Consider the following 70,809-nt stretch of genomic DNA (forward strand, 5'->3'; position numbering starts at 1 on the left):
AGGGCTTTCAGCCTGCAGGATACAGCCCATAGTGCACTTGCTGTGGGTTTGGAGACCCGAATGTGGCTGCTTCTGTGCAGAATGGCTAAATCCTTTTAAAGGAACTAAATGTCACCAAGGCTTTCTGCTCTGTATATTACTAGATTGAGGCTGAAGAGTGGTGTTTGCAGGGGATGCCTGGGGGCTGATCTCCCTGCCCAGACCCAGGCTGTGTGCACCATGCTGGCCCCCACTGGATGTGGTGGCATCCCTGGTCCTGCCAGAGCTGGCTGTGTGGCCTTGGAAATACTTCCTATCATCTGCTCCAGCACCATGGGTGTAGCTGGATGTTAGACCTAAAAGCAGGACAGTGTGGGGCTTAAAAACCATGGCCGGGTGATTATATGGGAAGCTCAAGGAAGATGAATACAACTCTCAGTGTCCAAGAAGACCTTCTAGAACTTAGGTCTTTCAAGCTAAAACTGAATTATACTATTTTCCCTTTCTTGTTTTGTTGTTGTTTTTAAACTGCAAATGGATCAAAACACAAGCATCATGCAATTTTAGCAAGCCTTTCTGCAGTGCACTTTTGGGAGACACAGTCTGACTTTGCACATATTGCCAAGGAACTCTCAGAGTCTCAAGAATCGCTTTCCTACCTGAACCCTTTCTCAATTACTGTCATCAAAACAGCACTTCTGTAGCAAGCAGTGCAGGAGAAAGGCACAAGGCACACCCGGGGCTGCTCCCTACATCAGCGGAGATGCACTTAGAAAAGCTTTTTGTGGAGCAGACAAGTGTACATCTGCATTTCTTCTATTCCCAACCATTTTCTATTTACGCAAGTTAGCTGACAAAACTGCTGCAGCAGCTTTTTCTCCTGTCTCCTAGGATTATTAGTTTGTTTTTACTGCCATTATTATTAAGGGCACAAAAAGATTTATTTTCTGTAAAACAAACCATGTTATTGTCCAGACAGATTTAAAGGACTGGATTAGGAAGCGGCATTACAATACATTTTGTATGAAAATGAAATATCATGAGCAGTTTCTTGGCAGACCTAATGCCTTTCAGGGCTGTTCTTTGGGAACAGCAATTCCAGGCAGGGGCTCTGGAAAAATACAGTGGGGTGGTATAATGAGACTGTATCAGAATGGATACGCATGATCCAGGCAGATTAATATTTAATGAACACTGAAGTCTGCTATCCCCTAAACCATCGAGTGCCTGGGATTTGCAAAGTGGCTAATTTTAAAGTATTTTGTATGGAATTATTCATGCATTAAAAAGTACATGACTCTCTTGCAGTCTAAGTCACTGAAATGGAATTAAACTGAATGAAATTTAGTCATCAAAACATCAGGCCAAGACAACAGCAGTGCAACGAGTGTATAGTCTTCATTAAAGGACCCACTGAACACTGAAAAGGCGAGGCTTTGAGCACAGCCTTCTGTAGGGTATTGATGGCCTGATCCCAATGGGTTCCTTGGGAACCCAAGGGGGAATAGATCCCTTTTTTGGCTTTTTTAAGCAGGGAAGAACCAGAAGCAGTAGCAGGGCCAGCAAGAGCTATAGAGCTGGAAAATCACTTGCAGGGATTAAAATAGAGCTATGGTACTGGAGCAGGAATCGATCTGGGTTGAGACCAATGGCCTCACTGGAGTGATGGTTATGACACTACTGTCATCATCTTTATTTTCATTTACATTTTGCCTAGAAGGAATAATTCAAACCTACTTGTTGATGAAGTTCTAATGAGACTTTACTTTGGCTTCCACAAATGTTTTCTGGACCTCATTTCAGACAATTCTTCTGGCCTCTCTTCTAGTCTTTTCCCCAATAGTTTCTGATAAAAGAAGAATGTTCCAAAGAAAATATTGCTTTCACTCAGAAAATTATTTTTTAATTAGAGGATGGAGAGGTAAAGTTTTCTTCTCTGGCATTTTCTCCATCTCGTTTAAAAGGTTTCCACTCTACCTTGATAGACAGCAGTTTGTTGAAGTCAGTTCACTTTCTTGAAAGTGATTGCTTGGTCTGAGCTTGTATTTTGTGCAAAAAGTGCGAGGCATAGGTGAATGATTCTTTGCCTCACAATCTGTGAATGCATTAAGCTCATTGACTTAATGAGAGAAGATAAAATAAACCAAATTAAAAGTGTTTACAGCTATTTGAATGCTACTAATTATGCTGAAGAGCATTGCAGGAGAACAGGGAGAAAAAAAATATGGCAATAGATGAAAGGGAAGGGCAGAACAAGTTGAAGATTCATTTTCTTTTTGTGTGCCTGCACGGTTCAGTACAAACAATAATTATGATACTGGCTCATTAGGAAGATACAGTAGGTAAATACTGCAGTCAGGAATGGGAAAGTCACACCCTCTGTCTTAGCTGTACCACTTGAAGCAAAATAACTTTTGTTAATAACAAAGGAGGAAAGTAGGATGTTCTTGCACATGTATCTGCAGCCTCTCTCTGGATCTGCATGGAAGCAGTTGGAGCATTTATTTTGTTATTTCTGGAAAAAAAAAGCAAAAAAAAAAAAAAAAAAAGCTTATTTGGAAATAATTTTATTTATTTATTTATTTATTTATTTATTTATTTATTTATTTTCCCCTGGGTGAATTAAAATGAGCCTGAAAATGAGGAGAAAATGTTTCACACCAGCTCATGCTTTAATCAGCCCCAAGTAAGCAATTTTTTATTCCTTTCTTGTGAACTGAACAAGGGTTTGGCACTGGACCTGCCCAAAGTGTATTTCTTCTTTCGTTTTCTTTTTTTTTTTTTTTTTATCCCTGAAAGGACCCATTATTTTCATGGCAATTATTGTAAGTACAGCTAGAGAAATCCACATTAAGACCCTATTTGAATATTAAACATAATTAAAAGACTTTTCTACATTGTGAATTGTCTCATCTGCATGCCCATCAACATCTGTGTAATAATGGGCACAATGTCTCAGAGGTAAGAATTACCCTTTTCTTCCCCTTGTCTTTTTTTAGGCTGTGGGGAAACAAACACAGCAGGTGATGCCCACACTGCCATGCTATAAAGTTTCCAATACAGTTTTGCTTCATTTTCAATCAAAAATCTATTCCCTGTTTTGACAGCTGATTATATCTGCTCTTGAATATGTTCTTTAAACCAAGCAATGCTATCTAGAGACAAAAATGTGGAGGGATGGGGAAGTGGAAATACCCCACTTTCTAATGACATGAAGGAAAGGTTAATGTGAGTGTTCACTGCCAGATTCCTTCATTGCTCTTGACAAAAACTTTTGAAAACACCATCAACCCCCCTTCTCCCAATAAAGGCTCTCTACCTCAGCAGACTCTTGCTCCCTGTGATTAACTTCCATGGACTATGTGCATCACTATCAGGCTAATGGCCATTACTTACTTATTTACTTGATTTGTTTTAAAATCTCTCTCTGGGTGACTGCATTTCTGTTAGCAGCTGCACAAAGGGCTGGAAACAACATACACACGTTCAGTGTTTGCAACTTGGCAGATTTGGGGGAAAAGGTGCTTCAGGAAGATAAACACATGTATGAACGCTGGAAATAAAGTAATAAAGATTGAAAGTTAGAGACCTGAAAAAAAAGGAAAAGAAAAAGAAGAAGAATATGCAATATGTCTCTCCCTTGATGAGAAAAAAAGATGGTCTAGGGACAACTGATAATCAGTGTTCTTAGGAAAAATTGGGACAAAATGCACAAATGTTGGACATGAATATTGCTGTGAACCAGCCAGGGAACAGTGAACCTGTGCAGTTTGGTTGAGTGAGACATTTCCAAACTTGCCAGGTATGAAAAAGACAGCCGCCTTCTGCTTTCCAAAGGAGTTTCTTCTTAATTTATACTCCTGGCCAAAAGTTTTTCAGTTTTTCAGCTGAAAGTATGGATTTAAAGAAGCGAGAATGTGTCACAAAACGGACTGATTTTGTAAAGACAAAGAAGTGAGAATTGAAAAATATTTTACTGCTCATACAAAATTCATGGAGAGAAACAAAGGGCTGTGGCTGGAATGGACCCTGTGGACCATATCTAAGTAAAGATCTTTGACTCTACGCTTCTGCACTGTCCAAGCCAAAACACTAACCTTAACCCTAATGCTAAATATAAATATGATCCTCACCCAACACCTGGATGTGTTGGTGTGATGGAATGAGAACCGGCTTCAACGTGTGATGATCCAACATCTCATACCATCTCTTCTGCCCTGAAAGACTGCTGTGACAGATGGAGCCTGAAGTCAGTCATGGACTATGCAAACTCAGTGGACATATATACATAAATGAAAATAATGATTAATTTGAATGTATTGGAAAGGGTGTAACCTGAGCATGACATAAATTGTATGGAATAAGGGGTGGGTATATGTTCTGGTTTAAGCTAGGATAGAGTTAATTTTCCTCCTAGTAGCTGGTAGGGTGCTATGTTTTGGATTAGGATGAGAAGAGTGTTGATAACATGCTTGATGTTTTAATTGTTGCAGAGCAGTGCTTACACCAAGCCAAGGACTTTTCAGCTTCTTGCTCTGTCCTGCCAGTGGGCAGGCTGGGGGTGCAGCAGGAACTGGGAGGGGACAGACCCAGGACAGCTGACCCAAATTTGCCACAGGGGCATTCCATACCATCAGACGTCATGCTGAATAATATATAGGGGTGGCTGGCCTGGGTGTGGGGGGCTGGCTGCTTGGGGATAGGCTGGGCATCAGTCAGCAGGTGGTGAGCAATTGCATTGTGCATCACTTGCTTTGCACACATTATTATTAGTAGTACTAATATCATTATTATTATTTTTTGTTTGTTTTCTTTTCTGTCCTAATAAACTGTCTCTATCTTAACCCCCAGGCTTCATTTTCCTGATTCTCTCCCCCATCCCAGAGAGGGAGGGGGGAAGATGAGTGAACGCCCATGTGGTGCTTAGCTGCCTGCTGAGTTAAACCCCAACAATGATTCAGGGAGTTCAAGCTTGCCCATCTTACATCTGTCTGTCCAATCTTGCCCTTATCTAGCTCCTCAACTCTATTTGCGTCTAGCTGTCTAAAATATTTTATCTAAAAAATCTTTCTCACTTCTTATCAATCTAACTTCTACTACACTTATCCCTTGTGAAAAGTGAAACTGTCTAGAGGCAGCCTGGACTTGGCACACAGTTGAGATGTTTGTTCTATATTTCAGTGAATTGTATCATGGTTTACTGTTGTTTGCTTCAAAATAAGGAAAAACACTGTGCCTCTGTGCAGCCTAAGGTGGGAGCTGGTGCAAGGGGGCAGTGACATCCAGCTACTGATTTCAGTGGAGAATTCTGGTGTAAGGAAAATCAATGCAAAGCTCAGGTGGTCAGTGAGAGAAATGGCAGAGCTGGAAGGTGAGGAGCAAGGTTTTCTGTACAGTGTCTAGCCTCAATAGACTGAGAGACTTAGGAGAAGACTTGGATCAACATCAGTTGGGGAATGTTGTTATCACTATTTGCCTCAACTGAAGAGCAATGAAAACTATCAGTAAATATGAAAAATCTTTCTTTATAAAGGCCTCATTCAAGTCTTCCTTTTACTGCACTCCTTAAACTTGACCAATTAGCTGTATAAGTTTTGAACAATTGAACTATATTGTCAAAATAGACATATCTTGTTAAGGCTTTCTTCATTTTAATGACCCCCATGGTGTATTTGATGCTCAGGTACCTCAGGTACAACAAGGAGATAGAATAAATCTCTCAAGGACCTAAAGTCAGAGGCAAACACCAAAGTTTCTTGGAGCATTTAATTGGTCCCATGGAGGGCCTTTACTACCAAAGCCTCCCAAAGGACTTGTTAGAGTAGATTAACTGCAGGCCATGATTGCAGGTAGTCAAGGGCATTGTGCAGGTGGCTCTGATGCTAAGAAAAGCCATGGTTTTGATGAAGCAGAAAGGCCAAGCCCTGAGCTCAGCCCTGGGAAGAGAGGTCCAGTCCCTCACATATGGAACAGTGGGATGTGGGCTGTGTGATGCTGAGTGCAGGACAAAGGTATGACACAACAGGACCTGTCTGCAGGGTGGCAAGAAGGCAGCAAGGCCCCAGGTGTCATGAGGGCAATGTGTCTCCTCATAGGCCTCAGATGCAGAGACATCACCCATAGCCGAGGGGACAAAGACCTCCATCTTGCTGGGCCCTTCAGCCTTGGCAGGGCCCTCAGCCATCTCCTCTGCAGGCTGTCCTGCACTGTCCCACACCTGTCCCTGTCTCCCTGCAGGCTGCAGACACTCCTCTCCCTTCTTCTTGCTCTCAAAAGGGCATTTCCATGGATATCTCTCCACCCTCACATGGGAGTTCCTTGAAACACATTGACATGCTCTGATGACAGACTTCATCTAGGTGACCACTGGCACCACAGTGTTATCCTTTGAGGGACATTTCTTCCTCCTCAAGCTCACTGCACACCTTCCAAGTTGCATTTTCTGACAGCTAATCATTTCCCTGTTATTTCCTGCTAACAAGCAAAGTTTTGTCATCTCAGAAACCACTCCTCGGGCAGGACTCCCAACCCAACAAACTTCCTGTGGTCTCTCAGCTGACCAGACACAAGCTGCCTCACTATCATCTCTCAAGCCATTGGCTTGCTGCTCATTTCAAACTCCTTGGCTAGACATGACCAAGTCATGGGCCTCCTACTTTCTATTCCTACCCTCTTGAAGAAGGAACAGAACAACCCCATCTCCAGGCCTTCTTTCTGGATGGGGCCTACCAGGCACTTAAGCAGAGGGGATCCCACAGTCAACATGCCAACTGGGTACCTTCTGCTGGCCTCTCAGGGACACTGGCAGATGAGAGCCTAAAAGTACACATCCCAGCCAGGAGACAAGGACCAACCTGTCAGCTAGTTCACAATCCCTTTCCAATTCACTTTCTTGCTACTTGCTCTGGAGCTGATGCTCCAGAGACAGAAATGACTTCACAGTCATCTTCACAACCATGTTCCTCCTGTGGGCCTATGAAAAACTTGAGGCACATTTGAGCTCATCATAGCATTCCCACCCATCTCCTCCTTGTGGCCTACAAGTTGATCAGATACACTTTACCTCATATTCATCTCTGAACGATGTATGAAGCTCAGGAACTTCATGATTCCTGCCAAGAGGGCCAACTGCTTAAGTTAGAGGTAGGAGAGGAGATGAAGGTCAGGGTTTTAGATCCCAGGAACCAAGATATTGGGCTTTAGTATTCCAGATTAGAGCTTTCCCACATTAGGCATTACACAGGCATAGGTGGAGGATTTGGTGATCAGCTTTGGGTGTCAGGTCAGTGTTTAGGGTATGGGCAAGTTTTGTGGGATAGGGTTTTGTTTAGGGATGGCCTGAAGGGTAGGGTTAAGTAGAACATCACTGTCCTAGTGATAAAGGCAGAGATTAGGGTGAGTGAAAAGTTAATAGGCTTATGGGTTTGGCTTCAAGGGAAGGTTTGAGGTTAAGTGGGAGAGTAGTGAATTACAGTCAAGGTGAGGAGTAGCAGTTAGGGGTTCAGAAACACAGTAAGAGCCTAAAAGAAATGTTTTCAGAGTCAGTGTTACAGCAGCACCAACACTACCTGAACCTTCATACCTCTGCAAAATTGTTCATTTTTGCTTGCCAAGCCCCTCTTCCCTCCCCCAAATCACACACCTTTCCTGTCCAGGCTTCTCCTGACCTCCCCATATCAGTCATCTTCTTAGGGGCAGCTTTCTGATGGCTTTCATAATATCGGAGTATCTGTCTCATCTCTGTTGGCTACTCTATTCCTGAGACAGAAGTGCTATTGTAGTCAGGAGGGAAAATGGCACAAATATGGCACAGGGGGCATAGGAGCACCCTGAACAATGTGACCAGCAGCTCTGCACCACCACAAAAAGGTGCTTCCTGCCTACAAGTTTTGGTTCCAGAATGGCTCCTGTGGATCAAGGGTAACTTTATGCAGCCTGTCATGCAGGCTTCCTCTTCCCCAGGACATCATGGAGGCAGTGGCCACCTCTGTGTAGAAAACAAAAAGCAGCCCTAAAGGATGAGTTCAGTCAAAAGTTGAAACCTCTGACCTGACAAACATTATCTAAGAACTTTTCCTCTACGGGGCCTACCAGATACTTTGACTATTTGCAAACCATGTGCCTTCTGCTGGCCTATCAGGGACACTTGCAGCTGTGACCCGAAGGCACAGACCCCAACCAGGAGTCAGGGGATGATCTGTCAGCTACTTCAGAAAAAGTCAGCTCTCAATTGACTTTACAGAACTTCTTTTAGGAGTTGATTATGAATTTCTGAGGCACCACTGACATCGTCATACCATACCTGCAAAACACCCTGTATTAGACCCTGGACAAGCAAAGGTAGAAGTGAGCTGGTTGTGTTCCTTCAAGCCCATGGCACTGCTGCTGGACTCCAGGCTCTGTGACACACAACCAGTTACGTGCCAGTCCTGTGAGGTGCTAGGGCAGGAGTGCCCTTACAGTCAATGTTCAAGTCCCATGCCTGCTGGTGGTTTCTCAGCTTCTGGTGCACAGTGAAGATCACGCTCACTTCCACAAGCCATGTGCCTCAAGCTGTCCTAGAAGACACTCAGGGGAAGTTCCCCCCCAGCTCCACTCCCAGCCCCAGCTGGCAGTGCTGCTCTGCAGAGTGAGGGGGCTATGGTGCTTGGGGCATGGGGGCACTCTGCAGGGCCATGCTGGGCAGTCTGGGAGGCAAACCCAGCTCATGGGGTCACTTCCATTGCCCCAGAGCTGCAACAAATCACTTGCTAGACTCCTTGGCCGAGGCTGCTGCAAGCCCTAGGGCTGCAAAGCTCTCCTCTGCCTGTTTACCCCAGATTTAGCAGTTTAGCTCTGGTCAGTCCACCAGGCTTACATTCTGGGGGCTCAGAACAGGTCTCACAGGAAGGATATCAGACAAAAAAGGCAGTGTAGGGTTTTGTTATTTTGTTCAAATTCACAGAGAGCCTGGCTTCTCATGCACAGAGTTTCTGACCTATATTCAACAGGTACATACTGAAATGCAAATGGGATGAATCATCTCATTTTAATTGGATACATTAGCTGAATTAAAACAAAGAAAATCCTCCAAAAAAATAAGCACAAAGACACACGCAAAAATAGAATATTGGCTATTCCTGTAATTATTGATATTATGAGTCATCTGCAGAAGCAGATTGGAAATTTGCTGCATCTGAAACACACCTAGTCATCAATTTCCATAAGGCATCCTTGAGCTCTTGATTTCTCATGCTGTAGATGAGGGGGTTCACTGCTGGAGGCACCACCGAGTACAGAACAGCCGCCATCAGGTCCAGAGATGGGGAAGAAATGGAAGGGCGTTTCAGGTAGGCAAACATGACAGTGCTGACAAACAGAGAGACCACAACCATGTGAGGGAGGCACATGGAAAAGGCTTTGTGCCGGCCTTGCACAGAGGGCATCCTCAGCACAGCCCTGAAGACCTGCACGTAGGACAGCACAATGAAGACAAAACAACCAAATACTAATGAAACACTAACCACAAGTACCCCAGCTTCCCTGAGGTAGGAGTTTGAGCATGAGAGCTTGAGGATCTGGGGGATTTCACAGAAGAACTGGTCCACAGCATTGCCTTGGCAGAGGGGCAGTGAAAATGTGTTGGCAGTGTGCAGGACAGCATGGACAAAGCCACTGCCCCAGGCAGCTGCTGCCATCTGGGCACAAGCTCTGCTGCCAAGGAGGCTCCCATAGTGCAGGGGCTTGCAGATAGCAACGTAGCGGTCGTAGGCCATGACGGTGAGAAGGGAATACTCTGCTCCAGCCAAGAAGAATACAAAGAGGACCTGGGCAGCACATCCTTCATAGGAGATGGCCCTGGTATCCCAGAGGGTATTGGCCATGGCTTTGGGGAGAGTGGTGGAGATGCAGCCCAGGTCGAGGATGGCGAGGTTGAGGAGGAAGAAGTACATGGGGGTGTGGAGTCGGTGGTCGCAGGCTACAGCGGTGAGGATGAGGCCATTGCCCAGGAGGGCAGCCAGGTAGATGCCCAGGAAGAGCCCGAAGTGAAGAAGCTGCAGCTCCCGTGTGTCTGCGAATGCCAGCAGGAGGAACTCGCTCACAGAGCTGCTGTTGGACATTTGCTCGTTCTGGATATGGACACTGCCAAAGGAGAGAAAAAAACATTCAAAGATAGGGTAGGTTTCTTGGAGCAAAATTCCATTCATTCTTTATTAAAGACTTCATGTTACCTTTTTTTTTCCTACAAGTCCTTAGTGCATCGCCCTTGCTGTAGTCCTGCCTTGTGCTGGCTGATGTCATATACACAGCAGCTGGCTCTGCCCAGAAATTCCTGACGGACCCTATTTACTGCACAGCCATGGTACATGGAGGTGTATACAGCACTGTGGTTTTGGAGGGAGGGCACCTGGGAAGGGGATCCCTGTGTTCAATGAGGGTATTTGGTTGTGTGATCAGTGCCTGCAGCAGTCTCAGCTTGGGGATGGCTGCACTCAGAGGTGATGCTGAAAAATCATCTGGGCTCCAAGTGCAGGTGGCAAAGACACTCTTTCAGCACAGCTGTGCAGAATGCAAGTAAGAAGACTTGACAAGGTTCTGATTCAGAAGAGTAAGCAAGGGAACTTGGACAATGCAAGGATCTTTCTTTTTTTTTTTTTTTCTGCAGGAGCTCTGGCGGCACAGGAGGCAGGTCTTGCCCTCAACAATATAGAGTTGAAGACTGAGGACAGAGATTCTCCCAGATTATCTGTGCCATGACACAAGCTGTGCTTGTGAGGGGGATAGGAGACCAGGGGCTGCTGCAATGAAGGCACCTGCACTGCAGGGGATGGTAGGGAGGGAGTAGCTCCCTCTCACTGCCTGTCCCTGCCACTGCTGCCTGCAGCTGTGCCTGCCAGCAGCTGTTTCTCTATCCCCGCATCTCATCCTGTCCATGCTCACAGACCCCTTCCCAACCGCTGTGTGTGCAACTTTGCCCTGCAGACACCTCCCAGGGATAGGGACAGCTCTGGGGACATCTACCTGTCTGCAGGTCCTAAAGAATATCCTGGATATTCCCTGAGGGAAAAAAAAAGAAAAAAAAAAAAAGTAGATGCTGGCAAAGTGTGTAAGCAGAGATGAATGAAAGGACTTTCAAAGGTTCATCAGCAACTTACTTATACCTCAGAGTAATGCTGTAGGAGCCTCAGTCCCTTTAGAAATCTAATCATTCCATTATCACACAGCCTGCTTTTTCATCACAGCAGTAAAATGAAGGCAGAGACTGCAGAAAGTGCCTTCACTTGCAGGCAGCCCCTGCCCTGCCCTTCCACTGCCCAAGCCCCCGGGGCAATGTCCTGGGGGTGCTGTATAGCTGTGAGCAGCCTGCCCCAGGCAGCAGCCTCTGGGCAGTAGCAGGACCCTGCCTTGCCTTGCCCTTTCAGGAGGCTCCTTCCATCCGCAGCTTCTCCCCACAGCCCCTGGGCAGCACCCCTTCCTGTACCCCAGCTGCAGCCGGCCCTGTCAGAAGGCAACTCTGGGGCCCTGGCCTCTGGACACGAGGCAGGGAAGCCCTTCTCTGCAGCATATCCCCCTCCTCTGCACCAGAGACTTACACCACAAAAGTCATTCTTGTAAGTCCCACAAGCTGTGGGATGTGCTTAATTGAGGAGATCCCTGCAGGAACCACACCTGCATTGCCCTGCACTCATTGCCCTTACCATGCCAGGAGCTGTGAAGGTTCCTGCTTCAGTCAGGTCTCCTCTGCCCACCTGCTGCAGGCTGCCTTACAGTTCCCGTGTTTTCTGTCCCCCTTCAGCACTGCCCAAGAGTTCCCTCCCTCCTTCCCTCTCTCCCAGGAGCCTGGCCCAGATCAGCAGCACAGGCCCAGCCCAAGGCATCTGCTCTCCCCACCCCACACTGGGCTCCCTGGAGATGTCCCTGGGGCTCCCCAGGTACCTCCTTGAAAGAGAAGGCACTGACGTTCCCTTGCTCAGCTGACAGAAACATTTCTTTCCAACACTGTTCTCTGTGCTCCCAGAGGCAGAGTTGGGTGGGAGAACCACCCTGCCTTGTCCCAACATTAGGCAGGAGAGCCAGACCAGAACAGGCAGCGAGATCCTTTCCCCCTGCTGAGGGAAGGGATGCAGCCAAAGCAATCGAGGCATCTCTTCTGGGGTTTTGCAGTCCTGTGGCTGGAAGGGAACTCAGCCTCCTCCCATGCACAACACAAACCTGTTGGAGGTGGGGTTACTCTTGCTTTGACTCAGGCGTGCCCCAAACAGGCACCCGCATATGAGCTCCTTTTCTAACTCCTGTGCTAGGCAATGGAGGAGGTGGTCATGGGTGAGGTTCAGGTGCAAACTCCTGACTCCATTTCAAGTGCCAGACACAGGCCAAGATACATGTGTGTATCTGCAATATGTAATGGAGCAATTTTTGGAGAAAGAGCAGCGACTAGAGTCACCACCTGGGAGGCTGGTGGGGAACTCCTGTGACCAACTGAAATGGCAGCAAATATGCACATGTATGACACTTGAGCCTTTTCTTACTCATTGGGTTCAAGGTAATCCCTAGAAGTGTAGGGTGATCAAAGGGGTCATGAACCACAGGAACAGCCAAGCTTCTCTTCTTCTCTTCTCCATCTGTTCTATTTCCAACAATGTCTGCTGATTTTATAATCAGAAGTTGTCCCATGGGCATCCACACACTGCGCAATCTAATTCAGGGCAGCTGCTCCCTTTAACAGTCAGTTACAGGCCTGTAGTTCTATGTGACATGACATGATTCTCCAACATGATTTAAAGCAGCATTGAAGCACACCATGCATGTCTTCCATCATGCAAGACAGTCCTTAACAGACTGAAGCCAGTTCAGTGGAGGCCACCGAGATGGTCGGGGCTGGAGGATGAGAACCCTGGCCTTGTTCAGCATGGGGAAAGAATGGCTTTGAGGGGAACACATAGCAGCTTTGCACTGTCTGTGCAGAGGTTTCCAAGAGGACAGATTAAAGATCATCACTACCATGCAAGGCATCAGTACAGGCAGAGGGCAGAAACAAGAGACATTCATGATACATGTGTACAGAAACTTTTCCAACAAGAGAACAGCTCTGGAAGCTATGTCTCAGAAAATGTGAGCCAGCTCCACACCTGGAAATTTTCAAGAGCCATCTGCATAAAGCCTTGAGTAAGTTGCAGTGATCCTGCTTGGAGCAGGAGGTTGCCTATTGAGGTCCCTCCTAGCCTGGTGATGCTGTTGTGCCTTCTTTTCTAGATGGATTGGTTCAGAAAAGCACTCAGGTTCTCCCTGATCACAGAGGAATCACAGCAGGTGCAGGGGGTCTTCCCTGTTACCACAGATAGCCCCTGATTTCATCCTTGGCTTTTCCCATCATCTGCCTTTTTCTTCCCCGTCTCTTTCACTGGTCTCATACCTCTCAGAAAGAATGGTCTGCTCTGTTAATACATTCCCTACTGCACAGTGGCTTTCCTTTGTGTACCCCCATGTGGTGTTTATCAGATGGTCACTCTGATAGTGAATGGAGTAAGTCTTAGTATGTCTGACCATGAAAATTAACATACATGGCTCCTGTGTGAGAAGCACATGTTGTCTTCTTGCTTTCTGGTTAATAATTACCATGGAAGTAGTTTGGATTTTGATGTTTTGATGGGACAAACTGGCACCTGCCAGAAAGTGTGCGGTTCTTCAGCTCCAATGCCAACACCTGTAGAAACTGGGAATTTACAGTACATGTACTCTGAACTGCCCCTGTACTCTCTGATTTGAAAATTACCCCAGTGTCTGATTACTGTTGCACCTCAAAATGGAATTTCCGATTTAACAGCAGAGTCAGAAAAATGGCACATTATAACTAGACCCCACTCCCCATACCATTCACCAGTCTGGGCATTCTGAAAGCCAGGTGGGAGATGGTGACTGACAATTGAGTATCAATACCTAAATGACAACACAGAATTAACACATGATGGGTTTATCCATCTTATTACTGAAAGGAGGTTGGCCATATCCCTTTGTCTCCCACACTTCATAAACATTTATTTGTATTTATAAGCATTATTTTATTTATAAACATTAATAAGATCCCCTCTCAGTCTTCTTTTCTCAAGGCTGAACAGACTCGGATCTCTCAGCTTTTCCTCATAGGGGACATGCTCCAGGCCCTGTATCATCTTTGTGGCCCTCCACTGGACTCTTCTGGACTCTTTCTAGGAGATCCCTGTCTTTTTTTTTTTTTTTTTTTTTTTTTTTTTTGTACTGGGGAGCCCATAACTGGATACAGTAGTCCAGGTTGAGGCCTGACCAGGGCAGAAATACCACTATCTTCTCAGAGACAGCACAATCAGGGTGAGCCATTTGCCTGCAGACATTAACAGTTGACAGACTGGAGCATCTATAAAAGGGAACCTTGAGAGACTCCAGGATTTTGCCTAGAGAAACATCTTGACATTTACAAGGAGAAGAGCCTAGACCTGCACCATTGGAAGAGTAACCTCCTCAGGGTTGATTGGGACCCTGCTGACTGAGCAGTGCCCAGGAGGAGGGTCTGGGCACTAAGAGGGATGCCATATGACAGTGGTGCCTGCTCACCAGGAGCAAGGCCAGCTTCATTCAGAGCTGCCTTACGAGGAGCATGGCCACCAGGAAAATCTGCATTATCATACTCAGCTCAGGTCTGGTGTAACACCAAATGGACAAAGGTCTGCATCCAGAAGGGTCTTAGTGCCTCGTTGCCTCCACCCATGAACCAGGCAGGGGTCAGACCATTCTCCTGCACTTGGCAGTGCCCATCCCCATCTCCTACTCCCTTCCCAGGGGCCTGGCCCTTGTGCTTGGTGAGACACAAGCAGTAGTTTTCTATGCATCAGTGTCACTTTCACACTGCCTTTGCCTACTTGTCTTCACTACCTCCAATATTATGCTCTAACGAGCTCCAAGGGAGGCTATTTCAGAACCGGCCCACAGGGGGGCATGCCAGGAAAGTTGCATCTGACTTGGACTTCTTGTGAGATTTCTTCAGTTTCCTCTTAATGCTAGCGTTTCATGGGCTCATCACCAAACCCACCAGAGGGGTCATTACAATGCCTTGGGCTGGGCCTCTGCTGCTGAGCTGGGCCGGGCTCCTGGGACAGAGAGATATCCTGGCAAGAGGGCCCTGGTGCGGAGAGACAGCTCTGCCCATGAGCAGCTCCTCTGCACAGCACAGAAGGGCTGGAGGAGCACAACAACAGAGGACAGTGTGAGGCAGGACAGTTCTGCAGATTCTTGACACTGAGTCTCCAGTTGCAAAGCAATGTAGATTCAGTTGCCAAATGGTTCTTCTACAACTAGCACATCTGATGGCTGATAGCATGTGTCAGGATGCCTCTCTCTGTTTCTCCAGCACAGAGTAGAAGATGTTTTAGAGAATCACATTTATGACTGGACTTTTCAAGAAGAAGACCAAGACAGCATCTACATGAAGGGTAAGACTTTTTCTGGAGTCTGTGCTTTCAGATTCCTGCAGTGTCGGGGAGGCAGATTTCATGGTAATTGTTTGGGGGGATTGTACAGGAGACTGAGACTCCTAGAGCACTGCACTAAGACATCAATATGGTAGAGATGAACTTCATAAAGTCCCTCTAGCCACCACAGCTTAAAGACTGCAACATTACATTTGTGGCCTGCTCAGGGCTAACTCCAGCTGATCTTTAGGTGCTGCAACCCTTGTGATGCCTATGGGCAGTGCCCTGTCTTTGGGAGGTGTCTGCAGAGCTGAGCACACAGTATTTGCAATAAGCATGAGCTGCCTTCCCTGCAGATGGAGCTGCAGCAGAGGAGGGGCTCCTGAGTGTCTGTATGTCCCTCCCTGGCCTTGCCTCCCATGGCAGCAGCATGGTGACATTCCTTCTGGCTTCTCCATCTGGATGTATTGCTGCTGTTCTTGTTTCCAGGCTGGCTAGGAATGGGGGTTTCAGATATACATGGAGTGAGCCCTCAGTGTGCTCGGCTGGAAGTGGAGTACAGGGACAGGGTGAGGGGGCTGGAGATGTGCTCTTTGAGCCTTGATTCTTCTGATCTCAGCAGTGTTCAGGTTCTTTTCAGGTGAACCTCTGAGTGCAATTGTCCTGAAGCTCAAAGAGATGCCAGCACAGGGCAGCTGAGACTAGGACTGACTGACAGCCTGGTTGCCCTCTCTACAGGATAATCTGCACATAAGGGGCTGTCCCTTTGCCTCTGATGATCCACAGGCTTTCACTTGGAATGCAGCAGAAATGCCGAGGATTTCTGCCTTAGAAACACTCCTCAGATGCAGTGGGGCAGCTGGAACAAAACAACAACAACAAAGGAAAGCCCCACAGCCCTGCTCTGCAGTTGGGTGAACTGGGAGCAACAATGTGCACAATCTCCAGATATCAGGAGTGAATTAAATCTGGGATTACCCCGTGTGCCTCTTCACCTCTTGCTGTAAAGCAGAACTGACTCCTGCATTGCCCACAACAGAGCCCCCTTCTCCCAAGGACATTTTCAGGCAGCATTAATCAGAACTCTTGAAAGTGACCTGCCAAATGTCTGCCTGGAAGTGGGCAAACGTGTTAGGGAGTTTTAATAGGAAATTGAAATAATTTATTCTTTGATAACACTGTGGTAAATTATTACCATCTTTCTATTCCTTGGGCAGGGCCCCATGCCCAGAACCAGCAAATGCCCAACAGCAGCTCTGTGAGCGAGTTCCTCCTGCTGGCATTCGCAGACACACGGGAGCTGCAGCTCCTGCACTTCGCGCTCTTCCTGGACATCTACCTGGCTGCCCTCCTGGGCAATGGCCTTATCCTCACCACTGTAGCCTGCAACCACCGCCTCCACACCCCCATGTACTTCTTCCTCCTCAACCTCGCCATCCTCGACCTGGGCTGCATCTCCACCACTCTCCCCAAAGCCATGGCCAATATCCTCTGGGACACCAGGGCCATCTCCTATGAAGGATGTGCTGCCCAGGTCTTCTTTTTAGTCTTCTTGTTTGGAGCAGAGTATTCCCTTCTCACTGTCATGGCCTATGACCGCTACGTTGCTATCTGCAAGCCCCTGCACTACGGGAGCCTCCTTGGCAGCAGAGCTTGTGCCCAGATGGCAGCAGCTGCCTGGGGCAGTGGCTTTGTCCATGCTGTCCTGCACACTGCCAACACATTTTCATTGCCCCTCTGTCAAGGCAATGCTGTGGACCAGTTCTTCTGTGAACTTCCTCAGATCCTCAGGCTCATCTGCTCAGATTCTTACCTCACAGAGATGGCACTCATCATGTTTTCTGTCTGTTTAGGTGTTGGTTGTTTTGTTTTCATTGTGTTATCCTACGTGCAGGTCTTCAGGGCTGTGCTGAGGATGCCCTCTGAGCAAGGCCGGCACAAAGCCTTTTCCATGTGCCTCCCTCACCTGGCCATAGTTTTCCTGTTTCTAAGCACCATCATGTTTGCCTACCTAAAGCCCCATTTCATTTCCTCTTCATTCCTAAATGTGGTGGTGGCAGTTCTGTACTCGGTGGTACCTCCAGCAGTGAACCCTCTCATCTACAGCATGAGGAACCAGGAGCTAAAGGATGCAGTGAGGAAATTCTTTGGTTACCTGATTCTTTAGCATTAGTAATGTGCCTATAACGCTAATGGGACACACAGGTTATTGGGAAAAACAAAACAAAACACTCAATACAGTATCTTGTAATTATTTTATATCATTATTTCCTAAAAGATGTGATTTTGATTTTATGTTATTCTTAGCATCTTCTCTCTTAATAAATTTATTTACTTTTCCCAATCATCTCATGTACATATAGCAGTGGCTTCCTGTGTAAATAAAGACAATAAAGAAGCCCTGAGAACTCAGTCTCAGCTGCCATTTCTTCCCTTCTCCTCTGCAGCTGGGGGAGAAGCCCCAGCATGTAGGAGGGGCTCAGGGCCAATAGCCCAGCTTCCACATGGAGGAGCAGCACCAGCAGCCCTTTGGGCTGCCCCTCAGTGCCAGTTAGGCTTTTCCCTGGCTGGAAGGGGGCAATTTCCCAAACTGGGGCAAGCTGATGGGTACCACCACGGCCACTTGAAGGGACCTGCCTTTGAGTCTTTCAGCCTAAATTTGCCACAGATGACCCAAGATGGTTCATGAATGTTCAGGTGTCTACAAAGAATCAGCCAGAGTTTCTCATATTCCAAATGAGAATTTCGTCTATGGGTCAGTCCCAAGAACCCTCTCACCTCTCTTTCATGTGCTGGTCTGGGCTGCAGTTACAGAGACAAAGACTACTGCTGGCAGTAGAAGTGCCTTGGGAACTCCACTTGGCTCTATCTGAATTTCCCCCAAGAACTCTGGTCTCCTTCAGGTCCTTTCTGACAGCTGCCAGACACAGGAAAATACTCATATAACAGAGCTCTGCAGGTGTCACTGGTTGCTTATGGTCAGACAGTGAAGCTCTATCTGAGTACCTGAGAAATTTCTTCAGTATTTTTAAAAATGAGCACCTACTCATCAACTGAAATGGTTCAATCCTTTCCATAAAGTATCGCAGGATGAATTTAATTTCTGCTAAGACAAAACATGAATTTGTAGGATGCGTATTCACTATATTAGAAGAAAGAGTGATCTTCCCCTCTAGTTGCAGCATCACTATACTGTCAGTTATTATGTACATTTAGTTTCCCTCATCTTCCAGGTACTTCCACCTGTCCTGGTATCCATCCTGGAAGTCCCCTTTCCAGCTGCCTATCTGGACCTATGCACATCCCATTGTTCTCCAGATTTGCCCACCACATACTCTTGGAGCATTCATTCCACTCTAACCTAACCAGTTACTGCTTTGAGCTTCAGGGAGTTTAGACTTACCTGTCTTAAAATAGCCTGTCCAACTGTATCCTTAGCCAGCTCCTCAAATGCCTTTATATTTATCTTTGTAATCTAGCTGTTTGAAAAAAAATATTGAAAAAACTACAATACATCTACAACACTCCTGATACACTTATCTCATGTGAAAAATGAGGCAGCCTGGACTTGGCACACAGCTGAGGAATTTTTTCCCTGTTTTGGTAAGTTGTATTATGGTTTACTTTGGTTTGGGTCAAAATAAGAAAAACCCTTCTGTGCTTACGTGCAGCCAGACCTCTAAGGAAAGCAGGTAGGAGTTGGTGCAAAGGTGAAGTGACATTCATCTGATGATTTCAGTGGGGAAGTCTGGTGTAAGGAAAAGCGGTGCAAGTCCCAGGTAGTCAGAGAGAATTGGCTGAGCTGGGCAGGTGAAGAGAAGGTTTGTCCAGACAGGGTCCTGCTTCAGTAGTCTGCTTTTCCTACTTGCCCAGACCTCCTAAGAAGACACCATGGATCAACATCAGTGGGGGAATGTTGCTTTCACTTTTTGCCTAATCTCAAGAGCAATCAAAAATATCTGTAAACATGAAAAAAATCATTCTTTATCAAGTGCTCATTGCAGTCTTCCTCTTTAACTACATTTCTGAAGCTTCACTGATGAATTGTGCAAGTCTTGAAGACTTAAGGAAATTGCCAGAATAGACGTGGCTTGTTAGGGTGTTTGGCATTTTAATGACCCCCATGGTGTATTTGGGGCTCAGGTACTGAGAGGAGACTGAAGAACCCTCTCCAGAAGCTAAAGGCAGAGCAAATAACAAAGATTCTTGGAGCAATACACTGGCCCCACTTAGGGTCAAAATTGACAAAGTTTCCAAATGGACATATCTGACCAGATAATTGGAGACCATGATTTTAGATTGGCTAAGAGCATTGTGCAGATGGCTCTGATGCTGAGAAAAACCTTAGCTTTTATGAAGCAGAAAGGCCAAGCCCTGAGCCCAGCCCTGGAAAGAGAGGTCCTGCCCCTGATCCATGCGGAAGTGGGATGTGGGCTGTGTGATGCTGAGTGCAGGACAAAGGTATGACACCACAGGACCTGTCTGTGGGATGGCAAGAGGCAGCAAGGCCTCAGTGTCTTAAGGACAACGTGTCTTCTCATAGGCCTCAGTGGCGGAGACATCACCCATAGCCAAGGTGAAAAATAACTTCATCCTGATTGACTCTCCATTCTCTAGCTGTCTCTCTGCTCAATGGCCCTCTTCCCAGGAGCTTTATCTGTCCCAGGAGCCTGGCTCCACTTAGCAGCACAGCACCTGACCATAATCAGTCTCTGATCTCTCACACTTGGAGTCAGTGGGAGCTTTTTGATCCTATGGTTAAATGCATCACAGGACTTTGCTGGAACTAATCTTTTTGTAATTCTATAATATCACTTGCTCTGTCCCATTGGGCTCCCTTGAAGTGTCCCCAAGGCCTCAGGGCTGACAGACTCTCCTGGCGTATGGTGTTTGAAAGCAGACCGAAATCTTCACCAACTGCTCCTCTCTGAGCAGGAAAGACAGATTTTAGAAGTGTGGTTTATAATTAAATAATCATATAATCATTAAGGTTTGAAAAGACCTCTAAGGTCATCTGCTTCAACTGCCCCCCTTCCACCAATATTATATACTATATCATGTCCTTACATACTACAACCAAACTTTCCTTTAACACCCCAGGGATGGTGAAGGGGAAGCGTACGGTAGGCGAAAGTAGCACACCTGTTAGTAGAATCTGCCAAGCAAGCGACACACAAGGCATTTCTTTGCCAGGAGCTGAGCGATGGCCATCAGGTCATGTTAGCAGTGAAGGGGAAGTGTGTGGTAGGTGAAAGCAGTGCAGTGGGGCAGGCATACTGGGGAGGTTGTGCTGGGCACCGGTCTCCCCTCTGTAGTGGTGTGGGAATGGGTGGGTGTAGGGGGTTAGTGAGTGTAGCATTGTGAGGTGCAGAGCGTGTGTGAAAGCATGGTGGTGTTGGTGGCGGTGAAGGAAAAAAAAAAAAGAGTTGGTGTGGTGTGGGGTGTGTGGTAGGTATGCAAGGCATGTTGGGCATGTCAGGTTCAGGTGGGTGCAAAAAAGGGGGTCGAGGGGTCAGGCATCTCAGTTGGGTGGGTGGAAAAAAGGACACTGGCTTAGAGTCCTGGGTCTGGGCTCAAACCCATGACCTCAGCCTTTGCCCTGGGCCAGGTGAGAGGTAAGCATCACAAGTGCAGTGTTACAGTTGGCCCCTGGTAAGGAGGGGCACTTGCCTCAGTCCTGTCCTTGTGGTTGATTTACAACATACTCTGTGTGTTAGCTAAAACCTGCAAAATCAACATGCTTTCCCTTGTTCCCTGTCTGATGTCCCCCTTTTCTTTATCCTAAGCAAATTCTTTGCATACAACACTCCTTCTTCATTCAAAGTTTTCATACAATTCTTACCAGTTTTTATTTGGTACTTAATTTGGTTACACTTCCAGGTTTCATATTCATCTGGTGCTTTTATACAGCACCAAAATGCACACTGTACAAATACACAGGTTAAGAATACTAGGAAAAGCAAGATCCATATTCCTATAACCAATTGCTTAAGCCAAGAAAAGTTGGATAACCGTCAATTTGTTCTGTAATTCTCAAAAGCCCCACAAGGTGTCATCTTGAACTACCTTTTGTAAGATCTTGGTCTTTTCCCAAATATTTTTGAGATCAGTCTCAACTCGCCCTGCCTTATTTATATACATACAGCAACTAATATTTATTAATGTGCATACTCCCCCTTGGGAGGCTAATAAAAGATCTAGTGCCTAAAACGTTCTTATTGATTTGTTCTAGTTGCTTGCCCAAAACTATAATATGTTGTCATAAATACTGGAATCCTACTTGTGTTAGATCTTCTCCTTTGCATGGCATGTGGTAAGGCCTGCCATACACTGGTTCTGGGGACACACACCATTTCCTGCCCAATATCTGGTAGCTGTATGACACTCCCATTTGCTCTAGTACCTGCCACTACAGGCCAGGGGAATTTAAACCCCCAGCCTGGTCCCTAATCCATTCACATCTGTGAAGCAGTAGCTACTATTACCATAAAAACTGGTCAAAGAAACTCTCTAAGACTCAGTTTGGAGATTTAGAAAGTGGGCATTCTTTGATTGTGTGCCAAATACACAGGGCATCAATCCACCTACTGTGCGTGCTGAATTGTTCAAGCTACAGGAGTTGCATGCAATCAAAACATACATAGTCATCAGATTTCCTAGAAATAATCAACGTACTCATACTATTTCCCGTATCTCATTAAAATATTCAAATGTCCCTGATATATGCACAATTGTTTCTACTGGTCTTTTGGGGGTCTCTGGTGGCTGTCAGTAGTTTTCCTCACTATGTTTGCTGCTTGAAACCAGTTCTTGTGCATGCTCAGACCATAACTTTCTTTTTTATCTTCTTGCTTTAACTTAGGCATGCATACTAAGCCACGTCATTTACACATCCATTGACATGGGCATACATTGAGTTCCTAACCTATCCTTTTCAGACACATCCTCCAGGTTATGTTGCCCCCCTGCCCTGTCCTGGGATACAATTCTGTATAGTCTTATAGGTAGGGGTGACTAATTAGTGAGTAAGGTAACACCAGAGATACAAAGTTTCTAAACATCCTCCTATCTAACTAAACATAGTAAAGGTTTGGCCTATCTGTTCATGAAACACTTTGGATTTGGCTCTGTTATTCTATCATGGAGAGAAACGTATGTCCTGATTCAGTATCACTAGCCTCTAGACATTGCAGCCATCTCGCACACACATACCAACACTCATCCTAGTATCTGTTTTTTGGGACACACACCATTCCCATCCCAGGATGGTTGGGGGGGATAATCTTACTGAAATAAACATTCTGACATTCCATTCTGATATTCCATGCCCACTTATCAATTAGGATTGCTGACTGGCTTGTTTTTCGTTACTGCTGTGGGGGCCCAGAGAGGACAGTCCTGGATAACCCACTTAGAGGTTGATGTTCAAAGTACCCTTGGGCTACATTAAGGTGACATAACACCAAACGATCTGTTGAAAAACTTTATTGATGACAGAAACTATTCTGGCAGAAACTGATTAAACCTTGTATTTAGCAGGAGCTATTTAAACATTGCTATTTAAACAAACAAACAAACAAACAAACACAAACAAACAAACAAACAAAAAAACTGAACAGCCCATAACATTGAGAGAGAGAAAGAGAGTTAAAAAGGCAGAAGTAGAGGAAAGGCCCAGATAACCACCCCAGGTTCCAGCAACATCTCTGCTCCAGTCATTGTGTCTGTGATGATGGTGGGGGCACATGTAGCCCCTCTGAGTTGTGCTATTTATGAATTAGTCCCCACCTCCAGCTCTTGCTTTGTATGTTAATTATTCCAAGACTGTGTCCCAAGACCTTCTTGAGAGGGTGTTGGTGTGGGGGTGGGGCATTGCTAATGCCTTTCTCCCCCAGCTACAGACCACTCATGCCAAGGTATCTCTGATGCTTACCCTAGAAAAGGAAATAGTCCCCAGGAAAGTGGTATCCCACCGCCACACAATCCTCTTTTCTGATAGTATCTTACCCTTTGTTAGCCTTATAACACCTTTGCTCTGACAAGTTGACAAGTGTTTGAGGTTTTTGGTTTTCTTTTGGCTTTTCAATCTCTTGCAACTGCCCTTGTCATTTGTTAATCAGGTATATCTCTCTATGGTTGTGTTTATGGCTTCCTCCTTTTCTCATGATTCATTTCGTTTTCGTTGAAAAGGCCCTTGACTGCATACTGTTAAAGGAACAGATGTTTTGTCCCTCCATATAAATTTAGAGTATTTACAGTTACTTGTCTTACTTGTCTTCAACCCTGTGATACGAAACATAAGATTATGTCAATGTAGGGCTAACAGACACAGTATTGTTACAGCAGGTATTGTTGGAAGTTGCAGTTCTTTCACATACAACTTCAGTCATTTATGAATAATTGGTTCTGTAAAGGTTTGGATGACTTTTTTTTAGTAATAGCCAATATTCTAATATTATTTTGAAAAAACGAACAAACAAACAAACAAAAAAACAACACACACAAAAAAACACCACACACACACAAAAACAAATCACAAAACCACATTATTATGATTTAAACAGAAATATGTATTCTTCCACCAAGATCCTTGTATCAGAGCAGAATAGTTTTCTGATGTGTTGGGTTTAGTCATCAAAGCGCTCCCATGTATAGGAAGAATCCATTCACACACAAAAGCAGCCCTGTAGTAGATTATTCCTTGAAAAACAATAAACTGGCAGACCATGAGCAGTCAGGTGATGACTGAGCCAGCAAACAAAACTGTCTTAGTGGTCTTACTCATCTATACTGCCAGAAGGAAGTGTGTTTTTCCCCATTACACTCTAACCTGCATCTCCTCAACCTACCGACTGACCTAACAGTATATAAAACAGCTTGTTCCTCAAACCTCTTTCACCTCCTTGTTCTTTAAACATTTGATCTGAGGATCCAACACTGGATCAAGCACAGCACAAAAAAATGAACACAATTGCAGTGGAAAGCACTCCACCTACTGTTGGTGCTGAATTGTTCAAGCTACAGGGGTTATATACAATTAAAACATACATATTCATTTGATTTCAAAGAAATAGCTAACATATCCACACTTTTTCCCAGAACTCATTAAAGTATGTAAATATCCCTGACATAAGGAAATAGGCCCCAGGAAATTGGTATCTCACCTCCACAGAATCTTTTTTTTTTTTTTTTTTTTTTAATGCTGGTGGGTTTTCGGGTTCTTCCAATGTTCTTCCATAGTCAACTTAGGCATGCATACTAAGCTAAGTCATTTACACGTCCAAGGACATATGAGCTTGGACCACGAGGACCATGGTTTGGGCCAGAAAGACCATGAATTCCTCTACTAATCTTTTCAGACACATCCTCCAGGCCTGGTTCATCATTTACACATACAAAGTTTCTGAACAAAATTTCCAAAAATCCTGAAATTTCTCCATTTACTTATGGTGGATCATAGTATAAAGCTACGGCTCAATGACTACTAATTTAAAATACATTCGCTTAAACTTTTCAGTTAAAACAGAATTCATTCCTCCTCCTTTGCCCCTTCCTTTCAGGCCTTTCCTTCACTACATCTCCATGACTCCCAGCTAAATCCTCAAGAGATCTTCATGTGGTGGATTCCCTGGGAGAGGTTTTAAAGAGTGGTACTTCATTGGTTTTGTTCTCCACCCTACTTGCTGTTGCTGGGTTATGAAAACATCATTCAGTGCACACAGGCAACATAATTGAGACAGACCATGAACACTGTTGTCACAAAAGCAGGAAATGTCAAGAAACACTTGTGATACAGGAAAGCAAGAAAATAAATTAGATGGGATTATGCAATAAAAGACACATTCTAAGCAATTTTTGGAAGCTTTTAAGATTCAATTCTATGTTCTTTAAAGAGTCTGTGTTCTGACACATTCATACCAGGGACGGCAGACACCGAGGAGATAAAATTATATAGCACTTTCAGAAAAACTTAGATCTCTAAATACAGAAAAGGTAAGTTTTCCAGTTTGTCTGTTTTTTTTTTTTTTTCTTTTTCTTTTTTTTTCCCCCTTCCCTTCCCTTCCCTTCCCTTCCCTTCCCTTCCCTTCCCTTCCCTTCCCTTCCCTTCCCTTCCCTTCCCTTCCCTTCCCTTCCCTTCCCTTCCCTTCCCTTCCCTTCCCTTCCCTTCCCTTCCCTTCCCTTCCCTTCCCTTCCCTTCCCTTCCCTTCCCTTCCCTTCCCTTCCCTTCCCTTCCCTTCCCTTCCCTTCCCTTCCCTTCCCTTCCCTTCCCTTCCCTTCCCTTCCCTTCCCTTCCCTTCCCTTCCCTTCCCTTCCCTTCCCTTCCCTTCCCTTCCCTTCCCTTCCCTTCCCTTATCAGTCAGATATATATTTTATTAAAGGAATTTGGTGGTTGTGGCAGGGATATCCCTCCCAAGAGGGATATACAGTAAAGCTGTATTGTTAACAGGTTGTATCTTCACAATTCTTTCAAAAAAACATACACCCTTTTTTTTAGCTTAGGAATTTCCTATCTGCCATTGTTCCAGAATTCATTTTTCCTTGATCACTTATCTCTTGATCATTCTTTTCTGAACAGCTGATTACCTAAACATGATACAAGGACTAGTGATGTTTGCTTCCAGTTCTGCTATTGCCTGGTTTGAGCCCAGATATTTATTTTCCCCTAGGTAACCGTACTGCCATAAAGGTGTGATTATGTAATATTTTATGTTATTTTCTGGAGAAATTTGCACTATTGCTAAATGAAAGGAGGGATGGAAAGGATCAAAGCTTTGTATTAACAGGTAGAAATTGATATCCTGTTGTTCTTATTGATCTTTATTTTTTTTTATATATTTTTTTTTCTTGGAGAGATATCAGAAAAAGAATATCTTTCACATAATGCACGCACAGGAAAAGTCACTAACTATCTCCACTTCCTCTGTAGACTTTACTTTGTGGGTTTGAGATTAATCATGGGCTTTCTCCATTTCTGTTTCTGTTGTATGATTGATCAGCTTTTGCTTGCTGCAGAGTTTGTGATTTAAGTTTAAATTGAGACCAGAAAATTTCAAGTAGTTTTAAATTGTGACCAGATAATTTAAACCAACTTGTAAACTTAATATTAATCCTGTATATTTTTTAGTCTGTATATACTTCTGATACTAATTCATTATTAATAATGAAAAAAGTGAAGAATAATGTCCTTTTCTTTCCAGGTGTATAGACTGTATATTGTATATTGCCAACCAAACGATTAACATGGAGAATGCAAGCAGTGTGAAGGAATTCATTCTTCTTGGACTTTCAGAAAATCAAGTAATTCAGAAAATATGCTTTGTTATGTTTTTGTTCTTCTATATGATTATCATGTCAGGAAATCTGCTCATTGTTGTCACTGTAATGAGCAGTCAACATCTGAAATCGCCCATGTATTTCTTCCTTTCCTACCTATCCTTTGTAGATATCTGTTACTCTTCTGTCACAACTCCCAAAATGATTGCTGACTTCCTTATTGAAAATAAAACCATCTCCTTCGTGGGTTGCATAATGCAGCTGTTCGGGCTACATTTCTTTGGCTGCACCGAGATCTTCATCCTCACAGTGATGGCCTATGATCGTTACACTGCCATCTGCAGACCTCTCCACTACACCACTCTCATGACCAGGCGTACTTGTGACCGGATGTTGATCTGCTTATGGGTGGGAGGCTTTGTGCATTCCATGGTGCAAACGCTCCTAACCTCTTTTCTCCCCTTTTGTGGCCCCAACAAAATTGACCACTTCTTCTGTGATGTCCACCCCCTACTACAACTGGCTTGTACTGACACCTATGCTGTGGGCATCCTTGTTGTTGCCAACAGCGGAATGATAACTCTGAGCTGTTTCTTCATCCTGGTCGTGTCCTACATTGTCATCCTGGTTTCCTTGAGAAGACAAACATCCGAAGGGCGACACAAGGCCCTCTCTACTTGTGGGTCCCACATCACTGTAGTGATTCTGTTCTTCGGGCCATGCACGTTCTCCTACATACGCCCTTCCAGCAATCTGTCAGAGGACAAGAGTGTGGCAGTGTTTTACACTGTCATCACACCCATGCTGAACCCACTCATCTATACATTGAGAAATGAGGAAGTGAAGAGTGCCATAAAAAAACTGTGGAGTAAAAAAGCAGGACATGAAAAGGGAGAGGTGTAGAACAACAGTAACTTTTCAAAAGTGTCAGAGATCAAGTATCACTCACGATAGTTCCTCTTCTGAAAATTACCCAAGAACTCCCTCTGAAAGACAAGCTGTATTTTAGCTCCTATTGTAATTAGGAAGATCTGAAGGTGTATCTTCTGATTTGAAGAACAATATAAACTGTAACAAGAAAGGATCCCTTTTCTGTTCTCTTATACTGTCACAGACCCAGGCCTAGGGTTCCTGAGCACTACTGAAACACTAGCAAATAAATAAATACTATCAAAAGTATCAAAAATGTCATCTAGACCATTACTTGGAATTCTCCCATATATAAACTTTCAGATAAACTTCATCTGCTCTGTAACCCTGGGAAGAGAAGACTACCCTAACCTGCTGCTGGTAGCAATCACATCAAAGTAGGCCCCTTTCTGCTAGCTGTAAATTCCTTTTCCTGAGAACAACATTTTGCTATTTTGAATCCATACATTAGCAATTAAAAACCTGATATTAGGTGCTAGTTATGTTATTTGCTGATGCAGGTAACAGGAGGGGAATCTTCTCCCTTCCAATTCAAAGGCATCAACTCCTTCTTGTAGTATTTCAGGTGTCATTGACACTATGCTGTGGTGGTTTTACCCTGAGAGGGCAGCTGAAAACCAAACCACTTTCTCACTCCCTCTCCTCAGAAGACGGGAATAAGAAATAATGCTGGAAAGAAAAAAAAAAAAAAAAAAAAAAAAAAGAAGGCTAGGTTCATAAGTTGAGGTATAGATAATTTAATTAAAGGAAAAAGGAAGAGGAAAAAAGCAAGCAAAGGCCATAATGACGCATGGAGAGTAGAAAAAAAAATTGCTTTCTACTTCCCATCAATTAGCAATGTTTGGCCACTACCCGTAAAGCAGGGCCACAATATACATAGAGGTAATTTGGGGGGACACGTCTGTAGTGGGTTTACATGGCAAGGTTTTGGTAGCAAAGGGCTGCAGGGGTGGCTTCTGTGAGAAGAATCCAGAACCTGCCACATGTTAGATAAGGGCCAGTTTCAACCAGCTCCAAAGGGACCTGCCACTGCCCAGAGCTGAACCAGTAAGTGATGTTGATTGTGTCTCTGTGACAGCATATTCAAGAAAGGGAAAAACCTGCTGTGCAACAGCAGCCGGGAGAGTGAGGAGTGAGAAACAGCCCTGCAGGCACCAAGGTCAGTGAAGGAGGGGAAGGAGGTGCTCCAGACACTGCAGCTGAAGTTCCCCTGTGGCCTGTGGAAAGGACAATGGTGGAGCAGACTGTCCCCCTGCAGCCCGTAGTGTATCACAGTGGAGCAGGATTTCACTCTGTGGTCTGTGGAGGAGCCCTTTCTGGAGCAGGTGACTCTGATCTGAAGGAGGCTGCGGCCTGTGGAGAACCCTTGCTAGAGCAGGTTCTGAACCAGACCTGTGGCCCATGGAGAGGAGTCCACGCAGGAGCAGGTGATCTGTCAGAAGCTGCTGCCCGTGGGGGACCCAGGTTGGAGTAGTGTGTTCCTGATGGATGGACTCCGTGGTACGGACCCATATTTGGAGTGGTTGTTTAAGACCTGCTGCCTGTGGAAAGGCCACACAGGATCAGTTCGGGAAGGACGGCATCTTGTGGGAGGGACCCCACGTTGGAGCAGGGGAAGAGAGGGACTGAGAAGGAGCAGCGAAGACCAAGTGTATAGACTGACCACAAACCCTGTTCCCCTGTGCCACTCAGGGGGAGGATGTGGAAGAAGGTGGATGGGGGGGTTGTGTGTGTGTAAGTTTTTTAAATTAATTAATTAATAAAATTTATTTTATTAATTGTTAATTAATTTATATGGTGTTAATTAAGTAATATGGGGGTTAAATGGGGGGGTTCACCATTTAATTTTAATTAATTAATTAATTTTATTTATTTATTTCTCACTTCTCTAGCTAGTTAGTAATAGGTAATAAATTTCCTTAATTTCCCTATGTTGAATCTGTTTTGCCCATCATGGAAATTACTGAGTGATCTTCCTGTCCTTATCTCAACCCTTGAGCCCTTTTCATTGTATTTTCTCCCCCTTTCCCTTTGAGAAAGGCGAGTGAGAAAGTGGTTGTGGTGGGGCTTGGTTGCCCAGCTGAATAAAACTGCTACAACATCTTCAGAGCCCCTCGTCCCCTCTCCCACCCACCTTACCTTTTTCCACTTTTTTTTGCTGAGTGTGACCTCATATGGTATGGAATATCCCTTTGGTTGGTTGAAGTCACCTGCCCTGCCTATGTCCCCTCCTCACCTCTTGCCCATCCCCAGTCTGCCGGCTCTTGGGGGGTTTTGGAGGGAGTCCTGATGCTGTGCCAGCCTTGCTCAGCAACATACAAAACACTGGCGTGATACCAATGCTGTTCTAGCTATAACTGCAGAGCACAACACTATATGGGCTGCTGCAGGGAAAGTTAATTCCATCCCAGCCAGACCCTGTACAACCCCTTACTCCATAGCATTCGTGTCACACTCAGGTTCCATGTATTTCAGTATTCTCATCACCACTGTTCCCTGTCCTTTAACAGATATATATACAGGTACTTCTTTTCATTTGATAGGCCTCTCCCAAAATGTTCATAAGAACTGTTTATGATTTAGGTTTCATCTGTGAAAGTGGTCACTCAGGACAGGCAGAGTAGGATTTCTGGACACCAGCAGCAGCTTAACTTCAGTTGCTGCACTTGTCCAGTTCCTCGTGAAGTTGACCTGTCATTGGTTCTGCAGTGTCTTCCTACAACACGTAATTTAGATTACAGATTAGTTTTTTTTTTTTTTTTCTTTTTTCCCAAGCTTAAATCTCCTTGAGTCACACACTTGATACTCCCATCCTTTTGCATCACCCACCACAAGTAGTCCATTTTTGGGGTGAAGACAATCCCAGGATTGTCTTCAAGGAAGAGGATTTGCCTCTTCCCTTGGGAGCAACCTACACAGACTTCCCCAGTCACTTCCCTACGTGCACTATGGGGACTTTAGCTCCTCCCACAGCATGTAGGGGTTTTGTTTCAGCAGGACCAGGATGGTTGTCAGATCGCCTTGTGTTCACTAGCCAAGTGGCTTCTGGTAAATTAATGTTTCAGTGTTTCCATGTCTCAGCTCCTAAGGCTTATAACATGATCTTTAACAGCCCATTGTATGTCTCAACCTTTCCAGAGGCTTGTGGGTGATAGGGGATGTGATACACCCACTCAGTGCTATGCTTCTTGGCCCAGGAGGTGACAAGATTGTTTTGGAAGTGACTCCCACTGTCTGATTCAATTCTCTCGTGTGTACCATGATGCCACAGAACTTTCCTTTCCAGGTCAAAGATAGTGTTTCAGACAGTGGCATGGTCTACTGGGTTTGTTTCCAGCCACCCAGTAGTTACAAAATGACAGAACCCCAAAATGGCCAAGGTTGGAAGGGACCACTGAAGATCATCCACCCCCCTGCCGTAGAGCATCACCTAGAGCATGTTGCACAGAATGGCATCCAGGTGAGTTTTGTATATCCCCTGAGAAGGAGACTCCACAACCTCTCTGGGCAACCTGTTCCAGTGCTCCGTCATCCTCTCAGTAAAGTGCCCTCTCATATTCAGCTGGAACTTCCTGTGCTTCAGTTTGTGCCCATTGCCTCTTGTCCTGTTGCTGGGCACAACTGAAAAGAGCCTGGTTCCATTGTCTTGACACCCTCCTTTCACATATTTATATGCATCAATGAGATCTCCCCTCAGTCTTCTCTTTTCCAGGCTAAACAGGCCCAGTTCTCTCTGTCTGTCCTTGTACAACAGGTGCTCCAGTCCTCTAATCATCTTTGTAGTCCTCCTCTGGACTTGCTCCAGTAGTTGCTTCTACCATGGTGAGTGTTTACCAGGCATCACCATATCAAACTCCTAGCCACCGCCCCCTATTCCAGGGAGACATGGCTCTCTTGATCACAGCACAGGTTTCACATTTATGGGTGACCTGTGTGATGGCCTCAATGGTCAGGTCCACCCCTCAATCACAAGCCCATCTGTATGTGGCATCCCTCCCCAGATGTCCTGATATTTCATAGGCCCATCGAACTACAAACAGCTCACCCTTATGTCCGCAGTCCAGGTCCACCTGAGGCAATTCAATTGTCAAAGCTCGGTACACCTGTCTGTTATTCTGATGCTCTTATGAGGTTCAACAAGGCTAAATGCAAGGTCCTGCATCTTGGCCAGAGCAATCCCAAGCACAAATACAGGATGTGTGGAGAATGGACTGAAAGCGGCCCTGATGAGAAGGACGTGTGGGTACTGGCTGAAAAGAAGCTTGACATGAGCTGGCAATGTGCACTTGTAGCACAAAAAGCCAACCATATCCTGGTCTGCATCAAAAGAAGCATGGCCAGAAGGTAGGTGGTAGGTAATTCTCTGCCTCTACTCTGTTCTCTTGAGATCCCATCTGAAATACTGTGTTCAGATCCACTCAGTCCAGTAAATCTAGTTGTCCCTTTCCTCTTACCTATTGTCCTATTACTCTTTGACAGGTATAGGCTAGGCCCCAGCACAGTGCAGCAAGCTGGAGTTCTCTGGCATTGCCAGGATCAGGGCACACATCTTTCAAGCATTCTCAGTTTTTCAGGATTTCGCACTTGTTCAGGGGTAAAGTTCAAAATCATCGGAAGAGACAACCATGACAGGTACTTGCCCATATCCTCCCACACACCTTGCTGCCCACCACCACACTTTTTTGGGGCAGATTCCAGCATGGCATTCTTAAGTATTTGTTTAATCTGAGGGGGAAAAAAAAAAAAAAGAAAAAAAGAAAAGAGAAACGCATTCCTGAAACCTAGCAATAGGAGTATTTTGGTTACCCATAGATGCTAGAAAAACTTAAAAGGTGCTTTAATTACCCCAAAGGGAAAGAAGGATATACCATTCCTGATATCATTTACAAACTGACTTCCCCTTTTCCCCCTGCCTTTCCTCTTTCCCTTTTCCCACCTTTTATTGCTGAGTGTGTCATAATATAGTATGTATATCATGTATGGTATATGGTATATAGTATGTATAGTATGTACAGTATGTATAGTATGTATATCATGTAGAGTAGAGTACAGTACAGTACAGTATAGTACGGATATAGTAATATCTCTTTGGTCGGTTTAGGTCAGTTGCCCTGGCGATGTCCCCTTTTCACCTTTGCCCACCCCTAGCCTACTGGCTTCTGGGGGAGTCAGAGGGAGTCTTGTTGATGTGCCAACATTGCTCCACAACAGACAAAACATTGGTGTGATATGAGGGCTGTTCTAGCTCCAAGTGCAGAGCACAGCACTATATGGGCCGCTGCAGGGAGAGTTAACTCCATCTCAGCCAGACCCAGTAAGGAATCATATAGGAAAGGAACTCAAGAAGGACAGGGAAGGACAAGAGAACTGCTTGAGAGTCCAGCACAGAGCCACAAGGATGATTAAGGGAGTGGAGCATCTCCCTTATGAGGAAAGGCTGAGGGAGCTGTGTCTCTTTAGCTTGGAGAAGAGAAGACTGAGGGGTGACTTTATTAATGTTTATAAATATGTAATGGGTGAGTGTCAGGAGGATAGAGCAAGGCTCTTCTCAGTGACACCTAACAATATGACAAGGAGCAATGGATGCAAGCTGGAATATAGGAAGCTTAAAATATGAGAAGAAACTTTTTGATGGTGAGGGTGACAGACCACTGGAACAGGCTGCCCAGCGTGGGTTGTGGAGTCTCCTTCTCTAGAGACATTCAAAACCTGCCTGGATGTGTTCCTCTGTGACTTGATCTAGGTGTTCCTGCTCTAGTAGGGGGATTGGACTAGATGATCTTTCAAGGTCACTTCCAATCCCTAACATTCTGTGATTCTGAAAAAAAAAAAAGGAAAAAGGAAAAAGAAAATTATTCTCCTTAAAACTGATGCGAATAAAGTGCATACGTCTAATTGCAGGAAAGGTGGCTCCACGGGGAGCCCACAGAACATTTTAATGGTCCCGTTGTGCCTAGTCTGCTGTGTCTTGGATTCAGAGACTCTGTGGCCAACCAGAAATTCAACAACCAAACAGAGCACAAGTATATGAATGTGCATGTAAGCTGCTAAAATACTTCCTTTTTGATAAGGAACAAGAGATTTTCTTCTCCTGCAGGTACACTTTCTCTTTGTATCTGTACAGATACAGTATATTTTTCATCCTAGTTTGAGAGAATGTAAATCCCATAGTGTCAGGAGTCAATAAAGACTGTGCATCTTGCATTCAAATCTGCATTAGCGGAATTTCTTTTTTCTTTTACAGGACAGTCCACTGACATGAGAAGAAACACCAGTACATCCAAGCATGCTACAGTGTTTGTGGCAAGGTAAGAACAGGCTTGGAAATAAGAGTTTTGTGATGAACACAAATGCCTAAACATATTTTATACTTTTTTTTTTTATTATTATTATTTTTGTGGGTTGATTCTCACATATCCATTCCTTACAGTATAGCAATATGGGTATTCTTGAAAAAAAATAAATATATTTTTTAAAATTTATTTATTTTTTCAAATTGTGGGAGCTCAGTTTACTAGCTTTCTCATTTTGATGAGTTTCTCTTTGACATGAGATCACACTCTTTAATTCAAGACAACAGCTTGGGGACAGGGGGTAAGACAGAGCAAATCATTTTCATTTTAATTGCAATGGGAAAATTTAGGTTAATCTCATGGAGAATACTAACTATCATGTCTATCATGTTTATGATATCATGTTTATGTTTTTGAGAAGAAAGGCTGAGAGAGCAGAGGATGTTCAGCCTGAAAAAGAGAAGACTGTGGGGTGACGTTATTGCAGCTTTTCAATACTTCAATGGGGTTTATAAAAAGGTGGAGAGAACTGTTTGCTCAGGCAGACAATGAGAGGACGAAGGGAAATGGTTTTGAACCAGAAGAGGGGAGACTTAGATTAGATGTTAGGTGGAATAGCTCCACTCAGAGGGTGATGAGACACTGGAACAGGTTACCAAAAAGGTTGTGGTTGGAGGTGTTCAAGACCAGGTTGGATGGCAACTCTGGGCAACCTGATCTAGTGGGTGGCATCCCTGCCATGGCAAGGGGATGGGAACTGGATGATCTTTAAGATCTCTTCCAAGTCAAGCCGTTCTATGATAACATTCTATAAAGAAGCAAAATTAGTAGGGAACATGGGCAATCTATTGGAGAGTTTAAAGAACAAATCAGACAAGTATTTTCATATGTTACATCAACAGAGTTCATTCTTCCTTGGAAAAGTGAAATGGACAAGATCAGTTCTTCCAAGGTCTCTACTTAATTTTTTATTCCTGGGCTTATTTCTAGCCTTCAGAAAGAGAATGTGCTCAAGAAGTCAACTGATTATAATTCTCATGTTATTCTTGATTTTTTGAAAATAATAGCAGAGCAGAAGTTCTGCTCCCTTTCAAGCTGAAATGCCATTGATATTTATAGGTGAGCTATTCCAAACCCTTAGCTTTGGCTTTCTGCTTACCATAATTGACCTGAAATTTTGACATAATCATAAGGTACATATGTCTGACCCAATTTCTTTTGATAGATTTTTCTAGTTTAGCATGTGTTTGACTTTTATATATTATATATTATGTTATAAAAGTTATTTATATATAACTTTGTACATTGTACATTGTCATGTACAAAGTTAATTATCCATATGGGAAAAATGAGTATTTCAAGAGCATCCTGCAAATCATATTTGAGTAAACATCTAAATTATGTGAGGTGAAACAAATACTATGGGGTTAATGTTAGCTGTGCAGATTACTCATTTACACATTAAATTAAGCATTTGGGGAGGAAGAGGTAGTGAGATCTGCAGTAGTAAGTGTGATTTGTTAACCTGTGCTCATTCAGAGTACACTGAAATAATACAAGGCTTTGAAATGCAGGAAATGAAAATGAGATAATTTGAGTTCAGAACTTAAAAAACGTAAATAGGAAGATTGGCAAAGTTATATCTTTACCTTACATCAGCGCCTGACTCTAGCCAGTTTGATGTATTGATGGGCATTTACTTTTTTTTTTTTTTTTTTTTTTTCAGCATAACTCTGTCTTTTCCTGTCAATGACAGATGGCAGAAGGGAATCACACCGTGGTGACTAAGTTCATCTTATTGGGATTCACCGACAACCTGAAGTTACAGGTCCTTCTCTTCACAGTGTTTCTACTTATCTATCTGTTGACTGTAGTGGGAAATCTGGGGCTGATTGTGCTCATTCAAATCAACTCCAAGCTCCACACCCCCATGTACTTCTTCATCAGCAACCTTTCTTTCTTAGATGTCAGCTACTCCACCATCATTATACCCAGTACACTCATGACCCTTGTGGCTGAGACAAAAGTTATCTCATACACAACATGCACAGCTCAGCTCTTCCTGTTCTGCATTGCAGTGACAGGCGAGTGCTACCTCCTGGCGGTGATGGCATATGACCGATTTATAGCCATCTGCAACCCCTTGCTCTACCCTGTCATTATGTCTAGGAGGTTCTGCATCCTCCTCGTGTGCATGTCCTACTTCATGAGTTGTGTGAATGCAACCATTCAGACTTTATTTATATTCCACCTGTCCTTCTGCAATTCCATCATCGATCATTTCTTCTGTGATGTGCCCCCCATCCTGAAGCTCTCCTGCTCTGATACTTACATCACTGACCTGGTACATTTCACCTGTGCTACCGTGCTTGTCATCTCAACCATCCTTCTTATTCTCATCTCCTATATCTGCATTGGGGTTACAATCTACAAGTTGAAATCTGCCAAAGGCAGATGCAAAGCCTTCTCCACGTGTGCTTCCCATCTGACTGCTGTTGCCATCTTCTACGGGACAGGCTCCTTCATGTACTTACGGCCCAGTTCAAAATACTCTGTGGAGTATGACAAGATCATCTCTGTGTTTTATACCCTGGCAATACCCATGCTGAACCCTGTAATTTACAGCTTGAGGAACAAGGAGGTCAAAGAAGCCCTTCGAAGAACAGTAACAAGTCTATATTGCTCTCTGTGAGTACTACAGAGATTCAGGAGTCCAAGTGGGAGTGAGAGAACCTGAGAACTGTCGAAACAGAATAATTAAATATGCAATAGTTTGGTTCCTGTCTGACAAAGAGAAAGGAAACGGGAATAGTACCTTAGACATTTTGTTGCCATACCTGCATGATGTGAGAGAGTAGGCAGGCCCCCTTTGCCATTGCAGAGCTTCTTATTTACACCCTCCTAACCCCCCCCCCCCCGAGGGATGTGTCACTGAATAGTCTGAAGGAACTAACTTTTCAGATGGTGACAGTCACTATTTCAATAGCAATAGGCTCTGTAACATAGTAGTGCCTTACATCTGATCTCATGTTGTGACCTCTGCAACTATAGACAGTGTAAGACAAGTCTACTGGGTACATTCGTAGGCATTTTTATTCTCTGCACCCCACACCCCCACCCCCATTTGGAAGACAAAGATCATAGAATAGATTTCTCAGCAAACTTGCCAAGGATGAATTCAACTCCTGCATCCTGATCATTGATAACAATGTTGAACAGGACAGTCCCTAGAACTGAGCCCTGAGGAACACTGTTAATGACTGCCCACCAGCCAGATGTATGACCTTTTGAGGTCATAGTGAATGGTCATCTACTGATGAGCCAGTTCATTATCCAGTGTAGACTGAATCTCTTCAACTCACATTTGGACAACTTGTCCAGAAGGATCCTGTGAGGGATGGTATTTATTCCCTAACTGAAACCCAGAAATATTATATCCATTGTCTTCCCTTCACTCCACTCACAAAGAGAGTGACCTTATCATACAAGGAGATCGAGTTATTAAGGCAGGACTTTCCTTTCATAAATCCATGTTGACTATGCCTGGTAATTGCTTTGTTCATTAACTGCCTTTCCGTATACCCCATTAGAATCTTCTCAACTTATCTTCTAGGTACTGAGGTTGGACTGACACGTCTGTAGTTTTCTAGGTCTTCTCTCACGCCCTTTTTGAAACTGGGTATAACATTGACTATCTTCCAGTCAGAAGGAACCACCCCAACACTAGTCAACACTATTCAGCACCCTCAATGGGAAGAGAAGGTCTCTGGATCTCATCCCACCTCCAAAACACGTTCTGTTGATAATCCAACTCTGGATACAGATATTGTGGCTAAATCAGAGAGCCAGCCATTGATGCTCAGTTGTCCCTGTAGTCAAAAAGAAACATAGAATCACAGAACCATAGAATGGTTTTGGTTAGAAGGGACCATAAAGATCATCTAATTCCTAGCCCCTGCAACAGGGAGAGACACATTCCACTAGACCAGGTTGCTCAAAGTCCCGTACAATCACAGAATCACAGAATCACAGAATTGTCTAGGTTGCAAGAGACCTCCAAGATCACCTAGGGGTCTGGAGGACAAGTCTTATGAGGAGCAGATGAGGGAGCTGGGTTTGTTCAGCCTGGAGAAAAGGAGGCTCAGGGGCGACCTTATCGCACTCTACAGATACCTTAAAGGAGGCTGTAGCGAGGTGGGGATTGGTCTATTCTCCCATGTGCCTGGTGACAGGACAAGGGGTAATGGGCTAAAGTTGCGCCAGGGGTGTTTTAGGCTGGATATTAGGAAGAACTTCTTTACTGAGAGGGTTGTTAGGCATTGGAATGGTCTGCCCAGGGAAGTGGTGGAGTCACCATCCCTGGAGATCTTTAAAAGACATTTACATGTAGAGGTTAGTGATATGTTTTAGTGGAGAACTTGTTAGTGTTAGGTCAGAGGTTGGACCAGGTGATCTTGGAGGTCTCTTCCAACCTAAATGATTCTGTGTGATTCTTTTCTTCCCTTTCTGTTCCATTCCTTTTTTTGTTGTTGTTCTTTTTCTTTTTAATTAAACTTACCACATCTCAACCCATGCCTTCTTTCATGCTTCTTTTCAATTTTCTCCCCCATCCCACTGAGGGGGTAGAGGAGTGAGTGAATGGCTACATGGCATTTAGCTGTCTGCTGGGATAAATCACAACAATTGGACAGTTACTCAGGGAGCCTGTGGCAGAAGTCCATGCTCTGGCTAAGGTTTGGGCTTTTTGTGCCTTTTATCCTCCTAAACCAGGGCAACTGCAGGGTGTGAGGACACTCACTGGATGACTTGATGTGGAATCCTGTTAGTTTTATACTATCAAAGGAGAAAATATTCTGTAAATATTATGTTTTCACCAGCCATAGTTGCCGTTGTTGGGAGAAGTAATGAACCTGCTCAGGAAATAAAGCTGTGGTGGCTTTACCTTACTACTCATCTGAAATCCACCACAACTGCTCTCTCACTCCCCTTCCTTACAAGAAGAGGGGAAGAAGATAGTATGCTGGAAACGAGGAGAAGAAAAACAAGCAAACAAACAAACAAACAAACAAACAAACAAAAAAACAACTCAGGAATTGAGATAAGGATAATTTCCTTAAAGGGAAAAGGAAGAGGGGAAAAGCAAACAAACAGAAAACAAGCAAAAGCCATGTGGAAATACAGAGAGAGAGGAAAGAAATGACTCTCTACTTCCCATCAATAAACTGTACTTGACAACATTCCTGAAGTCAGGCCTCAGTACATGCAGCTGTTGTTTGGAAGGACAGACATTTTCATAATGAGGACCCCTCCTCATCCCTCCTTCCCCTTTCCCATCTTTCATTGCAGAGTGTGACATCATATGGTCATTTGTTTGGTTGGTTTATGTCAGCTGCCCTGGGGATGTCCCCTGCTCATCTCTTTGCCCACTTCCAGCCTGCTGGCTTTTGGGGGAGGTGGGGGTTAGAGCAAGTCCTGACGCTGTGGCAGTATTGCTCGGCAATAGTCACAACACTGGTGTGACACCAATGCTGTTCTAGCTACAAGTGCAGAGCACAACACTATAAGGGCTGCTGCAGGGAAAGTTAACTCCATTCCATCCAGACCCAGTACAAAAGCTCAGCTCCATCAAGCTTTCTGTATTTTCATCTTTTTTTCTTGGGCTGGCCCTGCTTTCTTTTCAGCCTTCAGCTGATGCACTGTAAGATTTTGAATCATATCAGCCAGTCCCAGGTAGGTGTTCTTGCTACTTCAGGTTGTTGGACAGAGTTACATTTGATTGTTGGCCCTGCATTTGATTAACTGAATTGATGTCTAGATTCCACACACTTTTTTGTCCAATTCATCTTTGCCATATAGAAAGTTTGGGTGGTCAGTGCCTACAAACATTTTTAGGTGTCTGAATGAATGATACTCTTAAATATTAAAAATTGTTGTTTTTATCTTCAAACTGAATCACCTAATATTTCAAAGGCTACAGTAAAGCAAATTAGTTACAGCCATCCATGTTTGTGTACACATTCACTTCAGTTGTATGCATCTGGAAAACACTGAAGATAGGGTTGTCAAATTTTCATCTCTGGGAGTTTGTGTCTGTTAGGAATCAGACTGCAAATAAGTGTAGGCCTAGGTAAGCTGGAGTTTTGTTTTCAATAACAGCTAAAGTTCAAAGTTACCATAAACAAGTTCTTTTAGAGATAAAAATTCTTAGCTTAACTGAAATATTTCAACACATAGATTTCTTGAATCAATTCAAGGATGTTTGTTTGGTCCAGTAAATGTACTTATATGCCTTCATGCAGACCCCCAGGACATGCAATTTTGTATTGGGTTTACATGGCAAAAGTTGGTTAGCAGGGACGCTGCAGTGGTGGCCTCTGTCAGAAGAGTCCAGAATTCCCCCATGATAGTTAAAAGCCAGCTCCAGACAGCTCCAAAAGGGGCCCACCACTGGCCAGAGCTGAGCCAATGAGTGACATTGGTTGCACCTCTGAGAGCATTTTAAGAATCATAAAAAAGCCCACTGTGCAATAGCAACTAGAGGAGAGAGAAGTGAGAACCCACCATGCAGACACTAAGAGCAGTGAAAAAGGAGGAGAAGGTGATTGGACACTGGAGCAGAAGTTCCCCTGTGGCCTGTGGAGAGGCCCATGGTAGAGCAGGTTATCTCCCTGCAGCCCATGGTGTGCCACAGCAAAGCAGAGTATTCTGGAGATAATTAGAGATAATAAGCTTCTACACCCTCCATTACTTTAATTGGTAAAAGACTTTACTAGCTCAGACCTTTTTGGTGCAAGGGAAGCTTTCCCATAAAAGAAGGGGAAAAAATAGACGAAGAGAAGAGAAACAACCGACCAACCAAAAAAAAAAATAATTATCACTGACTCCTTTAAAGGACAACCCTTCAGATAGTTCAGAAAAACTCTATCTGATACCTCTGCTTGTTGCAAGAGTTTAATGGCCAAATGCATACTTGGGAATCCTGAATTGGTAAGCAAGTCTTAATGTTTTCTTTTTGTAGCACATGACACAAGAAATCACAGATCCATTCTGGTGTAAGTTATTGATCTGAATGCTTCAAAAACAATTTATTCTTTGTTATGCCATGTACTTCATGTAAACTGACAGTTGTATGATATGGGAAAACAGCTGTAAATTAAGAGTAATAGCAAAATGTATTAAGTCTTTTCATCAGATTTTCCCTCTTAATTGAAAGTGCAAGAGTTTGAAACTGCTGAATGCTAGTACTCCTTGTCTGCAGTTCTTTTGTCATCCCTTAATCAAAGGACCATACTTATTCAGGTAGGTAATGAAAGAAAATAGCTAAAGAGTATGTTTCTGTTCTCAGTACATAAATACATCTCTTGTGTTGACATCTTTCTTTTTTAGCTTTCCACAAACTTGCTTGTATTAATGAACTGTAAAATCTACAAGCAAGTAGATTGGGATGAGGTATGTTTGCATGTTAATTATATATTAATTTCCCTTAAAAGCAGTAAGAACAAACCTTATATCCTCTATTTTAAATCATCTACAGTTCTACTATAAACAATGGCATCTACTTAAAGGTTAATCAAGGGTCACTGAAATCTCTGTGAAGAGAAATAGGCATTTCTAGAGTGCAAATACATTGTATATTTTAGCATAAGTTACATCTGAAGACTATGTTATACTCTAGGTTATGAATGCTCAATTAATGCCTATTATCCAGGTATCCATTGAAGGAATATCTGAAATGGAATCTAGAGCACAACAGTTAACAGAAATATGTAATGTCTAATTTAAGTTATTGAAATTAAAACATCCACTAGATGGATGCCTAGAGCTAAGATGAAGATATCGAAGTGGAAGAGAGAATTACTCTTCTCTTTCTAAGATGTGTTTCAGTTAGATGAATTGTGGGCTGAAGGAGCCAGTCTTGCCACTCACTGAAAATCTCATTTCACTTGCTTAAACATGAACTACTAAAATCTGTAATATTTTGAAAATGATCTGTTCAATTTATATTATTTTTCTTAAACACTTTTGTCTACATACTATCTGAGCTTTTGTGGTGCTGTTTTCAGCAATGTGAATTTAGTCTTTTTTTCTTTTTTTTTTTTCTTCTCTATACTACAAGAAAACAGATAACTTTAAGAAGGTCTTCTGGTGCTTTTTCGTTCATTTTTGGTTTGTTTTGCTTTTTCCAGTGTTGCTATTAAAAGCGAGATAACAAATCAAGGGAAACAATGATGGGTAGACCTCTCACTTCATTCTGGTCATAAATTTTGGTTCTACTTAATGAAAAACAGTTTCCATGGGAAACAGTTTACTAAGTGACCTAATTCTTCACACAGTCTTCCTTTTGTGGAACTCTTAACGTTTTCCTATTTCTTCTGCTTTGACATCTGCAGGGATAGCTGTGTGCACCCAATATGTTATGAAGAACCAAACCACTATCGATGAGTTCATTCTTCTGGGATTTTCCTATGGGATGCAGATCCAGACCTTACTTTATCTGGTCTTTCTTGTCACCTATATGGTGACAATCACTGAGAATGCAATCATCATCTTTGTGGTGAAAAGGAACCATCATCTACAGAAGCCCATGTATTATTTCTTGGGAAACTTGTCCTTCCTGGAGATTTGGTATGTCTCAGTAACATTGCCCAAACTTTTGTTTGGGTTCTGGTCACAGAACAAGACCATCTCATTCTCCAGCTGCATGACCCAGTTATACTTCTTTATCTCCCTCATGTGCACTGAATGCGTCCTCCTGGCTGTAATGGCCTATGACCGCTACTTGGCTGTCTGTCATCCCCTGCACTACCCAGCCATCATGACCCACAAGCTGTGCTTTCAGCTCTCAATTCTTTCATGGACAGGAGGCTTTTCTATTTCCTTGGTCAAGGTATCTTTTATTTCACGCCTCACATTCTGTGGCCCACAAGTCATAAACCACTTCTTTTGTGACATTTCTCCAGTCTTGAACCTTTCGTGCACTGACATGTCCCTTGCAGAAACAGTGGACTTTGCACTGGCTTTGGTGATCCTCCTGGTACCTCTCCTGATCATTATTTTCTCTTATTGCTGTATCTTGTCAACCATCTTGCGTATGCCTTCAACCCAGGGAAGGAGAAAAGCTTTTTCCACTTGCACATCCCATTTCACTGTTGTCATCATCTTCTTTTCAGCCACTCTCTTTATGTATGCCAGGCCCAGAAGGATCCATCCATTCAACCTCAACAAGATAGTGTCCATCTTTTATGCTGTATTCACTCCAGCGCTAAACCCTCTAATCTACTGTCTCAGGAACAAGGAAGTGAAAGAGGTTCTGAGAAAGATCATAGTCACAAGCTGCTCTAGTCACAAGTGCCTAGGATGAGGATACTGATGAGCAAGGACACTACTGAGAAGCTTCCCTCTTGAAATGCATATGAGTAGGACCTCTACTACTTACTTCTTCATGGTTGCTTTAGTCATCAGTGACTTGTTGCACTGAAGTCTGGTAAGGAAGAACTTGTATCATTGTTTCTATGTGGAAATATCTCCTTGCTATTTGTGAGGATGCTTACATGACTAAACTCACCTGGCTGTAAATTATTCTGCTACAATAATAATGCAATAATTCCTACCGTGCTCTCGGTAATAGAAAAAAATTCTTTTAGAAAACCTAATAATAAGATCTATTGTTTTCAAAACCATGTAGGAAGATGGATATCAATGAAAATCAGTTAGCCAAATCCCTATGGACAGAGATACAGAGAGCTAAGTACATGTCAAACAAATTGTCTGATTTTCTTATACTATTACAATCTTGCTGTATACAAGAAATGTCACTCTTGCTGTATGTATACTATTTTTGTTAGCCATACTTTCACATGACCTCATGTTTGGCTTACAGTAATCCTGACTGAAAGGCAATTGTACATGGACGAGTTAGTAATCCTAATCCATGCAATTTTTAACCTGAGCCGGCACAAGTTTGTGCCATGCTGCATATACAGCTCGGTGTTCAGGCCTGTATTGTGATGTGTGCATCCATTGGCAACAGGGTAAACTTTGCCATTTGATTTTTAATAGTAGAGCCTTCAGTACTCGTGATCATGCCACTTGTATCCTTGCCTTTATCTAAAAGTGCAGCAAGAATTTCTCATGTGAACATGTGTTCTGTTAGATGGTTGAAACAGTAGAAGAAAACAATTCTATCCAAGAAAATACCATATTGGTTCAACTGGCCAAAAAGGTAACATTTTGCCAGAAGGGGTATGCACAGCATGCTATAACCTGATTGGAGGTCTGTTTGATGCTATACTATTCAGGATTGTCAGCACCTGAAAAAGGATGTAAGATTATTAGGAAGAAATGCTTCACTGTAAGGGTAGTGAGGCACTGGAACAGATTTCCCAGAGAAGTCGTGGGTGCCCCATCCATGGAGGTATTCAAGGCCACGTTGGATGGGGCCTTGGCCAATCTGATCTAGTGAGTGGCATCCCTGCCCATGGCAGGTGGGTCGGAACTAGATGACCTTTATGATCCCTTACAACCCAAGCCATTCTATGATCATTAGTACCCTTTTCTTTATACTGGTAGCACCTATAAATTACATTTTGAGCAATACTTTACAAAATCTGAGTTCCTTTCTTACTGGTTTCATAATGAGCCATCAACTCCTGCTGCAAAACACAGGGCTTGAGGCAATTCCATTCTTACCACTGCTAGGAAGGCCATTTAACTCATATGGGCCAGAACTAGCATGAGACCCAGGGTACAGTCATAGAATTAGGTCTTCAGTGTCACTGAGAATGATACACACACAAAAAAGTAAAAATGGCAGGTGTTCCAAGCATCTGAAATGACTTGATTATCTATACTATCCTATTTCTTTACAGTGCTGGCTCCAATAAATGACATTTGAAGGAATATGTTATAGACTCTGAGTGCTTTTTTTTGTGAGGATCATAAGGACCCAGCACTTTCTGGTATAAAACACCCAGTAAGGAGAGCTTTATACTAGGAATGATGCAGGTGGGAGATGATGACCTAAACCAATGTGAGAAAGTAGTGGACTGGTTTGACAGACAAAGCATGCTGGGTGGATGTGAACAAAAGGAAGATCATAGTGAACAAAGTCAGTTTGAAAGAAGTCCAGTTCAAGCATAGGCACATGAATGAAGAAGTGTCTATGAGGCAGAATTTTGGAAATGGGCACTCATATTGACATTCATACCTTTTCTATGAAAGCACTGTACATTAATGTACGCAGCAGGATAAACAAGGATGAGCTAGAGTTGTGTGTAGTTGCATAGCTACAATCTCACTGTGATTATGGAGACATGAAGTGACATTGCACAACTGAAACACTGCTATGAATGGATATAGGCACCTTAGGAAGGATGTGATAGGAGGGCAAGGAGGGGCAGGGAGCTGCAGGAATGCATGAAACTCTGCCTTAGTATGGATGATAAATTAGCTAATGGGTCAGGTATATGAGGGGATGTTGTTATCTTGACTTTAGTGGGGCTTTTGACATTTTATCTCATAACATCCCCATAGGCAAACTTAGAAAGTAGAGGCTAGATAAACAGACTTAGTGGAACTGACAGCTGTCTGAAACATCAGGCTCAGAAGATTGTGATCCTCTGTGATCACATGAAGTGCAGCTGGAACCCAGTCATTAGTGGAGTACCTCAGGAGTCCCCCTCAATTGTGGGTCCAGTGCTACTGAACTTCTTCACTGATGACTAGGAAGATGGGACATCAGCAAACTTGTGAGGGCGCACTCTCACGCATGACTCTTAAGGTGACCATTGTCCAAGTCATTGATGAATAAGTTGAAGAACTAATCCTAGTTGGTGTGTTCAAAATCATGTGTAACTTGGAGAATGACTGTGGATTATAGAGGATTGAATGAAGTCACCCCTCCCTCCAACTTGCAGTTACAGTGCCAGACATGGTTACTCTCATAGAGAAAATTAGCAAACAAATTGCAACCCTGGAAGGTGGTGACAGATCTTGCTAATGCTTTCTTTTTGATAGGTGTTCCTTTAGAAAGCCAGGACCAATTTGCCTTTACCTGGCAATAAAAGCTATATACATTTCATGTTCTGCCTCAGGGATATACACGGTCCCTCTGTTAGCCACCAAATGATAGCAGCTGACTAGCAGTATGGTCAGGTACCATCACTATTTATCACTATATTGATGATCTACTGATTATGGCAGAGTCAAAACAAAAAATCAAAGTAGCTAGCAACTCACTGAAACCGCACCTACAAAACCAAGGCTGGGCAATTAATACAAAGACTGGTACTACTGTGCAATTTCTAGAAACAGTCTGGTATGGACAGACTAAAGAAATACCAGAAAAGATACAGCAAACAGTCCAGCAATTCCCTGTACCAACCACAGTGAAACAACTGCAGACTTTCCTGGGACTTTTAGGGTATTGGAGAACCTTTATTCCACATCTGGCAGTATTAATGCACCCTCTGCAAAAAATGACTAGAAAAAAAGCTGTTTGGCAATGGACCAAACAACAACAAGAAGCCTTTGATGCCTACAAAAATGCTCTGAGCACATACAATTATATACTCCAAGGCAATGATACACTTTTTAATTAGAAATAACAATTCTAAATGATATAGTTTCATGGGGATTATGGCAAATGACTGGGCTGAAAAGTCAGAAAGAACCTATAGGATATGGGTCCAGAGATCTGCCATGCATATGTTTCTCTGTCATACCCTGATGGAGAAACAAATCTTAGAGGTTATTTGGGCAGTAAAGGAAACTGAAAGAATTGCAGACCAAGGCAGTATAACTGTATATCCACCCTTAACTATTCATAGGTGGGTTACAGGTAATTCTTTTAGGGCCCACACAGGGATAGACCAGGCAGCCACACATTGGAAACATTATTTACAGCAATGATTCCTGCCAGGAAAACCACATGTAATCACTCCAGAAACCACGCTCGTAGGAAGTGTATCCTTTAACTGTGGGCCCACACTATGGGACGCTCCATGCCCCACACCTCCCACCCCACATACCTCCCCAAATCTCTTGTGGGTGAAGCACACCCTTGCAATGAGTTAACAGAAGAGCACAAAAAAGATGCCTGGTTCACCGATGGGAGGCAACATACACTTCAACTGGATGAAGACAATGGAGAGCAGTTGTGTATGCTCCAGTTTCAGGGATTATATTGCAGCAAACAGGTGTACAGGCATCCAGTCAGTAGGCTGAATTGATTGCAGCATCCTTGGCTATCTTTGAAGGAAAGGCACATTATTCATACACTGACAGCTGGGTTGTATACAAAAGCCTCACAATGCGGTTACTGTGATGGGACCAAGAAAATTGGCATTTACAGAAATACACTGTATGAGGGCAGACATATGGCAAAAAAATTGGCAAAACATCCTTTAAGTATCTCTTAAAAGTAAAGTGTGTCTCACCCCACCAAAAAGACAATTTTTCTGAGTCGCAAAACAACAGGGAAGTAGATGATACGACCTCTGCCAAGGTATATGGTCAAGCTATAAATTGCACATATAGCTTGCGGACATTGATCAGCTCATACTGCTTGTGCGTTGCTCACAATCAACCCCCTTTACAATTACACATGTAAAAGGCATGTGCACATAATTGTGCTATTTGTAGACAGCTACCTTTAAGAGCATGATATAGACCCCAGGGGAAAATAAAACGGTGTCAGTAGCCTTTAAATACCTGTCAGGTTGATTACTTTGACCCCCTGCCTCCATTGAGGGTGTGGCAATATATATTCACTACCGTTGATAAAGTGTCAGGATTACTGTTTACTAAACCCACCAAACATGCTAATCAACGTAGCACAATTGAAGCATTGGAGCAACTCCTTCATCAACTTGGACCTCCTCAACACATACAAAGTGACAAGGGGGGAGACTACAACTTCCCAGACATATCCTGGAAGCACAACACAGCTCAGAGAAAGCAGTCTAGGAGGTTCCTGACTCAACCGGTTAGTGAGCCTACCAGGGGAGGTGCCCCGCTAGACCTTCTGTTCACAAACAGAGACTATCCAGGACTGGTGGGAGCTGTCTTGGACAGAGTGACCATGAAATGGTAGAGTTCTCTATTCTTGGTGAAGTAAGGAAGGGGACCAGTAAAACTGCTGTCTTAGACTTCTGGAGGGCAGACTTTGAGCTGTTCAGGACACTGGTTGGCAGAGTCCATTGGGAGGCAGCCCTGAAGGGCAGAGGAGTCCAGGAAGGCTGGGCACTCTTCAAGAAGGAACTCTTAAAGGCTCAGGAGCAGTCTGTCCCCACATACCCAAAGAAAAGCCAGTGTGGAAGAAGACCAGCCTGGCTGAACAGAGAGTTGTGGCTAGAGCTCAGGAAGAAAAAGAGGGTTTATGACCTTTGGAAAAGAAGGCAGACCACTCAGGAGGACTATAAGGATGCTCCAAGGCTGTGCAGGGACAAAATTAGAAAGGGCAAAGCTCATCTGGAGCTCAATCTGGCTACTGATGTTAAAGATGACAAAAAAAATATATATTTTTATAAATACATCAACACAAAAAGCAGGGCTAAGGAGAATCTCCATCCTCTTCTGGATGCAGGGGGAAACTTCGTGACAAAATGAGGAAAAGGCTGAGGTGCTTCATGCCTTCTTTGCTTCTGTCTTTAGCAGTGAGACCAGTTGCTGTCTGGATACCCAGTCCCCTGAGCTGGTGGAAGGGTACAGGGAGCAAAATGTGCCCCTCATACTCTGTGAGAAAATGGTTGGCAACCTGCTACAGCACTTAAATGTATGCAAGTCGATTGGGCCAGATGGGATCCACCCAAGGGTACTGAGAGAACTGGTGGAAGAGCTGACCAAGCCGTTTTCCATCATTTATCAGCAGCTTGGCTATCAGGGGAGGTCCCAGTTGCAAATGTGATGTGCACCTGCAAAAGGAGCCAGAGCGTGGACTTGGGAAACTATAGGCCTGTCAGTCTGGCTTCGGTGCTGGGGAAGCTCATGGAACAGATTATCTTAAGTGTCATCATGCGGCACTTACAGGGCAACCAGGTGATCAGGCCCAGTCAACATGGGTTTATAAAAGGCAGGTCCTGCTTGATGAACCTGATCTCCTTCTATGACAAAGTGACACACGTAGTGAATGAGGGAAAGGCAGTGTATGTGCTCTATCTTGACTTCAATAAGGCTTTTGACACCGTTTCCTACAGCATTCTCCTGAAGAAACTGGCTGTTCATGGCCTGGACTGGCATACACTTCATTGGGTTAAAAACTGGCTGGGTAGCCGGGCCCAAAGAGTTGTGGTGAATGGAGTTAAATCCAGTTGGAGGCCGCTCACCAGTGGTGTCCCCCAGGGCTCAGTACTAGGGCCAGTTCTCTTCAATATCTTTATCAATGATCTGCATGAGAGGATAGAGTGTATCCTCAGTAAGTTTGCAGATGTCAACAACATAGATGCATGTGTTGATCTGCTCAAGGGTTGAAAGGTTCTGCAGGAGGATCTGGATAGGCTGGACTGATGGGCTAAGGTCAACTGTATGAAGTTTAACAAGGCCAAGTGCCAGGTCCTGCACTTGGGTCACAACAAGCCCAAGGAACGCTACAGGCTGGGAGATGAGTGGCTGGAAAACTGCCTGGCGGAGAAGGACCTGGGAGTATTGGTTGATAGTTGGCTGAATATGAGCCAGCAGTGTCCTCAGGTGGCCAAGAAGGCCAACATCATCCTGGCTTGTATCAGAAACGGCGTGGCCAGCAGGTCTAGGGAAGTGATTGTCTCCCTGTACTCGGCTCTGGTGAGGCCACACCTCGAGTACTGTGTTAAAAAACGTAACTGTGTTAAAACATAAAACTGTGTGTGTGTGTGTAAGGGGGGGCTGAAGGGGAGAGGAGTATTGGCAAGGGGGATGCCTTTGTTTGGGGACTGACTGGGCATTGCTTGGGTGATGGTGAGCAATTGTGTTCTACATCACTTCTTTTGTTATCCTTTTAGTTGCTTTTTTCTTTTTTTCCTTTAACATAAAACTTTCCTTATCTTATCCCGTGACTTCTTGCACTTTTCTTTCCAATTTTCTTCTCCATCCCACTGTAGAGTAGGGGGAGTGAACAAAAGGCTCTATGTTGTCTAGCTGCCTGCTGATTTAAACTACAACAGGTACATGTCTTTAAGTTCAATGACAAATAGTACTGCCAGGCTGGGGAAGAGAAGCAATTATTTGTTTCTTTGATTGCTCCCTTTGGAAGAACTAACCAAATGCACAAATGAAGTCTTCAGGAAAGTAAAGAAATCATAAATGGATATCAGAGCACATTCTCTCCGAACTTCTCACCTTCTCTTTGAACATCAAGCAATCCATTCAACATTGGTAGAAGGATTCAAATTTGTAAGTGAAATTGTAGTATTTGCTATTTAAATATCTCTTCTGTAAATAAAAATAACACTTTGTGTCTTTCATGTATTATATTGGTTAAGGAAGATGGTAAAAATATGACAAAATGTATACATTTTTAACTAAATATTTTTAGTGAGAAACCACAAAATAAATCTTATTTCTCATACAACATGAATTTTCATGCAAAGAAGAAAAATAACACACACGATATCTTTCAATCGAAGATACCTTTTGTCAATCTTTTCCCTTCCCTTCCCTTCCCTTCCCTTCCCTTCCCTTCCCTTCCCTTCCCTTCCCTTCCCTTCCCTTCCCTTCCCTTCCCTTCCCTTCCCTTCCCTTCCCTTCCCTTCCCTTCCCTTCCCTTCCCTTCCCTTCCCTTCCCTTCCCTTCCCTTCCCTTCCCTTCCCTTCCCTTCCCTTCCCTTCCCTTCCCTTCCCTTCCCTTCCCTTCCCTTCCCTTCCCTTCCCTTCCCTTCCCTTCCCTTCCCTTCCCTTCCCTTCCCTTCCCTTCCCTTCCCTTCCCTTCCCTTCCCTTCCCTTCCCTTATCAGTCAGATATATATTTTGTAAAAGGAATTTGGTGGTTGTGGCAGGGACCTTACCAAGAGGGATATACAGTAAAGCTGTATTGTTAACAGGTTGTATCTTCACAATTCTTTCAAAAAAACATACACCCTTTTTTTTAGCTTAGGAATTTCCTATCTGCCATTGTTCCAGAATTCATTTTTCCTTGACCACTTATCTCTTGATCATTCTTTTCTGAACAGCTGATTACCTAAACATGATACAAGGACTAGTGCTGTTTGCTTCCAGTTCTGCTATTGCCTGGTTTGAGCCCAGATATTTATTTTCCCCTAGGTAACTGTACTGCCATAAAGGTGTGATTATGTAATATTTTATGTTATTTTCTGGAGAAATTTGCACTATTGCTAAATGAAAGGAGGGATGGAAAGGATCAAAGCTTTGTATTAACAGGTAGAAATTGATATCCTGTTGTTCTTATTGATCCTTATTTTTTTTTATATATTTTTTTTTTTGGAGAGATATCAGAAAAAGAATATCTTTCACATAATGCAAGCACAGGAAAAGTCACTAACTATCTCCACTTCCTCTCTAGACTTTACTTTGTGGGTTTGAGATTAATCATGGGCTTTCTCAATTTCTGTTTCTGTTGTATGATTGATCAGCTTTTGCTTGCAGCAGAGTTTGTGATGTAAGTTTAAATTGAGACCAGAAAATTTCAAGTAGTTTTAAATTGTGACCAGATAATTTAAACCAACTTGTAAACTTAATATTAATCCTGTATATTTTTTAGTCTGTATATACTTCTGATACTAATTCATTATTAATAATGAAAAAAGTGAAGAATAATGTCCTTTTCTTTCCAGGTGTATAGACTGTATATTGTATATTGCCAACCAAACGATTAACATGGAGAATGCAAGCAGTGTGAAGGAATTCATTCTTCTTGGACTTTCAGAAAATCAAGTAATTCAGAAAATATGCTTTGTTATGTTTTTGTTCTTCTATATGATTATCATGTCAGGAAATCTGCTCATTGTTGTCACTGTAATGAGCAGTCAACATCTGAAATCGCCCATGTATTTCTTCCTTTCCTACCTATCCTTTGTAGATATCTGTTACTCTTCTGTCACAGCTCCCAAAATGATTGCTGACTTCCTTATTGAAAATAAAACCATCTCCTTTGTGGGTTGCATAATGCAGCTGTTCGGGGTACATTTCTTTGGCTGCACTGAGATCTTCATCCTCACAGTGATGGCCTATGATCGTTACACTGCCATCTGCAGACCTCTCCACTACACCACTCTCATGACCAGGCGTACTTGTGACCGGATGTTGATCTGCTCATGGGTGGGAGGCTTTGTGCATTCCATGGTGCAAACGCTCCTAACCTCTTTTCTCCCCTTTTGTGGCCCCAACAAAATTGACCACTTCTTCTGTGATGTCCACCCCCTACTACAACTGGCTTGTACTGACACCTATGCTGTGGGCATCCTTGTTGTTGCCAACAGTGGAATGATAGCTCTGAGCTGTTTCTTCATCCTGGTTGTGTCCTACATTGTCATCCTGGTTTCCTTGAGAAGACAAACATCCGAAGGGCGACACAAGGCCCTCTCTACTTGTGGGTCCCACATCACTGTAGTGATTCTGTTCTTCGGGCCATGCACGTTCTCCTACATACGCCCTTCCAGCAATCTGTCAGAGGACAAGAGTGTGGCAGTGTTTTACACTGTCATCACACCCATGCTGAACCCACTCATCTATACATTGAGAAATGAGGAAGTGAAGAGTGCCATAAAAAAACTGTGGAGTAAAAAAGCAGGACATGAAAAGGGAGAGGTGTAGAACAACAGTAACTTTTCAAAAGTATCAGAGATCAAGTATCACTCACGATAGTTCCTCTTCTGAAAATTACCCAAGAACTCCCTCTGAAAGACAAGCTGTATTTTAGCTCCTATTGTAATTAGGAAGATCTGAAGGTGTATCTTCTGATTTGAAGAACAATATAAACTGTAACAAGAAAGGATCCCTTTTCTGTTCTCTTATACTGTCACAGACCCAGGCCTAGGGTTCCTGAGCACTACTGAAACACTAGCAAATAAATAAATACTATCAAAAGTATCAAAAATGTCATCTAGACCATTACTTGGAATTCTCCCATATATAAACTTTCAGATAAACTTCATCTGCTCTGTAACCCTGGGAAGAGAAGACTACCCTAACCTGCTGCTGGTAGCAATCACATCAAAGTAGGCCCCTTTCTGCTAGCTGTAAATTCCTTTTCCTGAGAACAACATTTTGCTATTTTGAATCCATACATTAGCAATTAAAAACCTGATATTAGGTGCTAGTTATGTTATTTGCTGATGCAGGTAACAGGAGGGGAATCTTCTCCCTTCCAATTCAAAGGCATCAACTACTTCTTGTAGTATTTCAGGTGTCATTGACACTATGCTGTGGTGGTTTTACCTTGAGAGGGCAGCTGAAAACCAAACCACTTTCTCACTCCCTCTCCTCAGAAGATGGGAATAAGAAATAATGCTGGAAAGAAAAAAAAAAAAAAAAAAAAAAAAAAGAAGGCTAGGTTCATAAGTTGAGGTATAGATAATTTAATTAAAGGAAAAAGGAAGAGGAAAAAAGCAAGCAAAGGCCATAATGACGCATGGAGAGTAGAAAAAAAAATTGCTCTCTACTTCCCATCAATTAGCAATGTTTGGCCATGACCCGTAAAGCAGGGCCACAATATACATAGAGGTAATTTGGGAGAACACGTCTGTAGTGGGTTTACATGGCAAGGTTTTGGTAGCTGCAGGGGTGGCTTCTGTGAGAAGAATCCAGAACCTGCCACATGTTAGATAAGGGCCAGTTTCAACCAGCTCCAAAGGGACCTGCCACTGCCCAGACCTGAACCAGTAAGTGATGTTGATTGTGTCTCTGTGATAGCATATTCAAGAAAGGGAAAAACCTGCCGTGCAACAGCAGCCGGGAGAGTGAGGAGTGAGAAACAGCCCTGCAGGCACCAAGGTCAGTGAAGGAGGGGAAGGAGGTGCTCTAGGCACTGCAGCTGAAGTTCCCCTGTGGCCTGTGGAAAGGACAATGGTGGAGCAGACTGTCCCCCTGTAGCCCGTAGTGTATCACAGTGGAGCAGGTTTTCACTCTGCGGTCTGTGGAGGAGCCCTTTCTGGAGCAGGTGACTCTGATCTGAAGGAGGCTGCGGCCTGTGCAGAACCCTTGCTAGAGCAGGTTCTGAACCAGACCTGTGGCCCATGGAGAGGAGTCCACGCAGGAGCAGGTGATCTGTCAGAAGCTGCTGCCCGTGGGGGACCCAGGTTGGAGCAGTGTGTTCCTGACAGATGGACTCTGTGGTACGGACCCATATTTGGAGTGGTTGTTTAAGACCTGCTGCCTGTGGAAAGGCCACACAGGATCAGTTCGGGAAGGACGGCATCCTGTGGGAGGGACCCCATGTTGGAGCAGGGGAAGAGAGGGACTGAGAAGGAGCAGCAAAGACCAAGTGTATAGACTGACCACAAACCCTGTTCCCCCGTGCCACTCAGGGGGAGGATGTGGAAGAAGGTGGATGGGGGGGTTGTGTGTGTGTAAGTTTTTAAAATTAATTAATTAATAAAATTTATTTTATTAATTATTAATTAATTTATATGGTGTTAATTAAGTAATATGGGGGTTAAATGGGGGGGTTCACTGTTTAATTTTAATTAATTAATTAATTTTATTTATTTATTTTTCACTTCTCTAGCTAGTTAGTAATAGGTAATAAATTTCCTTAATTTCCCTGTGTTGAATCTGTTTTGCCCATCATGGAAATTATTGAGTGATCTTCCTGTCCTTATCTCAACCCTTGAGCCCTTTACATTGTATTTTCTCCCCCTTTCCCTTTGAGAAAGGCGAGTGAGAAAGTGGTTGTGGTGGGGCCTGGTTGCCCAGCTGAGTAAAACCGCTACATCTTCAGAGCCCCTCGTCCCCTCTCCCACCCACCTTACCCTTTTCCACTTTTTTTTGCTGAGTGTGACCTCATATGGTATGGAATATCCCTTTGGTTGGTTGAAGTCACCTGCCCTGCCTACGTCCCCTCCTCACCTCTTGCCCATCCCCAGTCTGCCGGCTCTTGGGGGGTTTTGGAGGGAGTCCTGATGCTGTGCCAGCCTTGCTCAGCAACAAACAAAACACTGGTGTGATACCAATGCTGTTCTAGCTATAACTGCAGAGCACAACACTATATGGGCTGCTGCAGGGAAAGTTAATTCCATCCCAGCCAGACCCTGTACAACCCCTTACTCCATAGCATTCGTGTCACACTCAGGTTCCATGTATTTCAGTATTCTCATCACCACTGTTCCCTGTCCTTTAACAGATATATATACAGGTACTTCTTTTCATTTGATAGGCCTCTCCCAAAATGTTCATAAGAACTGTTTATGATTTAGGTTTCATCTGTGAAAGTGGTCACTCAGGACAGGCAGAGTAGGATTTCTGGACACCAGCAGCAGCTTAACTTCAGTTGCTGCACTTGCCCAGTTCCTCGTGAAGTTGACCTGTCATTGGTTCTGCAGTGTCTTCCTACAACATGTAATTTAGATTACAGATTAGTTTCTTTTCTTTTTTTTTTTTTTTTTTTTTTTTTCTTTTTTCCCAAGCTTAAATCTCCTTGAGTCACACACTTGATACTCCCATCCTTTTGCATCACCCACCACAAGTAGCCCATTTTTGGGGTGAAGACAATCCCAGGATTGTCTTCAAGGAAGAGGATTTGCCTCTTCCCTTGGGAGCAACCTACACAGACTTCCCCAGTCACTTCCCTACATGCACTATGGGGACTTTAGCTCCTCCCACAGCATGTAGGGGTTTTGTTTCAGCAGGACCGGGATGGTTGTCAGATCGCCTTGTGTTCACTAGCCAAGTGGCTTCTGGTAAATTAATGTTTCAGTGTTTCCATGTCTCAGCTCCTAAGGCTTATAACATGATCTTTAACAGCCCATTGTATGTCTCAACCTTTCCAGAGGCTTGTGGGTGATAGGGGATGTGATACACCCACTCAGTGCTATGCCTCTTGGCCCAGGAGGTGACAAGATTGTTTTGGAAGTGACTCCCACTGTCTGATTCAATTCTCTCGTGTGTACCATGATGCCACAGAACTTTCCTTTCCAGGTCAAAGATAATGTTTCAGACAGTGGCATGGTCTACTAGGTTTGTTTCCAGCCACCCAGTAGTTACGAAATGACAGAACCCCAAAATGGCCAAGGTTGGAAGGGACCACTGAAGATCATCCACCCCCCTGCCGTACAGCATCACCTAGAGCATGTTGCACAGAATGGCATCCAGGTGAGTTTTGTATATTCCCTGAGAAGGAGACTCCACAACCTCTCTGGGCAACCTGTTCCAGTGCTCCGTCATCCTCTCAGTAAAGTGCCCTCTCATATTCAGCTGGAACTTCCTGTGCTTCAGTTTGTGCCCATTGCCTCTCGTCCTGTTGCTGGGCACAACTGAAAAGAACCTGGTTCCATTGTCTTGACACCCTCCTTTCACATATTTATATGCATCAATGAGATCTCCCCTCAGTCTTCTCTTTTCCAGGCTAAACAGGCCCAGTTCTCTCTGTCTGTCCTTGTACAACAGGTGCTCCAGTCCTCTAATCATCTTTGTAGTCCTCCTCTGGACTTGCTCCAGTAGTTGCTTCTACCATGGTGAGTGTTTACAAGGCATCACCATATCGAACTCCTAGCCACAGCTAGGAGCTCTTGATCACAGCACAGGTTTCACATTTATGGGTGACCTGTGTGATGGCCTCAATGGTCAGGTCCACCCCTCAATCACAAGCCCATCTGTATGTGGCATCCCTCCCCAGATGTCCTGATATCTCATAGGCCCATCAAACTACAAACAGCTCACCCTTATGTCCGCAGTCCAGGTCCACCTGAGGCAATTCAATTGTCAAAGCTCGGTCCACCTGTCTGTTATTCTGATGCTCTTATGAGGTTCAACAAGGCCAAATGCAAGGTCCTGCATCTTGGCCAGAGAAATCCCAAGCACAAATACAGGATGGGTGGAGAATGGACTGAAAGCGGCCCTGATGAGAAGGACGTGTGGGTACTGGCTGACAAGAAGCTTGACATGAGTTGGCAATGTGCACTTGTAGCACAAAAAGCCAACCATATCCTGGGCTGCATCAAAAGAAGCATGGCCAGAAGGTGGGTGGTAGGTAATTCTCTGCCTCTACTCTGTTCTCTTGAGATCCCATCTGAAGTACTGTGTTCAGATCCACTCAGTCCAGTAAATCTAGTTGTCCCTTTCCTCTTACCTATTGTCCTATTACTCTTTGACAGGTATAGGCTAGGCCCCTGCACAGTGCAGCAAGCTGGAGTTCTCTGGCATTGCCAGGATCAGGGCACACATCTTTCAAGCATTCTGTCAGTTTTTCAGGATTTCGCACTTGTTCAGGGGTAAAGTTCAAAATCATCGGAAGAGACAACCATGACAGGTACTTGCCCATATCCTCCCACACACCTTGCTGCCCACCACCACACTTTTTTGGGGCAGATTCCAGCATGGCATTCTTAAGCATTTCTTTAATCTTAGGGGGAAAAAAAAAAAAAAAGAAAAGAGAAACGCATTCCTGAAACCTAGCAATAGGAGTATTTTGGTTACTCATAGATGCTAGAAAAACTTAAAAGGTGCTTTAATTACCCCAAAGGGAAAGAAGGATATACCATTCCTGCTATCATTTACAAACTGACTTCCCCTTTTCCCCCTGCCTTTCCTCTTTCCCTTTTCCCACCTTTTATTGCTGAGTGTGTCATAATATAGTATGTATATCATATATGGTATATGGTATATAGTATGTATAGTATGTACAGTATGTATAGTATGTATATCATGTAGAGTAGAGTAGAGTAGAGAACAGTATAGTACAGATATAGTAATATCTCTTTGGTTGGTTTAGGTCAGTTGCCCTGGCGATGTCCCCTCTTCACCTTTGCCCACCCCTAGCCTACTGGCTTCTGGGGGAGTCAGAGGGAGTCTTGTTGATGTGCCAACATTGCTCCACAACAGACATTGGTGTGATATGAGGGCTGTTCTAGCTCCAACTGCAGAGCACAGCACTATATGGGCCACTGCAGGGAGAGTTAACTCCATCTCAGCCAGACCCAGTAAGGAATCATATAGGAAAGGAACTCAAGAAGGACAGGGAAGGACAAGAGAACTGCTTGAGAGTCCAGCACAGAGCCACAAGGATGATTAAGGGAGTGGAGCATCTCCCTTATGAGGAAAGGCTGAGGGAGCTGTGTCTCTTTAGCTTGGAGAAGAGAAGACTGAGGGGTGACCTTATTAATATTTATAAATATGTAAAGGGTGGGTGTCAGAAAATTATTCTCCTTAAAACTGATGCGAATAAAGTGCATATGCATATTGCATATTGCAGGAAAGGTGGCTCCATGGGGAGCCCACAGAACATTTTAATGGTCCCGTTGTGCCTAGTCTACTGTGTCTTGGATTCAGAGACTCTGTGGCCAACCAGAAATTCAACAACCAAACAGAGCACAAGTATATGAATGTGCATGTAAGCTGCTAAAATACCTCCTTTTTGATAAGGAACAAGAGATTTTCTTCTTCTGCAGGTACACTTTTTCTTTGTATCTGTACAGATACAGTATATTTTTCATTCTAGTTTGAGAGAATGTAAATCCCATAGTGTCAGGAGTCAATAAAGACTGTGCATCTTGCATTCAAATCTGCATTAGCTGAATTTCCTTTTTCTTTTACAGGACAGTCCACTGACATGAGAAGAAACACCAGTACACCCAAGCATGCTACAGTGTTTGTGGCAAGGTAAGAACAGGCTTGGGAATAAGAGTTTTGTGATGAACACAAATGTCTAAACATATTTTATACTTTTTTTTTTTAATTATTATTTTTTTTTGTGGGTTGATTCCCCCATATCTATTCCTTACAGTATAGCAATATGGGTATTCTTGAAAAAAAATAAATATATTTTTTAAAATTTATTTATTTTTTCAAATTGTGGGAGCTCAGTTTACTAGCTTTCTCATTTTGATGAGTTTCTCTTTGACATGAGATCACACTCTTTAATTCAAGACAACAGCTTGGGGACAGGGGGTAAGACAGAGCAAATCATTTTCATTTTAATTGCAATGGGAAAATTTAGGTTAATCTCATGGAGAATACTAACTATCATGTTTATGATATCATGTTTATGTTTTTGAGAAGAAAGGCTGAGAGAGCAGAGGATGTTCAGCCTGAAAAAGAGAAGACTGTGGGGTGACCTTATTGCAGCTTTTCAATACTTCAATAGGGTTTATAAAAAGGTGGAGAGAACTGTTTGCTCAGGCAGACAATGAGAGGACGAAGGGAAATGGTTTTGAACCAGAAGAGGGGAGACTTAGATTAGATGTTAGGTGGAATAGCTCCACTCAGAGGGTGATGAGACACTGGAACAGGTTACCAAAGAGGTTGTGGTTGAAGGTGTTCAAGACCAGGTTGGATGGCAACTCTGGGCAACCTGATCTAGTGGGTGGCATCCCTGCCATGGCAAGGGGATGGGAACTGGATGATCTTTAAGATCTCTTCCAAGTCAAGCCGTTCTATGATAACATTCTATAAAGAAGCAAAATTAGTAGGGAACATGGGCAATCTACTGGAGAGTTTAAAGAACAAATCAGACAAGTATTTTCATATGTTACATCAACAGAGTTCATTCTTCCTTGGAAAAGTGAAATGGACAAGATCAGTTCATCCAAGGTCTCTACTTAATTTTTTATTCCTGGGCTTATTTCTAGCCTTCAGAAAGAGAACGTGCTCAAGAAGTCAACTGATTCTAATTCTCATGTTATTCTTGATTTTTTGAAAATAATAGCAGAGCAGAAGTTCTGCTCCCTTTCAAGCTGAAATGCCATTAATATTTATAGGTGAGCTATTCCAAACCCTTAGCTTTGGCTTTCTGCTTACCATAATTGACCTGAAATTTTGACATAATCATAAGGTACATGTGTCTGACCCCATTTCTTTTGATAGATTTTTCTAGTTTAGCATGTGTTTGACTTTTATATATTATATATTATGTTATAAAAGTTATTTATATATAACTTTGTACATTGTACATTGTTATGTACAAAGTTAATTATCCATATGGGAAAAATGAGTATTTCAAGAGCATCCTGCAAATCATATTTGAGTAATATCCATCTAAATTATGTGAGGTGAAACAAATACTATGGTGTTAATGTTAGCTGTGCAGATTACTCATTTACACATTAAATTAAACATTTGGGGAGGAAGAGGTAGTGAGATCTGCAGTAGTAAGTGTGATTTGTTAACCTGTGTTCATTCAGAGTACACTGAAATAATACAAGGCTTTGAAATGCAGGAAATGAAAATGAGATAATTTGAGTTCAGAACTTAAAAAACGTAAATAGGAAGATTGGCAAAGTTATATCTTTACCTTACATCAGTGCTTGACTCTAGCCAGTTTGATGTATTGGTGGGCATTTACCTTTTTTTTTTTTTTTTTTCAGCATAACTCTGTCTTTTCCTGTCAATGACAGATGGCAGAAGGGAATCACACTGTGGTGACTAAGTTCATCTTATTGGGATTCACCGACAACCTGAAGTTACAGGTCCTTCTCTTCACAGTGTTTCTACTTATCTATCTGTTGACTGTAGTGGGAAATCTGGGGCTGATTGTGCTCATTCAAATCAACTCCAAGCTCCACACCCCCATGTACTTCTTCATCAGCAACCTTTCTTTCTTAGATGTCAGCTACTCCACCATCATTATACCCAGTACACTCATGACCCTTGTGGCTGAGACAAAAGTCATCTCATACACAACATGCACAGCTCAGCTCTTCCTGTTCTGCATTGCAGTGACAGGCGAGTGCTACCTCCTGGCGGTGATGGCATATGACCGATTTATAGCCATCTGCAACCCCTTGCTCTACCCTGTCATTATGTCTAGGAGGTTCTGCATCCTCCTTGTGTGCGTGTCCTACTTCATGAGTTGTGTGAATGCAACCATTCAGACTTTATTTATATTCCACCTGTCCTTCTGCAATTCCATCATCGATCATTTCTTCTGTGATGTGCCCCCCATCCTGAAGCTCTCCTGCTCTGATACTTACATCACTGACCTGGTACATTTCACCTGTGCTACCGTGCTTGTCATCTCAACCATCCTTCTTATTCTCATCTCCTATATCTGCATTGGGGTTACAATCTACAAGTTGAAATCTGCCAAAGGCAGATGCAAAGCCTTCTCCACGTGTGCTTCCCATCTGACTGCTGTTGCCATCTTCTACGGGACAGGCTCCTTCATGTACTTACGGCCCAGTTCAAAATACTCTATGGAGTATGACAAGATCATCTCTGTGTTTTATACCCTGGCAATACCCATGCTGAACCCTGTAATTTACAGCTTGAGGAACAAGGAGGTCAAAGAAGCCCTTCGAAGAACAGTAACAAGTCTATATTGCTCTCTGTGAGTACTACAGAGATTCAGGAGTCCAAGTGGGAGTGAGAGAACCTGAGAACTGTCGAAACAGAATAATTAAATATGCAATAGTTTGGTTCCTGTCTGACAAAGAGAAAGGAAACGGGAATAGTACCTTAGACATTTTGTTGCCATACCTGCATGATGTGAGAGAGTAGGCAGGCCCCCTTTGCCATTGCAGAGCTTCTTATTTACACCCTCCTAACCCCCCCCCCCCCCCCCCCCGAGGGATGTGTCACTGAATAGTCTGAAGGAACTGACTTTTCAGATGGTGACAGTCACTATTTCAATAGCAATAGGCTCTGTAACATAGTAGTGCCTTACATCTGATCTCATGTTGTGACCTCTGCAACTATAGACAGTGTAAGACAAGTCTACTGGGTATATTCGTAGGCATTTTTATTCTCTGCACCCCACACCCCCACCCCCATTTGGAAGACAAAGATAATAGAATAGATTTCTCAGCAAACTTGCCAAGGATGAATTCAACTCCTGCATCCTGATCACAGAATCACAGAATCACAGAATCACAGAATCACAGAATTTACTAGGTTGGAAGAGACCTCCAAGATCATCGAGTCCAACCTCTGACCTAAAACTAACAGTCCCCACTAAACCATATCCCTAAGCTCTACATCTAAACGTCTTTTGAAGACTTCCAGGGATGGTGACTCCACCACCTCCCTGGGCAGCCCGTTCCAATGCCTCACAACCCTTTCAGTAAAGAAATTCTTCCTAACATCTAACCTAAAACTCCCCTGGCGTAACTTTAGCCCATTCCCCCTCGTCCTGTCACCAGGCACATGGGAGAACAGGCCAACCCCCACCTCGCTACAGCCTCCTTTAATGTACTTATACAGAGCAATAAGGTCACCCCTGAGCCTCCTCTTCTCTAGGCTGAACAAGCCCAGCTCCTTCAGCCGCTCCTCGTAGGACTTGCTCTCCAGGCCCCTCACCAGCTTCGTCGCCCTTCTTTGGACCCGCTCAAGCACCTCGATGTCCTTCTTGTAGCGAGGGGCCCAAAACTGAACACAGTACTCGAGGTGCGGCCTCACCAGAGCCGAGTACAGGGGGACGATCACCTCCCTAGCCCTGCTGGTCACAGTGTTTCTGATACAAGCCAGGATGCCGTTGGCCTTCTTGGCCACCAGAGCACACTGCTGGCTCATACTCAGCCGACTGTCCACCATCACTCCCAGGTCCTTCTCTGCCTGGCAGCTCTCCAACCATTCCTCTCCCAGCCTGTAGTTCTGCTTGGGGTTATTGCGCCCCAGGTGCAGGACCCGGCACTTGGCCTTATTGAACTTCATACAGTTGACCTCAGCCCACCGGTGCAGCCTGATCATTGATAACAATGTTGAACAGGACAGTCCCTAGAACTGAGCCCTGAGGAACACTGTTAATGACTGCCCACCAGCCAGATGTATGACCCTTTGAGGTCATAGTGAATGGTCATCTACTGATGAGCCAGTTCATTATCCAGTGTAGACTGAACCTCTTCAACTCCCATTTGGACAACTTGTCCAGAAGGATCCTGTGAGGGATGGTATTTATTGCCTAACTGAAACCCAGAAATATTATATCCATTGTCTTCCCTTCACTCCACTCACAAAGAGAGTGACCTTATCATACAAGGAGATCGAGTTATTAAGGCAGGACTTTCCTTTCATAAATCCATGTTGACTATGCCTGGTAATTGCTTTGTTCATTAACTGCCTTTCCGTATACCCCATTAGAATCTTCTCAACTTATCTTCTAGGTACTGAGGTTGGACTGACACGTCTGTAGTTTTCTAGGTCTTCTCTCACGCCCTTTTTGAAACTGGGTATAACATTGACTATCTTCCAGTCAGAAGGAACCACCCCAACACTAGTCAACACTATTCAGCACCCTCAATGGGAAGAGAAGGTCTCTGGATCTCATCCCACCTCCAAAACACGTTCTGTTGATAATCCAACTCTGGATACAGACATTGTGGCTAAATCAGAGAGCCAGCCATTGATGCTCAGTTGTCCCTGTAGTCAAAAAGAAACATAGAATCACAGAACCATAGAATGGTTTTGGTTAGAAGGGACCATAAAGATCATCTAATTCCTACCCCCTGCAACAGGGAGAGACACATTCCACTAGACCAGGTTGCTCAAAGTCCCACCCCACACCCCCACCCCCATTTGGAAGACAAAGATAATAGAATAGATTTCTCAGCAAACTTGCCAAGGATGAATTCAACTCCTGCATCCTGATCACAGAATCACAGAATCACAGAATCACAGAATCACAGAATTGTCTAGGTTGCAAGAGACCTCCAAGATCACCTAGGGGTCTGGAGGACAAGTCTTATGAGGAGCAGATGAGGGAGCTGGGTTTGTTCAGCCTGGAGAAAAGGAGGCTCAGGGGCGACCTTATCGCACTCTACAGATACCTTAAAGGAGGCTGTAGCGAGGTGGGGATTGGTCTATTCTCCCATGTGCCTGGTGACAGGACAAGGGGTAATGGGCTAAAGTTGCGCCAGGGGTGTTTTAGGCTGGATATTAGGAAGAACTTCTTTACTGAGAGGGTTGTTAGGCATTGGAATGGTCTGCCCAGGGAAGTGGTGGAGTCACCATCCCTGGAGATCTTTAAAAGACATTTACATGTAGAGGTTAGTGATATGGTTTAGTGGAGAACTTGTTAGTGTTAGGTCAGAGGTTGGACCAGGTGATCTTGGAGGTCTCTTCCAACCTAAATGATTCTGTGTGATTCTTTTCTTCCCTTTCTGTTCCATTCCTTTTTTTTTGTTGTTCTTTTTCTTTTTAATTAAACTTACCACATCTCAACCCATGCCTTCTTTCATGCTTCTTTTCAATTTTCTCCCCCATCCCACTGAGGGGGTAGAGGAGTGAGTGAATGGCTACATGGCATTTAGCTGTCTGCTGGGATAAATCACAACAATTGGACAGTTACTCAGGGAGCCTGTGGCAGAAGTCCATGCTCTGGCTAAGGTTTGGGCTTTTTGTGCCTTTTATCCTCCTAAACCAGGGCAACTGCAGGGTGTGAGGACACTCACTGGATGACTTGATGTGGAATCCTGTTAGTTTTATACTATCAAAGGAGAAAATATTCTGTAAATATTATGTTTTCACCAGCCATAGTTGCCGTTGTTGGGAGAAGTAATGAACCTGCTCAGGAAATAAAGCTGTGGTGGCTTTACCTTACTACTCATCTGAAATCCACCACAACTGCTCTCTCACTCCCCTTCCTTACAAGAAGAGGGGAAGAAGATAGTATGCTGGAAACGAGGAGAAGAAAAACAAACAAACAAACAAACAAACAAACAAACAAAAAAACAACTCAGGAATTGAGATAAGGATAATTTCCTTAAAGGGAAAAGGAAGAGGGGAAAAGCAAACAAACAGAAAACAAGCAAAAGCCATGTGGAAATACAGAGAGAGAGGAAAGAAATGACTCTCTACTTCCCATCAATAAACTGTACTTGACAACATTCCTGAAGTCAGGCCTCAGTACATGTAGCTGTTGTTTGGAAGGACAGACATTTTCATAATGAGGACCCCTCCTCATCCCTCCTTCCCCTTTCCCATCTTTCATTGCAGAGTGTGACATCATATGGTCATTTTTTTGGTTGGTTTATGTCAGCTGCCCTGGGGATGTCCCCTGCTCATCTCTTTGCCCACTTCCAGCCTGCTGGCTTTTGGGGGAGGTGGGGGTTGGAGCAAGTCCTGACGCTGTGGCAGTATTGCTCGGCAATAGTCACAACACTGGTGTGACACCAATGCTGTTCTAGCTACAAGTGCAGAGCACAACACTATAAGGGCTGCTGCAGGGAAAGTTAACTCCATTCCATCCAGACCCAGTACAAAAGCTCAGCTCCATCAAGCTTTCTGTATTTTCATCTTTTTTTCTTGGGCTGGCCCTGCTTTCTTTTCAGCCTTCAGCTGATGCACTGTAAGATTTTGAATCATATCAGCCAGTCCCAGGTAGGTGTTCTTGCTACTTCAGGTTGTTGGACAGAGTTACATTTGATTGTTGGCCCTGCATTTGATTAACTGTATTGATGTCTAGATTTCACACACTTTTTTGTCCAATTCATCTTTGCCATATAGAAAGTTTGGGTGGTCAGTGCCTACAAACATTTTTAGGTGTCTGAATGAATGATACTCTTAAATATTAAAAATTGTTGTTTTTATCTTCAAACTGAATCACCTAATATTTCAAAGGCTACAGTAAAGCAAATTAGTTACAGCCATCCATGTTTGTGTACACATTCACTTCAGTTGTATGCATCTGGAAAACACTGAAGATAGGGTTGTCAAATTTTCATCTCTGGGAGTTTGTGTCTGCTAGGAATCAGACTGCAAATCAGTGTAAGCATAGGTAAGCTGGAGTTTTGTTTTGAATAACAGCTAAAGTTCAAAGTTACCATAAACAAGTTCTTTTAGAGATAAAAATTCTTAGCTTAACTGAAATATTTCAACACATAGATTTCTTGAATCAATTCAAGGATGTTTGTTTGGTCCATTAAATGTACTTATATGCCTTCATGCAGACCCCCAGGACATGCAATTTTGTATTGGGTTTACATGGCAAAAGTTGGTTAGCAGGGACGCTGCAGTGGTGGCCTCTGTCAGAAGAGTCCAGAATTCCCCCATGATAGTTAAAAGCCAGCTCCAGACAGCTCCAAAAGGGGCCCACCACTGGCCAGAGCTGAGCCAATGAGTGACATTGTTTGCACCTCTGAGAGCATTTTAAGAAACATAAAAAAGCCCACTGTGCAATAGCAGCTAGAGGAGAGAGAAGTGAGAACTCACCATGCAGACACTAAGAGCAGTGAAAAAGGAGGAGAAGGTGATTGGACACTGGAGCAGAAGTTCCCCTGTGGCCTGTGGAGAGGCCCATGGTAGAGCAGGTTATCTCCCTGCAGCCCATGGTGTGCCACAGCAAAGCAGAGTATTCTGGAGATAATTATTGGAGATAATTAGAGATAATAAGCTTCTACACCCTCCATTACTTTAATTGGTAAAAGACTTTACTAGCTCAGACCTTTTTGCTGCAAGGGAAGCTTTCCCATAAAAGAAGGGGAAAAATAGACAAAGAGAAAGAGAAGAAAAACAACCGACCAAACAAAAAAATAATAATAATCACTGACTCCTTTAAAGGACAACCCTTCAGATAGTTCAGAAAAACTCTATCTGATACCTCTGCTTGTTGCAAGAGTTTAATGGCCAAAAGCATACTTGGGAATCCTGAATTGGTAAGCAAGTGCTTTCTTGTAGTAGCACATGACACAAGAAATCACAGATCCATTCTGGTGTAAGTTATTGATCTGAATGCTTCAAAAACAATTTATTCTTTGTTATGCCATGTACTTCATGTAAACTGACAGTTGTATGATATGGGAAAATAGCTGTAAATTAAGAGTAATAGCAAAATGTATTAAGTCTTTTCATCAGATTTTCCCTCTTAATTGAAAGTGCAAGAGTTTGAAACTGCTGAATGCTAGTACTCCTTGTCTGCAGTTTTTTTGTCATCCCTTAATCAAACAACCATACTTATTCAGGTAGGTAATGAAAGAAAATAGCTAAAGAGTATGTTTCTGTTCTTAGTACATAAGTACATCTCTTGTGTTGACATCTTTCTTTTTTAGCTTTCCACAAACTTGCTTGTATTAATGAGCTGTAAAATCTACAAGCAAGTAGATTGGGACGAGGTATGTTTGCATGCTAATTATATGTTCATTTCCCTTAAAAGCAGTAAGAACAAACCTTATATCCTCTATTTTAAATCATCTACAGTTCTACTATAAACAATGGCATCTACTTAAAGGTTAATCAAGGGTCACTGAAATCTCTATGAAGAGAAATAGGCATTTCTAGAGTGCAAATACATTATATATTTTAGCATAAGTTACATCTGAAGACTATGTTATACTCTAGGTTATGAATGCTCAATTAATGCCTATTATCCAGGTATCCATTGATGGAATATCTGAAATGGAATCTAGAGCACAACAGTTAACAGAAACATATAATGTCTACTTTAAGTTATTGAAATTAAAACAACCACTAGATAGATGTCTAGAGCTAAGATGAAGATATCGAAGTGGAAGAGAGAATTACTCTCCTCTTTCTAAGATGTGTTTCAGTTAGATGAATTGTAGGCTGAAGGAGCCAGTCTTGCCACTCACTGAAAATCTCATTTGACTTGCTAAAAACATTAACTACTAAAATCTGTAATATTTTTGAAAATGATCTGTTCAATTTATATTATTTTTTCTTAAACACTTTTGTCTACATACTATCTGAGCTTTTGTGGTGCTGTTTTCAGCAGTGTGAATGTTAGTCTTTTTTTTCTTTTCTTTTCTTTTCTTTTTTTTTTTTTTTTTTTCTCTATACTACAAGAAAACAGATAACTTTAAGAAGGTCTTCTGGTTCTTTTTCATTCATTTTTGGTTTGTTTTGCTTTTTCCAGTGTTGCTATTAAAAGCGAGATAACAAATCAAGGGAAACAATGATGGGTGGACCTCTCACTTCATTCTGGTCGTAAATTTTGGTTCTACTTAGTGAAAAACAGTTTCCATGGGAAACAGTTTATTAAGTGACCTAATTCTTCACACAGTCTTCCTTTTGTGGAACTCTTAACATTTTTCTATTTCTTCTGCTTTGACATCTGCAGGGATAGCTGTGTGTACCCAATATGTTATGAAGAACCAAACCACTATCAATGAGTTCATTCTTCTGGGGTTTTCCTATGGGATGCAGATCCAGACCTTAATTTATCTGGTCTTTCTTGTCACCTATATGGTGACAATCACTGAGAATGCAATCATCATCTTTGTGGTGAAAAGGAACCATCATCTACAGAAGCCCATGTATTATTTCTTGGGAAACTTGTCCTTCCTGGAGATTTGGTATGTCTCAGTAACATTGCCCAAGCTTTTGTTTGGGTTCTGGTCACAGAACAAGACCATCTCATTCTCCAGCTGCATGACCCAGTTATACTTCTTTATCTCCCTCATGTGCACTGAATGCGTCCTCCTGGCTGTAATGGCCTATGACCGCTACGTGGCTGTCTGTCATCCCCTGCGCTACCCAGCCATCATGACCCACAAGTTGTGCTTTCAGCTGTCAATTCTTTCATGGACAGGAGGCTTTTCTATTTCCTTGGTCAAGGTATCTTTTATTTCACGCCTCACATTCTGTGGCCCACAAGTCATAAACCACTTCTTTTGTGACATTTCTCCAGTCTTGAACCTTTCGTGCACTGACATGTCCCTTGCAGAAACAGTGGACTTTGCACTGGCTTTGGTGATCCTCCTGGTACCTCTCCTGATCATTATTTTCTCTTATTGCTGTATCTTGTCAACCATCTTGCGTATGCCTTCAACCCAGGGAAGGAGAAAAGCTTTTTCCACTTGCACATCCCATTTCACTGTTGTCATCATCTTCTTTTCAGCCACTCTCTTTATGTATGCCAGGCCCAGAAGGATCCATCCATTCAACCTCAACAAGATAGTGTCCATCTTTTATGCTGTATTCACTCCAGCGCTAAACCCTCTAATCTACTGTCTCAGGAACAAGGAAGTGAAAGAGGTTCTGAGAAAGATCATAGTCACAAGCTGCTCTAGTCACAAGTGCCTAGGATGAGGATACTGATGAGCAAGGACACTCCTGAGAGGCTTCCCTCTTGAAATGCATATGGGTAGGACCTCTACTACTTACTTCTTCATGGTTGTAAGGAAGAACTTGTATCATTGTTTCTATGTGGAAATATCTCCTTGCTATTTGTGAGGATGCTTACATGACTAAACTCACCTGGCTGTAAATTATTCTGCTACAATAATAATGCAATAATTCCTACCATGCTCTCAGTAATAGAAAAAAATTCTTTTAGAAAACCTAATAACAAGATCTATTGTTTTCAAAACCATGTAGGAAGATGGATATCAATGAAAATCAGTTAGCCAAATCCCTATGGACAGAGATACAGAGAGCTAAGTACATGTCAAAGAAATTGTCTGATTTTCTTATACTATCACAATCTTGCTGTATACAGGAAATGTCACTGTATGTATACTATTTGTGTTAGCCATACCTTCACATGACCTCATGTTTGGCTTACAGTAATCCTGACTGAAAGGCAATTGTACATGGACGAGTTAGTAATCCTAATCCATGCAATTTTTAACCTGAGCCGGCACAAGTTTGTGCCATGCTGCATATACAGCTCGGTGTTCAGGCCTGTATTGTGATGTGTGCATCCATTGGCAACAGGGTAAACTTTGTCATTTGATTTTTAATAGTAGAGCCTTCAGTACTTGTGATCATGCCACTTGTATCCTTGCCTTTATCTAAAAGTGCAGCAAGAACTTCTCATGTGAACATGTGTTCTGTTTGATGGTTGTAACTTGGAGAATGACTGTGGATTATAGAGGATTGAATGAAGTCACCCCTCCCTCCAACTTGCAGTTACAGTGCCAGGCATGGTTACTGTCATAGAGAAAATTAGCAAACAAATTGCAACCCTGGAAGGTGGTGATAGATCTTGCTAATGCTTTCTTTTTGATAGATGTTCCTTTAAAAAGCCAGGACCAATTTACCTTTACCTGGCAATAAAAGCTATATACATTTCATGTTCTGCCTCAGGGATATACACGGTCCCTCTGTTAGCCACCAAATGATAGCAGCTGACTAGCAGTATGGTCAGGTACCATCACTATTTATCATTATATTGATGATCTACTGATTATGGCAGAGTCAAAACAAAAAATCAAAGTACCTATCAAATCACTGAAACTGCACCTACAAGACCAAGGCTGGGCAATTAATACAAAGACTAGTACTACTGTGCAATTTCTAGAAACAGTCTGATATGGACAGACTAAAGAAATACCAGAAAAGATACAGCAAACAGTCCAGCAATTCCCTGTACCAACCACAGTGAAACAACTGCAGACTTTCCTGGGACTTTTAGGGTATTGGAGAACCTTTATTCCACATCTGGCAGTATTAATGCACCCTCTGCAAAAATGATTCGAAAAAAAGCTGTTTGGCAATGGACCAAACAACAACAAGAAGCCTTTGATGCCTACAAAAATGCTCTGAGCATATACAATTATATACTCCAAGGCAGTGATACACTTTTTAATTAGAAATAACAATTCTAAATGATATAGTTTCATGGGGATTATGGCAAATGACTGGGCTGAAAAGTCAGAAAGAACCTATAGGATTTGGGTCCAAAGATCTGCCATGCATATGCTTCTCTGTCATACCCTGATGGAGAAACAAATCTTAAAGATAGTTTGGGCAGTGCAAGAAACTGAAAGAATTGCAGACCAAGACAGTGTAACTGTACATCCACCCTTAACTATTCATAGGTGGGTTACAGGTAATTCTTTTAGGGCCCACACAGGGATAGACCAGGCAGCCACACATTGGAAACATTATTTACAGCAATGATTCCTGCCAGGAAAACCACATGTAATCACTCCAGAAACCA

General features: G+C 43.3%; 8 protein-coding genes across 8 annotated transcripts; 7 read left to right on the plus strand and 1 right to left on the minus strand.

The window, feature by feature from the left end:
- Window positions 1-8,934: 8,934 nt before the first annotated feature.
- On the minus strand, window positions 8,935-10,079 carry LOC137844567 (olfactory receptor 14C36-like). The gene has a single exon (XM_068661035.1). It carries the CDS (start codon window positions 10,077-10,079, stop codon window positions 9,114-9,116), a length of 966 nt encoding a protein of 321 aa, XP_068517136.1. The 3' UTR covers window positions 8,935-9,113.
- Window positions 10,080-13,458: 3,379 nt separating this feature from the next.
- Window positions 13,459-17,727, plus strand: LOC137844245 (olfactory receptor 14C36-like). The gene is made up of 3 exons (XM_068660448.1): window positions 13,459-13,482; window positions 15,341-15,422; window positions 16,619-17,727. The coding sequence occupies exons 1-3, from the start codon at window positions 13,459-13,461 to the stop codon at window positions 17,566-17,568; spliced, it is 1,056 nt and encodes a 351-aa protein (XP_068516549.1). The 3' UTR covers window positions 17,569-17,727.
- An 8,915-nt stretch (window positions 17,728-26,642) lies between these two features.
- On the plus strand, window positions 26,643-28,741 carry LOC137844246 (olfactory receptor 4S2-like). Its single transcript, XM_068660449.1, has 2 exons — window positions 26,643-27,543; window positions 28,698-28,741. Exons 1-2 carry the CDS (start codon window positions 26,643-26,645, stop codon window positions 28,739-28,741), a joined length of 945 nt encoding a protein of 314 aa, XP_068516550.1.
- Window positions 28,742-35,654: 6,913 nt separating this feature from the next.
- LOC137844247 (olfactory receptor 5AP2-like) lies at window positions 35,655-36,590 on the plus strand. Its single transcript, XM_068660450.1, has one exon. The coding sequence runs from the start codon at window positions 35,655-35,657 to the stop codon at window positions 36,588-36,590; it is 936 nt and encodes a 311-aa protein (XP_068516551.1).
- Window positions 36,591-42,314: 5,724 nt separating this feature from the next.
- On the plus strand, window positions 42,315-43,259 carry LOC137844248 (olfactory receptor 6B1-like). The gene has a single exon (XM_068660451.1). The coding sequence runs from the start codon at window positions 42,315-42,317 to the stop codon at window positions 43,257-43,259; it is 945 nt and encodes a 314-aa protein (XP_068516552.1).
- Window positions 43,260-51,686: 8,427 nt separating this feature from the next.
- On the plus strand, window positions 51,687-52,637 carry LOC137844249 (olfactory receptor 4S2-like). Its single transcript, XM_068660452.1, has one exon. The coding sequence runs from the start codon at window positions 51,702-51,704 to the stop codon at window positions 52,635-52,637; it is 936 nt and encodes a 311-aa protein (XP_068516553.1). The 5' UTR covers window positions 51,687-51,701.
- A 7,733-nt stretch (window positions 52,638-60,370) lies between these two features.
- LOC137844250 (olfactory receptor 5AP2-like) lies at window positions 60,371-61,306 on the plus strand. The gene has a single exon (XM_068660453.1). It carries the CDS (start codon window positions 60,371-60,373, stop codon window positions 61,304-61,306), a length of 936 nt encoding a protein of 311 aa, XP_068516554.1.
- Window positions 61,307-68,009: 6,703 nt separating this feature from the next.
- LOC137844252 (olfactory receptor 6B1-like) lies at window positions 68,010-68,954 on the plus strand. The gene has a single exon (XM_068660454.1). It carries the CDS (start codon window positions 68,010-68,012, stop codon window positions 68,952-68,954), a length of 945 nt encoding a protein of 314 aa, XP_068516555.1.
- The last annotated feature ends 1,855 nt before the right edge of the window (window positions 68,955-70,809 follow it).

This window comes from Anas acuta, chromosome 25 (genome assembly GCF_963932015.1).
Source record: "Anas acuta chromosome 25, bAnaAcu1.1, whole genome shotgun sequence".
In the NCBI taxonomy this organism is placed as follows: Eukaryota; Metazoa; Chordata; class Aves; order Anseriformes; family Anatidae; genus Anas; species Anas acuta.

Bases quoted from the DNA above. Each gene is read 5' to 3' on its own strand.
- LOC137844248 (XM_068660451.1), top strand. From the start codon at position 42,315: ATGAAGAACCAAACCACTATCGATGAGTTCATTCTTCTGGGATTTTCC.
- LOC137844246 (XM_068660449.1), top strand. From the start codon at position 26,643: ATGGAGAATGCAAGCAGTGTGAAGGAATTCATTCTTCTTGGACTTTCA. The intron at 27,544-28,697 runs GTAAAAAAGCAG...TATTCAAGAAAG, and splicing joins TGCCATAAAAAAACTGTGGA to GGAAAAACCTGCTGTGCAAC.
- LOC137844247 (XM_068660450.1), top strand. From the start codon at position 35,655: ATGGCAGAAGGGAATCACACCGTGGTGACTAAGTTCATCTTATTGGGA.
- LOC137844249 (XM_068660452.1), top strand. From the start codon at position 51,702: ATGGAGAATGCAAGCAGTGTGAAGGAATTCATTCTTCTTGGACTTTCA.
- LOC137844567 (XM_068661035.1), bottom strand. From the start codon at position 10,079: ATGTCCAACAGCAGCTCTGTGAGCGAGTTCCTCCTGCTGGCATTCGCA.
- LOC137844245 (XM_068660448.1), top strand. From the start codon at position 13,459: ATGGTCACTCTGATAGTGAATGGA. The intron at 13,483-15,340 runs GTAAGTCTTAGT...CTGTTTCTCCAG, and splicing joins TCACTCTGATAGTGAATGGA to CACAGAGTAGAAGATGTTTT. The intron at 15,423-16,618 runs GTAAGACTTTTT...TTCCTTGGGCAG, and splicing joins AGACAGCATCTACATGAAGG to GGCCCCATGCCCAGAACCAG.
- LOC137844252 (XM_068660454.1), top strand. From the start codon at position 68,010: ATGAAGAACCAAACCACTATCAATGAGTTCATTCTTCTGGGGTTTTCC.
- LOC137844250 (XM_068660453.1), top strand. From the start codon at position 60,371: ATGGCAGAAGGGAATCACACTGTGGTGACTAAGTTCATCTTATTGGGA.